At 39.2% G+C, this 70,951-nt stretch overlaps 6 protein-coding genes and 1 long non-coding RNA gene across 9 annotated transcripts; 3 read left to right on the forward strand and 4 right to left on the reverse strand.

Annotated features, from left to right (window-relative positions):
- LOC109719242 lies at nt 1,891–4,645 on the reverse strand. Its single transcript, XM_020245805.1, has 2 exons — nt 2,726–4,645; nt 1,891–2,559 (listed from the first exon to the last, which is right to left on the reverse strand). Exons 1-2 carry the CDS (start codon nt 4,201–4,203, stop codon nt 2,322–2,324), a joined length of 1,716 nt encoding a protein of 571 aa, XP_020101394.1. The 5' UTR covers nt 4,204–4,645; the 3' UTR covers nt 1,891–2,321.
- On the forward strand, nt 10,316–19,584 carry LOC109719243 (sulfoquinovosyl transferase SQD2). Of its 2 annotated transcripts, none has more exons than XM_020245808.1 (11): nt 10,316–10,334; nt 16,507–16,573; nt 16,835–16,905; nt 17,231–17,348; nt 17,430–17,503; nt 17,737–17,792; nt 17,883–17,966; nt 18,047–18,134; nt 18,239–18,316; nt 18,585–18,641; nt 18,774–19,584. In XM_020245808.1, the coding sequence occupies exons 2-11, from the start codon at nt 16,562–16,564 to the stop codon at nt 19,267–19,269; spliced, it is 1,134 nt and encodes a 377-aa protein (XP_020101397.1). In that variant the 5' UTR covers nt 10,316–10,334; nt 16,507–16,561; the 3' UTR covers nt 19,270–19,584. The 2 variants fall into 2 exon arrangements, with proteins under 2 accessions (XP_020101397.1, XP_020101395.1); XM_020245806.1 differs by lacking the exon at nt 10,316–10,334 and adding an exon at nt 15,537–16,008.
- LOC109719245 lies at nt 19,897–22,830 on the reverse strand. The gene is made up of 2 exons (XM_020245810.1): nt 22,045–22,830; nt 19,897–21,177 (listed from the first exon to the last, which is right to left on the reverse strand). Exon 2 carries the CDS (start codon nt 20,840–20,842, stop codon nt 20,240–20,242), a length of 603 nt encoding a protein of 200 aa, XP_020101399.1. The 5' UTR covers nt 20,843–21,177; nt 22,045–22,830; the 3' UTR covers nt 19,897–20,239.
- LOC109719244 (uncharacterized acetyltransferase At3g50280-like) lies at nt 23,384–25,712 on the reverse strand. Its single transcript, XM_020245809.1, has one exon. The coding sequence runs from the start codon at nt 25,484–25,486 to the stop codon at nt 24,089–24,091; it is 1,398 nt and encodes a 465-aa protein (XP_020101398.1). The 5' UTR covers nt 25,487–25,712; the 3' UTR covers nt 23,384–24,088.
- Nucleotides 32,735–43,407, reverse strand: LOC109719577. 2 transcript variants are annotated; one of them, XR_002218741.1, is made up of 6 exons: nt 42,972–43,407; nt 39,472–39,558; nt 38,931–39,383; nt 37,227–37,379; nt 36,994–37,066; nt 32,735–33,144 (listed from the first exon to the last, which is right to left on the reverse strand). It is a non-coding gene; the product is annotated as an uncharacterized LOC109719577 (long non-coding RNA). The 2 variants fall into 2 exon arrangements; XR_002218742.1 differs by lacking the exons at nt 36,994–37,066; nt 37,227–37,379.
- LOC109719316 lies at nt 45,032–52,464 on the forward strand. The gene is made up of 5 exons (XM_020245904.1): nt 45,032–45,592; nt 45,687–45,802; nt 49,759–50,002; nt 50,441–51,595; nt 52,014–52,464. Exons 1-5 carry the CDS (start codon nt 45,215–45,217, stop codon nt 52,197–52,199), a joined length of 2,079 nt encoding a protein of 692 aa, XP_020101493.1. The 5' UTR covers nt 45,032–45,214; the 3' UTR covers nt 52,200–52,464.
- On the forward strand, nt 61,941–69,080 carry LOC109719490 (coronatine-insensitive protein homolog 1b). Its single transcript, XM_020246213.1, has 3 exons — nt 61,941–62,748; nt 66,732–67,209; nt 67,679–69,080. Exons 1-3 carry the CDS (start codon nt 62,243–62,245, stop codon nt 68,483–68,485), a joined length of 1,791 nt encoding a protein of 596 aa, XP_020101802.1. The 5' UTR covers nt 61,941–62,242; the 3' UTR covers nt 68,486–69,080.

Here is a 70,951-nt window from a genome sequence, read left to right on the forward strand (position 1 = left end):
TGGGTGTACGTACGACAGAAATAGCCTCTATACAAAAGCTTCTTGCCCCTGGGTTTATGCTCAATGTGCGCGTGTCCAATTCTTGCTTTGTTACGGCGAGTTCACTTGGAGATTCGCAAGCAACGGGTTAATAGGAGAATTGGCTCGGACTTGGTATTGTGCTGTCATGTTGAATCTTTTCTCGATGACTAAGGGCCTGTTTGTTTTGGTGTAAGTGGAATGATGGAACTCAAGTTTCATCACTTTCGTTATTTATTTTAGTGTAAGTGAAAAATATAATGTAACTCAAGTTACGTTAGAGCTCCACTTCACCTACTCTCGACTTTTTCTTCTAAAATGCTGAACTCGACTTTCAACACACTCAACTACGAGAAAGTCAGAGTTTCAAAAAATCCACTCCCTAGCCATGCACCTTCCGCCTTTGCTTTCAGTCTTTCCTTCCAGTACCATAACACTCAGTTTCAGGCCACTATACCGAAAGAAAGAAACTCCGGACACTAATCCAAGAGGGAAAGCTAGCCTCACTATACCGATCATGGTTTCTGCACCTAAACACATCCCTTCCTTCTCATTTGGCTTAGGGGATGCCCAAAGCTAGCCTCACTCTCATATCTCTTTACCAAAGCAGCTTAAGCTAAATCTCTCTCATTTCACTTGTTGGATAAACACGAAACTCGATTAGCGTCAGGCATTTTTTCTAAAAAATTTATTTATTAAATAGTAAAATCTAAGCTCTACTTCTTTTATAATGATTAGAATTACCTTATTTATAATAAATTAAGATTACCTTTAGTGCCCGTTTGGTTTGAGTTATGTAATATTACAAAGTATCTCGACATATCCAGATATCTTAAATTTTGGCGTGATATTACTACTGATGCTGCATTAGAGCGTTTGGTTTAATACAGTAATGTAATACTAGATTACAGTATTTATAGCATTAATATGTTTGGTTCAGTTTATAAAATTTAGTAATCCTGACATAAAAGTATAGTTTTCTTCAAAATTGCCCTTGTTGTGGTCATTTGAATATTATTTTTTGCGAAAATGGCGAATGGAGGGAAGGAGATCGTGATGATTACGACGCAATCGAAGATGATAGGTGTTCGTGCGAGAGAGAGAGAGAGAGAGAGAGAGAGAGAGACGTTGAGAGAAAGAGAGCGAGAGAAAGCGGCGTGCGAGAGAGAGGGCCGGGGGGAAGGCGAGAGAGAGATGAAAATAATGTTGTTAATTAGATTTGGGATTGTTGGAGGGTAAATTGTCATTTTACATAATAGGTAGTATTAACGGATTTCAGTAATGCAAGATACACGACCTCCCTCCCGTTAATATTTTCGATATAATCCTGCTCGATTTGTAATGCTACATTAACGATTAGATTACATAGCGGATTAACCAAACACAGTTATTCTGGTAGGATTGCCTGTAATCCTGTCAGGATAATTCAAACCAAACGCACCCTTAAATAATAATAATAAAAAAATTAATTATATAATAGGTTAAATTTGCTAGTGGTAAATTTACTACTATATTTAGGAGATAATGGGATCCACTTATTTACATCAAAACAAATAACGAAACTAAAAAAACTAATTAATTTTACCAGTACCAAGTTATATCAAAAGAAACAGAAAAAGTAATTGAATTTAACTTTCAGACTGTACGAGTTACGTGAAAACAAACAACAAAAAAATAATCACACTTCAGAAAAACTCAAGCACCACTACATTTGACTTACGTTGGATCTATAGATTCGTCAATCCAAACGCCCCCAAGCGTTCAGTTTAATTTTTGGAGCAATTTTTGGGGTGGCGAACCACACAATTCTGGATTGATTTTCCCATAAAAACCGTCAGATCCGAGGAGCTAAAAGATGAGAGAGAGAGCCAGTAGAACGAACCGGGAGTTTATTTTTATTATTATTATTATGTTATTGCTAATTACAAGAATTATACTACTTCCGGAGCAGAAGAGAGCAGCTCATATATAACTGTTCCACACACACCCGCCATAAGAACTAGAGCTAAAACTAGAACTAGAACTAGAAAAATGCAACTCGGGCCAGCTCCCGAGTTAATTAAGAGACAAAACTCTCAAAAGACGGGCTTCCATCGCCCATCCACTGAACGATGAGCACCAGATACCAAACGGCCTCGTGGCCACAGTCGATGTGAAAGCACTTCCCTGCTCCAATGGCTTCTAATTAAAAACGCCCCCCCGCGTTGTTGCCCATTCTAACGGGCCATGCACATGCTCATTTTTTTTGTGTTCGCTTCCCGTTTGTGGTGAAAATGCGCAATTTCCCGGGCGTGGAGGTTGAATTATGCTTCGTCGGTATCGAGAGGGTAGCAGGTGTCCTCACCGCCGGTGTTCCAGAGGAAGTGGGCGTAGTTAGCAGCGTAGAAGCTGTTTCCGGGATCGGCAGCAATGGCCTCCAGGTAGGTCTCCTCCGCCGCCTCCAGGTCCTTCCGCGCCACCCACAGGAACGTCGCGTACCGGCTCAGAGCCTCTGCATCTGCCGGCTCGATCCGCACCGCTTTCTTGAAGTAGTACTCCGCCCTGCACGTTCGTTCATTAAAATTGTCCCCCAAATTCCATGCACTTTCAGTACCCATACAATGCATTTAAAAAAATAGTAAAGCGGGAAAAAAAAATAGACAGCATGGTAATTAATCACTGGTAACTAATTTCCGAATCCTAATTGATTGAATCGATCGATATATACCTATCGTGATCGCGGAGGACGAGATAGAGGAACTGAGCGAAGTTGGAGACGAGGAGAGAGTTGTCGGGCTCCGCGGACAGCGCCTGCTGATACATGAGCTCCGTTCTAAAATGCGCCGTCGAACCATCATCGCCCTCGAACTCCACCGCAACGGGCGCAACGAGCCGCTTCAAGACGGTGGGATCCATAAGCGACTCGTGCATCACTCTCGCTCGCATTCCAGAAGCTTCCTCCACCACTCTGTTCCAAACCACGGACTCGTCCTCCTCCTCCGCCTCCGATGCGTCTTTTTCTACTCTCTTCTCCTCCGGGAGCGTCGCAGGGACGTTCGATATCCCTTCAGGAACGATCGTGCGGCTCTCGCGGTACCCATCGGATCGCCCCTCGTCGCTCGACCCCGCCACCGGCCTCACCTTCCCCCCGCCGCCGCCGCCGCCGCCGCTCCCTCCGACCTCCGCCGTCCTCCCCACCGAGAACGACTTCACCGACGCCGATGCGAACCGCTGTCGCTTGGTCTGAGGCGGGCTCTCGACCGGCATCACGGCGGCGGATCGAGGCGTGGGATCGCGGGGAGGCGCGGCGGCCGCGGAGGCGACGGTGTGGGCCATGGAGTGGACGGTGAAGTCGGCGAGGAGGAGCATGAGGAAGAGCATGAGGGTGGGGGTGCACGAGAAGATGTGCTGGAAGAGCCAGACGAAGGAGGCGTGCATCTCGTGGTGGACGCGCGCGAGGATCCCCCGGAGATCCTCGAGGAAGAGCAGCTCCCGCATGTGGAGCGTGAAGCTGTGGAGCTCGCGGATGATGAACACCATGGACGAGAAGGCCCTCTTCACGGAGCTCAGCGCCGACTCCCCCGCGTCCCGGAAGAAGTCCTCCTCCCACCGCTGCTGCTGCTGCTTCTTCTGCATGATGATCCGCAGCGGCAGCGGCAGCGGCCCGCTGTTCGCCGCCACGATCGACAGCGCGTCCCGATCGGGCCAGTCCGGGGGCTCGTCGGGCCAGATCGCCGGCCTTGCGGTGCCGGAGAAGGGCGAACCAGATGCGGCGGCGGCGGCGGCATCTCCTGCATCTCTGCTGCCGCCGCCGATCTCTGCATCTCTCTTGCGATCGTCGTCGCCGAGAGAATCAGCTGATTGTTCTCGAATTCTCTTATCGTCGTCGTCGTCGTCGTCGTCGTCGTCCAAGTGCTCCAGGCCTGCACTGACAGCTCTCCGCAGCTGTCCTTCCCTCCCCCGGCTTCCCCGCGGCCTGAATATCTCCGAAGACCGGGTTCTCGACAGCCTGCTGCCGCCGAGGAACGGCGACCGGTGCTCCGCGACGTGATGGTGGGCGAGGGAGGCGTCGGAGCCGTAGATGGGTCCGTATCTCTTGGCGGAGCAAATCGAAGCGAAAACAGAGGCCAGGGTCTGAGAGGCGGAGGGGGCGGCGGGAAACAGCTGCGACCAATGCAAGCACGGCCCGGCCACTTGCACTCCCATCTTCTTGCCCGCCGATCACAATTCACAAACCCAATTCGGACCTAATTAAATTTACAAGGAAGTAGGTAAAGTTGTTTTATTTAATAATTTTGCAAATCAAGCGTAAAGGCTAGCCAGCAAGGTCAAATTCCCGGAGAGCCCGTGAAGGAATCCCCTTCACGCACTGCTCATTCACTACTACTACTAGTAGTACTATCTGTACTAGTAAGGAATCTTCCTTCGCTCGCTCTTCCCTGCTTCCCTGCCTCCCTGCTTCGCTTCAAATAGAAAGCAAACCCAACCAAAAACAACATGCGCGCAGGGATCAGCACCGATTCCCTCCTCGTAGTACAGTAGTTATTATTCTCCTCCAAAACGAAAAAATAATAATAAACAAAAACAAAAACAAAAACAAAAACAAAAACAAAAACAAAAACAAAGGGAGAGATAGAGAGAGAAGAGAGAGCGAGAGAGAAATAGAGAGAGAGAGAGAGAGAATGCAAGCTCACTGGAAGAGGCGGGGGCGGTGGGCGGCCAATTTATTCGTGATCGCAACGAATGGGAGCGGCGCGGTGGAAAAGAATCTCGCGCAGCACCGCCTCAGATATGTACGGCTCTTCTCCTCTCTCTGACTCATCTCGCAACTTGCACCCGTGTGTGCTCTTATACGCACCTCACAGTATTATTATTATTATTATTATTATTATTATTATTATTATTATTATTTTAAACAATAGTAAAGGGATGTAGTAACCATGAAAATATATAATATTTAAATGGGTAGCGCGATGAATATTCAATGTAGCTTTACCGAAGCATCGCCTTTTTAATCTTTTGTTTTTATGAAAGCGTACGTACTTTGCGTTGCGTCCGGGCCTAAACCGCGCCTAAAGGCTATTTTACATAGAAAGTGAAAGTACAGGACGCGTGCCACCGCTACGAGACACACAGCGCCCGCCGTGGTAGAAACGTGAACCGTCCAGGCTTCACCCGTACGTTTGCATCATGTACACCCATTGCCAACCTCCTTTCAAGTCTGTCCCCAAATTTATAACATTTAATTAAATATTTTTTTTATTTTTAATATGGCAGTGATTAATATCAAAAAAATTAGATAGTATGCGCGCGTATACAAAATTATAAATTTCACAGATTTATTTTTTGGACATTTGTAATCTTGAAAAATAATCGCTCAATTTTTAAAAGTTAGATATATAAAATTTATGATGTGTGACAATATATAAATCTTTTAAATATCATACGATACATTCAATTAATCGGATTTTCATTTAGAAACTTGTATGTTCGGTAATTTTGGGTGCATTGTATGAAACTTGCCGGGTAATTAAGTAGCCCCAGGCAATAATATCCTGTAGCATGTGCAGTGTGGTGCCCTGCTATGCGCGCGAGTCCCCTCCGATGCAGTTGGGCTTTTGTATATGAAATTATATTGCGACCAGTGAGTAACGGAATAATATTCTGTGTGTAGAATATTTTTTTACACTTTCGAGTCCAAGTTCGATCCAAGCATGGTCCCGCCCAAAAGATCTATTTCTATTAGACCGAGGACAGCCTGGGTCCTTTACCACCACTAAGAAAAAACAAGGAATCGCCCGTTATGTTAATAAGCCGATATTATCTATATAAAACTTAGTTAATTAAGGGTCAGTTTTTGGCTCCTAAGCCGTATTCTTTTATTGGGTAAAAGCGCGCTTATTAGTTAGATCTTTAAGTCTCCTTTATTTTAGCATCTATACATCCTGCAGAAATCTAGAAATAAATAGAAAAGTACATGATGAGATGAGGTTAATCAAGGCACTCATTCGGTTTAACATTTTCTTTGTTTCCACTCTGATGCTGTCGCTCGCAAGCAGACGAGCGTGTTATAAAATATCTGGTGGTGCGAAGAATCAACGAACGGCTCAAATTGGAGACGGAGAAAATCACCAAAATGCCACACTGTGCCCGTACTGGGCGCTGACCTCACGACTCTGACACATTCAATGCATTATATCCCGTCCCATTCTATCTAATGAACGGCCCACGTAGCTTTCTTAATTTCGGCAGCGGGAGCGACGGTCGAGATCAAACCTTCCAAATCTGGTAATTCATAATGCAACAGTGATTAGCCGAGGATATATATAATAATTAACTAATACTTGCGGAGGAAAGAGCATAGCAGCTTTCAATTTTACTTCGGCGCCTTTAATCATGTATCACATCGCGCAGAAAGCAGTGGGTCTCTTGTCCAACGCCCCCTCTTATTTTCTTCTCCATAAATATGTTGTTTTATTTGTAGAAAAAATCATCCATGGTATCTTCGGGAAACAGAAATAATATTCGCGAAGAAGGAGCAAGCGTGAAAAAAAAAACAAAAACAAAACATTTAAAATAAAAGGGCTTGTCTACTGTTGTATTTTCTCCCTATATTTTTTTCACAATGAAGGATCTTGTAGATGCAAAATCCATAACTAGAAGTTGATGAATGTGCGTTTTGACTGCTTATTGTTATTGAACCACCGGCGCTTACAACAATTAGAAGATCCTGAATTTGACTAAAATGCTAGCTAAAGATCAATTTAGTAATTCAATTTATCAAGACAAATCGGGAACAGGAACCAAACATTTTCGGAAACCTGACTGGCCCGAACCAAACATTGTACTCTGTGCATGGTTTTCTCTCCTTTTTTTTTTTTTCTTTTCTTTTTTTAATTTGTTGATGGGCTCTGGATATTGGATAATGTTCTCCTGTTGGACCATTCACCTCATATATAGTTGGCTCCGTCTAAACATGGTCCGAAAATGAGCAAAACTATATGCACATATAAAATAATAATAATAATAATAATAGTAAATAAAATGATGTCAATTAATGTTTGAATGCCAGACCTTTCATATGCATTTCATTAGCGAGGTAAGCTCGCAATTGTTGTTATTAATACTGATTAAATTGGTGGCACAGGCACACTCATGATGTTCTACGTTAAAGTGTTATAAATTTGGATTTGAGGACTAGATATAGACTTGCATAAATGCCTAACCCACTAGCGAAGCAAAAGAAGCTTATATGAGTTCCTGAGATGGGGAGATTCTACATATAAAAGTTGCGTATTTTAAGCTGCAACAAGAAGGTTCGACCAAATGATGATCATGACCATTGTATCTGAAAATAGAAATAGGTGTGTTAATTAGGAAGCATAAAAGATCAGTTCATTTCCAGTGGCTATGAGGGAAGCACCAACTAGTATATCAGCTCGATCAGTCGCTCTCTCGGCCGTCTTCTTCCTGCAGAAAGGTTAATGAAATGGTTTAAATTAAAGGAGAGCCACTTAATTAATTAGAAGTTCCTTGGCAACTTTGTAATTGCAAAACATTTGTCAGTGATTTGACAAAATAATGAAATAGAGACTCGTTAATTCTGAGCCATTAATTTGTCTTCCGGTTGATTTGTAAGTATTAATAGTGTCAAAGTTATACGTGGCCGTCGTGGTTCACGTGGCCTCAGGAGCAAACACAGAGAGAGAGAGAGAGAGAGAGAGAGAGACTCGTTTTCAATAAATAGGTTGATGCTTATCTCTTACGCTCTTTTTCCTTGCTTCCATACATAGATCTCGCTATCCATCCCCCGTCGCCCGTCGCTTCCCCCTCTTATCATCTAATGCGAGTGGGCTCGAATCTCATCATTCCATATATCTACAACCTATGCATATATCATGGTGAGAATCGAGCCGTTTCCGTAAATTCGGAAATCCAGAAAAACTGGCCATCCAGAGCACGCAATTCTCCCTTCTCAATTTCACTTTTCTGAGTTATGACTGCAGCGAATTTTCTATGTTTCAAAGATTAATAAATATGTAGGGCTGTCACTTGTCAGCAGTTCTTTTCTTCTTAATTTTCAAAATTCGACGCCCAACCCTTTCTGAAAGGGCCTTTCATCTCGCTATCGCTATTCAATTTTTCGACGGGACTCGAATTTAAGACCGCGCACAAATTAACCCGCCTAGTTTCCCTAGCTATTATTGGACTAGTAGGAATTTGGCTTCGATATATATTCTCTGTAATTCAACGCGAGGATGTATCGCTTTGCATGTAAATGATTGAATTCTCTCTATCAACTACTAGTACAGGATTGATTATAATTCACGTGAATACTGTTTCTGATGATGAAAATTCATTAGCAGATCTTTTGGGTAGAAGCTACTACAAAGTACCATAACATTCATGACGTGAGGTGCCTGTTGTAATTTGTTACAGTAAATTAAGAGATTTATTTCGATCTAAACTACAGTATCGAGTGACATGCATGTCAGGTGGTCCAGAGATGAAATCCCAAAATTTTCTCTGTTCTCGTCTTATATATTTCCCCTTCGTTGCTCAAAGAGGAAACCCCAGAGCCTCGTTGCAGCCACACTGTCGCTTAGTGCCAGTTTTTACCGAGCACGGAAGCAATTCACTGGTGAGATTAATCGCGAAGAGCATGTACAGACAAATTTACTTACCCAACGTTTTCCCCGAAAAGGTGGGAGCGAGTTTCACTGAAATGTATTTTCTGACCCGATAAACATGTTTTTTTTTTATATATATATTCCTTTAAAGAAATTGATGGCAAGCTGCTATCTGCTTTATTTATTAGGAGATTAGTTTCACTAAATTCGGATTGGACCAAGCAGCTTGAGTGAATTGTCTGGGAGTAGTTTTGGTAGATCACAAGCTTGGGATTGGATCACGTAGCTTGAGCAAGCAGTTTGGGGGATCAAAATGCGCGGAGACACACATACACACACAGGGTCTCAATATGTTAATTGCTTGCATCTGCAAATTAATGAATCAACATGAAGGGTAGGCGGTCTAAAACATATAGAGATATTTCGGTACAACTGAAGCGTCAATACCATCCATTTCTCTCATTCAACAATTTTAACCATCAATTTTTTGGATTTTCGACCATATGATCATGAGAAGACATAAGCATCTGTACAAGTATAGTAATCTCTTCTGGATTCAGCACGTTCATTTGTACGGAAACTAAGTGGTGGCAAATAATTACTAACTTCTTTCTTTCTTTCTTTCTTTCTTTTTTTTAAATCTCGTGTGAGGAGTAAATAGGAGCCCACCATCAAAGTGAGCGTGTACAATTGGAATCACAGCCTCGCAGGTTTAGATAAGGGCCCGTGTGGATCATTGCGATGTGGTACGGGGATCAAATTGGGCCATGTATTTGCTTATGCAGTCCACCATTACTTGGGCCCACGCGTTTGAGCATATCCATCCGGGGTCAGCACACCACAACTGGGCATCATCTGATTCGGTGGGGGTCGGGAGTGGGCTGGATCCCAATCCCAACTCTCTCCATAAAAAACGTGACGCATTTTATGATTGGTCCAAATTTTACAAGAGCCAATGAGACGTTGTTCCTTACTACAAAAGTTCGTCACAAAGCATACACGGGAATGACGTTTTGGTTGTCCAGGAAACGCACCAATTTTTGTTTGGTGCTAGAGTTTATATTTAATAGGTCTTAGACTTGACGTCTAGCATTTAGTAACGTTACGCTTGTTTTTAGAAAGAATAAATTGATGCCGACGACACTTGGCCCGGTTTCAAACTTGGAGATTTCAACATGCCTTCGAAAACAAAAAAGGAAAAAAAAAAGGAAAAGAATATATAAGGTGTTTGCAATGGTGGGAGTGGGCGAGTCTCAGTCACATGAAAAATAGAATTTTTTCGTTTTGCAATGGTCCAACCCATTTTCGTACTCACGAGAAGTGAAGTAAAGGCCCATTTAAGAAATTAGTTTCCTTCGGTCCAATACTTTATCTGGACCCAAAAAGCCCAAAACACCCGCGCTATGGGCCTCAAGCTAAATACTTAACGGCCCATCATGTTAATACGGCGATTCCAGTTGTGCCACCACCGAATTCAGCGCTGGAATAGGGAGGAAGCGTGTTTCGGCCCCCTCACGACTAGCCAGCTACCGCAGAAAACTGAAACAAGTCGGCACCGTAGTATGCTCCGTCACCGACTTCAGCGCCATTCTACTTAGGAGCCTCCCTCGACCTCTCCCCTTCGACATGCGTAAACCTGTGAGCATCGTCGTCTCGTGGGAAAGAGACGGTGCGATTGAGCGCTAGGTTTCATCCGGCTCTTACCAGGTATCGCCACTCCTCTTCGTTCCCTCTTCTCTCTTCTTTTAGGGTTGGTAAATGATAGCTCTCTTTGTGCACATTAATTTTATATATATATATATATATATATATATATATATATATTACTATGGTTTGAACGCTATCAATCGTTAGTTGCAACCCTCGAATGTGGGATCTACATATTGTTTTCTACAAGCAGTTAAGCACTTCTTGGCATATGAAATTTGAAATCCTAATTTCACTTCCCTTTTAGCTTTAAATTGAGCTGCCGATTATTTAATTTTTTGCAAGATGTTGACCATATCCTAAGTTACTCTGCTACAAAGGCTATTACACTTCTATGCATTTTAAGTTCAATCCACTTTCTCATTTTCTTGTATGATCATAATAGTCCGTGGGGTATCTACAGGAAAGAGTAGAAAAAATGATGAAGCACTAGAAGGCCTTAATATTATTGGCCAGGTGTGTTTGTTAACAAGGAATCTTTTACAGAAGCACCAAATAGTTCTCGAAACTGTATGCATTCTTTCTTTGTAGATCACAAACTATTACTTATTTACTATAGGAGCAACCGTTTTGTTTTAGCAATATAACCGACGCACGCAAATAGGGATCAATTGCTGCAAGAAAACAATATATAGTGCGATTCTGGAATGAGAGTAATGTTCTAATCATAGTTGGATGTTCATATATGATTAGCACCTGGGGTTCAAGTGAAATAACTTTGGTTACGTGCCTTTTCATGACGAGAGTTCCCTTGATGAGGATTATAAAATTGTCGGAATAGGGTCAGAATGGAAGTGTATAGGATTTTTCTGAATATCTTCACGGTGCGTTCGATCCACATGTGTGAAATTGAGACGGAATCTTCTTTTTGAAGACGGAAGACTAAGCTTTGGTTATCAAGGGTGAAGACTATTAGAAGTCTCAATATTAGAGAAATCCATTTGGTTTAATTGCTGCAGAAGAATTTTAGATGACTGACTTGTTATTCCTTCTGTGCATCAATGGCTGTCAATATATCACGCTGATTCTCCAATTTGTTGTTTCAACAAATTCAATGAGTGTCCTGTCGTTAGTTATTCTGCATAGTGTAATGTATCTTTGACTGTTAGATGAGGATAAATCATATTAAAAGAGGCTGTTGAGGACTCAGAGGAAGGCTGATAATTCAATATTTAGCTTAATATCTGTTAATTTGAGTGATTACTTACGGACTTTTGTGTGGTTCTATAGGGGTTGGTGTGCTCGATTTTTTTAGTGATTATTACCTCTTTAATTTTCTATAGTTGCTTGAACTTTTTAGTGGTAAATTATCAGTAGTTTGTTGGACATGTCTATGCACTGTAAACTGAAAAAGACAACTGATATCAGGAAAGCCGGTGGAATCTCTTTTTCACATTTACTTTGGATAAAGATAGTAAGTATGATATTCAGAGGTTTTGCACAAGTTGATTTGGATTACAGGAACCTCCAGATACTATGGGTTTAGGTCCAATCCTATGGTAACATTTGGTGATTACATCTCCTTTAGATCCATATAGACCAATACTTTGTCTTTGTGAGAAGTATCGAGTGTATGTGCTAGGTAAGATTATTTAAGATTTTGCCATGGCCATGGCTGCATGGGGAAGGTTGTTCTTTCCCTCTATTTAATGCTTCTTCCCCATTGAGTTCCCCCATTTGCATGTAAATCAGGTGCAACAATTTCAGTCTATTAAGTACATAAGTGGAGTCCCAAATAAGCTCATGCCTAACAGCTCAAATGATAATACGGATAGACAATGCGATAGCATTAGGAAGAGAAGAAGGGCACAATACATTTCCAAGCAAGTACTAGGATCAAGCAGAAGCATACATGCGTTTCAGTGCGCAATCTAGTTGTATTTCCTAGATGATGAATTGATGAACTTAATGCAGTCTTCGATGGCCTCGCTCTGGTGAGAATCTCTAGGAGGTGCGAAATTTTGATGAGTCGAGCTTGTAGCAGTAGCTGAGGAAGACCTTCTTTTGGAGATGAAACAAAAGGCTGTCTTCGCATTGGCACCCACGCGCCGGAAAAACTTCACGACTGAAACATGGGCTTTCCTGACAAACCGGGATTTTAAGCTTCTGGGAACATGGTTTTGGGTTTTTGTGGCTCTTGCATAGATATAATTGGGTGTAAGAGAGATTGTAGGCTTCTCGGTGGCATCAGGGCTGATGCTTACGCGACTGCTACTCTTTCTCATCATCTTTGTAAACTGGAGGAGTTGCTGTAATAAGTGGTAGGAGTAGGAAGATGCTAAGGACTCTATATATATATATATATATGCTGAGAGAGAAACGAAAGATCCTATTTACATGTGGAGAGAGTGACTATGTGACAACAATGTAAAGGAGAAAGAATAGAGAAAAAGAAAAAGAAAAAGTAGCAAGGGAAGAGGGAGAAAATGTTGTATCACTGCCTCTTGTAGGCAATTTAGGAGCAAGTTTACTTCACTGTTATTTGTGGCTATGTGTACATGTTGTCATACATAAAGCCTCTTTGTTGCTTTTCCCCTTGAAATAGGAGTGAGTATGCTATGATTGGCTGGTTCTAACAGGAACCAACTAAAGATGTGTGTGGAAGCATTGACTCGGTCAACGCTCAGTATATTCTTGGAGTGTTGTGGTGGGTGGTGAGTGGCGAGAGGCAAATCTCAAAAAGATATAGGAGAATGAAAATGATGCGGTATGATTAACAGAGAACAGGGGAGATGACAAGATGACACTATACATTAAAAAGAAAAGCTGCTACGCAAGCGGTTCTTTTGAGGTGTTGCTGGGCCTACTGGGCCTGCTGGGCCCTGTTGTTCTTCCTTTGTAAGGAGTTGGAGAGTGAGTGGAGACCATCACCGCAGAGGAGGTGAGGCGGACTGTGGACAGGGCAGAGGCAGGAAGAATCTGAAGGTGCTAGATAAAGCACTGCCTCTGTACTCTCTCCGAGACCCCTAGGACAAATGCCAGTTAGGAGTCAATTGGACCTGCCAAAGTTTACTGAAATGTCATTGGCTCCAAAATAGAAGCTCTATTATTAGGATTTAACTTATGATTGCTTCAAATACTCAATTATGCTGCATGATTATCTGAATGCTTTGCTTGGATTATATGATATGCATCGGTGTTTAAAACAGTTCAGGAATAGGTCTTCTAACTCCGGGTGTTAGCTTGAAGCTGCGCTGACACATTTGTATGGGGGCAATACACATAAACCATTTCTAAAGGAGTTTCCTTGTATGTTATAACTGGAATATGTTTGTTTGGATGTTTCATAATCCCATCCCTTTCCTACACTACTTGCAAATCCCTCATTACAGCATCCTTCCTGCAAAGTAGGTCTTGTCTTGTTTGCTGCAAATCTTTGCATAAATTATAGTTTCCTTCCCATAAATGTTGTGCACCTATTGGGTTGCGAAAAGGATCGTAACTGCAGTGTCTTCATATATTTCGAGTGGGTCTGTGGCCGCAGGCGCCGAAAGGGATGGCCTACCTTTTTTATGCAGTTACTTCATTTGATGCATCATCATGAACTACAAGTAACTTCAATTGACAAACCCTGTGCATTAGAGTTATCTTTGTGTATAAATTGTGGCTAGATTGGTGTGGAGAAATAATTTTAGGACAAGGTTATTTTATGGACGGCCGAAAATGAATATTAGGAGATTGAAATTCACCATTCCTCCATGGATATACTATAATTGATCTACAATAGATTGGAGATCAGTTGGAGTTGTGTTTTTTAAGCCTTGTAAACTTTTCCATGATTCAAACCCTCCTAATGGTCCAAATTTCAAAACGGCCAACTGCTATTAATATCACGTGAATGAAGTNTTTATTTCAAAAGATAGGTAACATGCTATCCGCTTCGTTTATTTCATTTAAAAAAATAAACTTAGCTAGAAATGTAAATCAATTAGGATTCGAACTTGAAACCTCAGATACCAACTATCAAGTCCTTTGCCATCTCGGATACCAACCATCAAAATGTGCCAAACTTATATTGAATGAGAGGTGAAAAACATCTTCAACAAATAATTGGATTCACATTTCAAATCCTAGTTTTTTTTTTTTCTTTTTCTTTTTTCTTTTTTCTTTTCGAGCGAGATAGGTAGCACACTACCCGCTTTATTTTATTTCATTTAAAAATAAACTTAGTTGGAAATGTAAATCAACTAGGATTCGAACTTAGGTCTCGGATATCAACCACCAAGCCTTTTGTCACTTGCTCTAGGGACGGTTGGTCATTTCAAATCCTAGTTGATTCACATTTCCAGCTAAGTTTATTTTTAAATGACATAAACGAAACGGGTAGCGTGCTAACTATCTCTCTCTAAAAAAAAAAAAACAAATAATTGGATATTTGTGGCTGTAAGTTTCATTGGCCAAGGATATCCATTCTTTGCAGTTGCCCCAAAATGATGGAAATTAGTTAAAATGTATGAGAGATGCTACTCTTATATCCCAAAGCGGGATACAAATATTACACACTTCCATCCAAGAATGTTTTTATTTTTTATTTTTTGAAAAACAGATAGCAAGATATTTAATTCATTCATTTAAACAATAAATTTATCTACAAGAGTAAACTAGTATTGCTCAAAATATATTAACCATCAGATAGACAAGATGTAAGATATATATCTACTTTTTAAGTGTACAAGTAGTATTACTCAAAATATATTAAAACCCCTCAAATATATGCTATTTTGACAAATACTACTTACCTTCTTTTTGATTGACATTCGGCAACTTCTAATTTTATTTGAATTATTCTAATCAATTTACTAATTTTTTTTTATTAAATTTAATAGTAATATTAGATTTAATCACTCAGTAGTGAGTAAATCCATCAAATTTCATAGAATTATTATCGATAAATTTGTTAGACTGTTTATTTAATTGACTTAAATTGTTAAATTCAAAAAATTATAAATAAAAAAATAAAATTGAGAGGCCCATTTATGAAAAAGCATAAAGACATGTACCAGTGATTACTTACTTGGAAAGAAACTAATTTTTTAATAGCAAGCCGAGAAAAGAAAAAGGTTCCCATATCCACCGCAGAATATACCAAGCCCTGTGATGATGCTCATATAATTTATTTATTTATTTATTTTTTTTATTTTTTTTTTGTGATGCGAAGATATTCCCCACCCCCAAATGCGAATATACTCTTTCTCTCTCTCTCTCTCTCTCTCTCTCTCTCCTCTTTCGAAACACCACCCAAATTTGCGCGAGACAAAATGCCCCCGCCCACCTTCGATTCTCTAACCCTCCTCCCCTCCTCGCATCGCGAACCCTCATCGACCATGGCCTCTTCCCTCCATTCGAACCCTATTCCTCCTCCTCCTCCTCTTCCCCTCCGTCGCCCCACCTCCTCCTCCGTCTCCTCGCCCTCTCCTTCGCTCCTAGCGCCCTGCTGCTCCTCGTGCTCTCGACCTCTCCTCCCCAGGAGGACGCTGCGGCTCTCCCTGCCGCAGCGGAGGCGAATGGTCGCGGCGCGTGAGAAGAAAGGGGCGGCGATTGAGGCGATTGAGGAGGGAAAAGCTGAGGCGGAGGAGGCGGAGGCGGAGGCGGAGGCGCCGCCGCTTTTGGAGAACGCCGAGGGGAACTCCAAGCCCCGCCGCATTGCGCTCTTCGTCGAGCCCTCGCCCTTCGCGTCAGTGTTTTTCCCAACTGAAAGGAATCCTGTTTGATTAGTTTTAGTGAAATTTAGTGTGAAATGCCTGGTTCTTTAGCCGCTTTTTACTGCAGTAATTCTGGGTAATACTATGATAGTAAAGCATTTCTCTGGTAAAAGTTGTGATTTTGCGTGGTAGCCACTCCTAATTTAGTTAGTGGATAAGCTGCTTTGTTAGTTGATTGGTTGCAACATTTATGGTGCTCGGACAAAGTATATTTGAGAACACCCTTTTCGCTTGATATGTTACTATTACACTACGCCATATGAGTTTAACTTGATTCTTATATTCTTGTGAGGTCGCGTCATTCAATTGGGAAACTAATTTATCCATAAGAATTAGTTATGACTGTCATCTTTCCGGCCGTCCTACTTTTTCATTGATTTATTATTTCCTATACTTCTTTTGCTTAATGATTTTTTTTTTTTTAGCTATTGAATCTATATTCCTACCTATGTTCCTGTTTTAATCTACAGTTATGTTTCTGGGTATAAGAACCGGTTTCAGAATTTCATCAAACATTTGCGCGAGATGGGCGATGAGGTATATACCAAATTCATTTGTTGGTGGACAGCTTTTTCCTGCATTCTTTGTTAATGCAATATACCATTGCGATTTCATGAATCAGATAATCCAAATTGGTGTTTTGTTCTCTTTCATTGAGGGACCTATTTATATATGTTGCAATTTTTCGATCTTATCGGAAGCAACGGAAACTACCGTTAGATGATAGTCTAGGAATATCCATGCTTCGTTGGCTTTTAGATAATGTCTAACCGTTTGTCTTATTGGTGCGTGTTGCAGGTCATAGTTGTAACTACCCATGAGGGCGTTCCTCAAGAGTTTTATGGAGCAAAACTAATTGGTTCATGGAGGTAATTCAAGTTATGATCCCTTTGATCTTGTTCAAGAATAGGGATAGGTGCTTTTTAGCCCAATTTATTCCATTTGTACTGTTCATGTTCACGCTTATATGTGAAACAAAGTAGAAGTTCCATGCGATTTCGAATCAATGGGCGGCTAATCAGAGTCTCAATACTCTACACCCTTCTTGGCTGTATAAGTGTGCTTCCAAGCTAATCATTGGTGTTTTGCGGATAGATTTAAGTGTAGTTTGAAAATATTCTGCTGTTAATAAATTTATCCTTATGCTATAGTTGTTTCTTTATTCTGCTTGTGCTAATGACCTTCTCTTTTCAGCTTCCCCTGCCCGTGGTATCAGAAAGTTCCACTTTCCCTGGCACTTAGTCCTCGAATAATATCAGAGGTAGCGAAATTCAGGCCAGATATAATACATGCCTCTTCGCCTGGAATCATGGTAATTCTAACCGAAAATGAAATATAATATATGAAAATTCAGCTTTTCAGCATAATAGCCTCCTTTCATACAACATTTCAGGTATTTGGTGCTCTTATAATTGCAAAGTTGCTTTGTGTACCTTTAGTAATGTCATATCACACGCATGTTCCAATGTGAGTCGGCTTCTCTTGACTACCGCATTCTAATAATTGTTAGACTCAAAGAATAAGATGTTGAAGAGTATCTGCTGTGTGTTTCCTAAAGCTTTATAAAGTGCAGCTAGTGGTTTGAGATGCATCTCAACAATTAATTCTTAAAAATGTATGTAGCATGTTATTAGCTGAACTTTATGAAGAGTTCAGGTAGTGAATATTTTGGGTAGCTGATTCTTGTGCTTGCTTTTCAGATACATTCCCAGATACACATTCAGTTGGTTGGTAAAGCCAATGTGGCTGATTATAAGTAGGTTTACCTTTCTTTTCTCCTTTTGTGTATCACATGCCCTCCTTATTCCTATAAAGGTTTATTAACACTTCTTTTTGCTTTTTGAAGAATTCCTACATAGAGCTGCTGATCTCACGCTGGTGCCTTCTGTTGCTATTGGGCGGGATCTTCAAGCAGCCCGTGTAACAGCAGGTTAGCAGGAAAAGAAAACTCAAATGATATGTTTTCTCTTGTAATTTACCATCCTCCCCTCATGGTTTCTTGGTTTGCAGCGAACAAAATCCGCCTATGGAATAAGGGTGTGGATTCGGAAAGCTTCCATCCTCGTTACCGCAGCCATGAAATGCGTGTTAGGCTAACGTAATTTTAATCCTCCCCCCCCCCCCCCNCTCGTTCGCTCGCTCGGTCTCTGCTACTAGCACAAATATTCTGACTAGTGTTTGGCATGTGTTTCCCCTTGTTAGCAATGGTGAACCTGAAAAGCCCTTGATAATTTATGTTGGACGCTTAGGAGTTGAAAAAAGCTTGGATTTCCTAAAAAGGTAAGCTTGCACTTTCAGAGCCATCATTCTATATTACTAAGATAGCTTATTTGCTATCTCAACTGTTTGTTATTGTAAATTTTCTCCTTTTTTTTGATGAAAAATGTTCTGTCTAGTTGCTTTCAGTTCAACTTTCAGTTAAATCTTCTCGTTTTAGAATATTTTTGTCGTCATGAGTAGTCAACACTTCTGTATCTGTTGTGTTCCTATTCAACTATTCAACGTTACAACTATTTTCACCACCTAAAGAGAATGTGTGATTGAACAGGGTCATGGATCGGCTACCAGGGGCAAGAATTTCATTTATAGGAGATGGGCCTTTCAGGTGACATACACTTGCATTTTTGGTCTTCTATTCTTTTGACAGAAGGTCTTGCGAGCTACTAGAGGATTCTACATAAATATTAACCGCTTGTAGGAATGATTTGTTAACACAATCTCTTTCTACATAGCTCAGGCCGGAACTCGAACAAATGTTCTCAGGCATGCCAGCGGTGTTCACAGGAACCCTACATGGTGAGGAGCTCTCACAGGCCTATGCCAGTGGGGATGTTTTCGTGATGCCTTCCGAATCTGAGACCCTTGGCTTTGTTGTTTTGGAGGCAATGTCGTCAGGGGTCCCCGTAGTTGCAGCCCGGGCCGGAGGGATACCTGATATTATACCCGAATCGCAGGATGGCAAAACCAGCTTCTTATATCCACCGGGTGACCTCGATGAATGTGTTCGCAAGATTGAGCGGCTGTTGTCCTGCAGTGAGTTCAGAGAAGCTATGGGTAGAGCTGCAAGGAGGGAGATGGAGAAGTTTGATTGGAGGGCAGCCACGAGGAAGATACGTAATGAGCAGTACAATGCGGCCATTTGGTTCTGGCGGAAGAAGAGGGCTCAGCTGCTTAGACCGATTCAGTGGGTGATACGGAGGTTCTTTAGGTTACCAGTTATTAAGTATAGTTGATTTTGTAATGATTTTTTTAGTTCGAAAGGGCTCTCGGAGAAAGTTTGCGTGATTTGGGTGCATCCGTGGTGGTATTGTTATGTATGTGGTTAATGGGAATATATTACATAATGGGAATCTTATATTCTTTTCTTGTACGTGGGTAAGGAATTAGTTTTTTGTTATACCAAATGATTTTACGGTGGGAAGGCAAGTGTATGGTTGGAATGCATGGTATATACTAGTGTAGTGTAGCACAAAAACTGTAATTATCTTGGATTCAATGAACTTCTGTATGCTGCCATACTGGAATGATACATCATCCCCTCTTTATCACTCTGTCTAATTAAACAAACTATTAATTGATTCATCTTCATCCTCTGAAAATAAAAATTATGAAACAAATTGATGTTTATTGAGATTTTATGTTTTTTTTTTTTTCTCTTCGAGAGTGAGCATGATTTAATTTTTTTTGCAGTATCGTACTTCCCTGGAATGCATTTCAGTCAGATTTTTGCCTGCTTTAGCCGGTGAATATTCCAGACCAACTGGATAATAAATGATGATCGTGGTTTTTCGTTTGGAATGATATATACATTATATCTGTACAAGGTGTAAAGAGGGCTCAAGAGAACGAAAAATTGGACAAATAGCAAAAATAAATAGTCGGAACTAAAAAGTTTTTAGTAAAGAGAGTCTTACATCAGAACAGTGTCTGTAATCACTTCCTATACACACAAGTATGAAGACCTTTTTATCACAAAAGTCGATAAACAATCATAAGGAGAACGTGAAAATTCTTGTTCCAACTTTATCCTCTAATGCACTGCAAAGTTACTAACCAAAAATCAATTGCGAAATCTCTGATAGAAGAAACACCTTAATGCAAAATTAAATGCTCTACGATTTCTGCGGTGTGAACACTGGGAGAAAGCTGTCAAAGAAAAAAGCAATTGGCACAATAATAAACCGGAAAATTTGAAGCACTCAATTAGTCTTCATAATCTGGAGAAAATGACTGCTCAAACTCGGCATCCATTATCACCCCCTTCATTACATGCGCAATGATCTCACCCTTTCTAATATCAACACATTCTGATCTAACGCCGTTAACAACCAAAGTACCATCGAAATCTTTCCAAGCATATAATCTGAACCCTGACACTGAGTCATATGATATCTCCTTCCTCAAAGGTACTGCTTCAGAAGGTAAATGTCGCGGAATCGACGAGAATCCCATTACACGCGAGACAATGGCATATGTGTTATTTACATTTTGCTCTGTTAAGCTGTCATTGGTTCTTAGTTTCAGAACATGTTCGAAGGCCACTTGCGAGGGGACAAATACGGTGAATGCAAGGTCATCAGGCAACATCGCAATCATCATATTTCCAAGTTCGCATAAGCCCATTTCTTTTAGTCTTACACAATGTGATGAAGCTTCAGAAGATCTGTCGGTACTTGTGTCTGTTGATACCTCTGGAAGGCTGGAGTTAAGTAAAAACAGCAGGCACATGACACAGATGAATAGGAATGCCACATAGATTGAATTTCTTGAAATAATCCGTTTTACTTTTTTCCAGAATACCTTCATGCTTTCAAATTTTCACCCAATACTTGAAAACAAACAAATTACCGACGAGAATAACAATTCTTTCTCCCAGACAGATGTTATTATCAACCAACTCCTTGTCATTGTGCTTAAACGGCTTCGGTGGAGGAAATTGAAAATCAAAAAGTCATTTTTGTAACGAACTATGCTTTTTCTCTTCTAGGTTCTAGCATTGGAGTCAGTGCATGCTGTTCCCTGTTAAAGTGTCATGGTGGCAGTTAGAGATCACCGAAAAAGCAATTTTCCCTCTTTGGTTGCAAGCAATAAACTTAACAGCAGCTACATTTAGCTGTGACTGCGCAAATTGAATCCTTTTCCTGAATCACCAAAAATGTCATTGAACTAAAGAGTAGAGCGGAAGAGTCGTAAAGCACATGTTACTAAATCAATTATTAAAATATGAAAGCAATAAAACCATCATTAGACTGACCATGGAGTAAGTGTATGCACTTCATCTAGAACAAGTAAGTTCATAAAACAAAAAGAAAATAGAAAGATAGAGATGTCAAACCAAAAAGAAACAAAAACTGAATAGATCTCTACCCAATGAAGCTGCTGTGTTCCTAAATAACAAAAACTTTTCTCAAAAAATCTCGTCAAACATCTGGCTTGGCAAAAAAATTATCCCGAAGAAACTTGCATAAAAGATCATGATAAAGTGCTCAATAGCTTATTTCTGATTTTTTTTTTTTTTTTAGATTTTTTTTTAAAAGCATAGGCCCGCCAAACACGTCATTTTACAGGGAAGCAGCTCAGCCACCAATTCAGAAGGGTACCAATAAAATTTGAAACAATACAAGTTGTACTAATTAGTTAAATTAATCAGTACATAAATAAGAAATACAACTCAACATCACTGATTTTAAGTATTTAGATCCATTTACATGCAGTGAAACGGACAGAGGGCAAATAAACCGATGTTCATCCTATAAAAACAATGAGTTTACATTGAAGCAGCTAGATTCATAAATTGCACCGTCGAAAGAAGTCGCACGCTAATCACGAACTGTAAACAAGCTCTCGCATCATTTCAGGAACTAAAATTATAAAAATAAACCACCCAAAATCTATCAAAAAGGAGATAAAATACACAAAAAAGATCAACGGTGTGTTGAAAATGAAAAATTACCGTAACGAGATTTGGAAAACAACCAAAAGTTGAAAAACTAAAAACGATCCAATACCTCTCGGATGGTTCCTCTCTCTCTCTGTCATGCGGCGATCGAGCGCGGCGGAGGGTAAAAACTAAAAACTAAAAACTAAAAACTAAAAAGAGAGGGCGGGCACGGTGGAAGGGGATCTCAGATCCCAATTAGTAAGGGAAGGGGCCGAGTAATTGGGCCCTCAGTATGTCCAGTTCTCGGCCCGTTAACATCCCCACTGGTACTCTCAAAAGTCCAAATACGGAAAAGACACCCGGCTGGGCCAGAATCGGTGGAACAATGCCCACTCTTAGACGGGCCGGATTTGGGCCTCACCAGTGTTTCGTGAAGCCCATTAACACTCCTCACGTAAACAAATAAATACTCTACCCAATAAACGGGCTCCTCCATACGGGGTGCTTGAGCGAACTACCTGCCAGGCATTATTAACTGGACTCTTGTGTTGAGCTCATTATTTCTGTAAGATTGGGCTCAAAATGGTTCAGGATTAGAAGATCAAACAATTCTTACTGTATTTCGAAATGGGGAATTTTCTTGTTAGTTTCCCTTATGATTTGTTGGGAACGTTCGAGCATCTCGATTTTGGAGTATTTCTATCCGCTTCGTTTATTTTTCTTTTTTAGAAATAAATTTAGCTGGAAATGTGAATCAATTAGAATTCGAATTTGGAATCTCAGATACTAACTATTAAGTCCTTTGCCATTTGCGATAGAGACGGTCGCCCGTAAATCCCCTTATATATTAATGAGAGGAAGAAAACTGGGAAATGAAGCAATTAGAAGATGTGTACTGCAGAAAAAAAGCTAATAAATGCAAGAAAAAGGAAAGCTACGTACAGCAAATCCATTCTCGCAAGTTCCTCTCCCTCCCCTGCAATGCTTTCGTCTTGTTCGCTTGTCGAAGCATAGCCGAACAGGAGAGAGTCTCGCGAAACTTTTTATATTTTGAGGCGGTTTGCAATGCGTTGATTGTGGTGTTTGCAAACTCACTTGTCATCCTTGCAGCTACGAGTGCGGTGACGTTAGCAGAGCTGTCGCTAAAATCTTCATTCACTAGTAGGGGGCACACAGCAGTACAGTACAGCACAGCACAGCACACACTCGAAATCGTTCTTGCCCTTGGTATAAAAAACAGAGCCAAGGATCAAAGCGTGCTTGGTGCTTCAATTTCTAAGAAAGGTGAGTTTCCATCTTAAATTTTGTAAGCCGCCGAGAGGTGCCGTCGAAAAGAATTACAAGAGAACTGTGTTCGAGTCCTTTCATATTTGACTTTTTTTTAAGATTCACAAGCGAATTAAGATTTTATCCCGAGCTTTCGGCTACGGTTATCCTTGTCGATACATAGGACGGGCAATTTGCAGTAATAAGAATGGGAAGATCATCACTAAAAAGAAAAGTAGGCAAGAAACAGAAGAGTAACTTGTAAATCAAAATTAAAGGATACAAGTAAGTGGCAGGAGTGTCAGTTTCACTAGCTAGATCAGCTGTGCCCCTCTTTAGGCCCCTCAACCCTCTCTCCGTCTCCGTTCTTCATTAATGGGTTAAATACGAGGGCTATTTACATCCCCAACGCACTAATCCTCCCTCCCAGCTAGCTTCCCAAATCCTAGAAATATCGATTTACGAGTTCCCTCCAAATTCTGCCCTCTAACAATCGCAGGGGACTTTTGGAAGGTCGAAGAGCACGACACTGCCAGCGCAGCCATTATTATGTGGGGTTAGATACTTTGAAAATTGATATTTCCAGAACTAATGTTGCCGCTCCGAATAACAAAACTAGCTCTGTAAATATCGATTCTCTCCTACTCGTACACTTATCATTGGTCCTTCAACGGCGGCCATCGTCTCCTGCCTCCCATCTTTATTGATAGACCGCTACACTAGCTAGCACTACTACATATATAAATATCTATATATCTATATCTTCTGCGGTAGGCCCAAATCTCATCACGTCCCTTTCACACAGGCAAATCCACAGCCGCCGCGGAGAAGAAGAAGAAGAAAGAAGAAAGAAGCAGAAGAAAGAAGAAGAAAGGAGGCGGCGGCGGCGGCGGCGCTTGGGTTGGTCAATTGTGGGCGGAGGCGTAGGACATGAACTCGTGGTCCTGGAGCAGCGCCGCCATGGTGTCGGGCGCGAGGCACACCTCGAGGTCGACGCTCCCATCGCCGTCCCTGCCGGGGAAGGCCGAGATCTTGCCGTCGAACTTGTTGGCCTTGCCGCTGCGCACCGCCAGGGGGCGGCCCCACCCGAAGTCGTTCCCGTCGTACATGGGGAAGCGGTGGGAGCTGCCCATGGTGATCCCGGCCCCGTCCGGGTTGCCCAGGGGGAAGCAGCGCGGCGCCGCCTCCCACTCGGCCACGGCCTTCCGCACCGCCGCGTCCCCGTGCGCGGCCACGCTCGCGTGCAGCAGCCCCGCCGCCCACCGCAGCTCCCGGGACGCCACATCCCCCACGCTCGCCCGCGTCGCCACGCTCTGGATCGCGTTCCCGAAGTACTCCGCGGCCACGCGCGGCCGCACGCGGTGGCGGCAGTTCACCGCCATCCGGAACGTCGTCACGGCTCCCGCCTCGCCTCCTCCCGCCCCCGCCCCCGCCCCCGCCCCCGCCCCCTCCGAGGTCGCCTTGGGGTCGTGGGCGAGCTTCCCGAAGATCTCCGCCTCCCGGAGCCGGTCGGAGCACAGCTTCCTGACGACGGCGCGGCGGTTGGCCCGCGCCTTGAGGTCCTGGACGGCCTCGCGGGCGAAGTGGAAGATGCGCTCCCGCAGCGGCGCGTTCACGGGGAAGGTGACCTCGGGGCCCGCGCCGCCGGGGAAGCGCAGGACCGCCGGAGAGCCGCCGAAGAAGTCGCGGCGGAATTCGGGCGGCTCGGGCGCGCCGCCGCGGCAGAGCTCGGCCCAGGCGTTGAAGAAGCTCCAGAGGGAGGTCCCGTCCACCACGGCGTGGTTGACGCCGCAGCCGACGAAGACGGCGCCGTCGCCGAGCTCGGTGAGCTGGAACGCCGCCAGGGGCCGGAAATGCCCGTCGAAGCTGATCACGCCCTCGCAGGGGAAGAGCGATCTCACCGGCAGCGGCACGTCGGAGGAGGGAGGGAGGAGCGACGAGAGCGTGAGCGATGGGGCGGCGGCGTGCGAGAATTCGACGCCGGAGCCGTCGCAGGAGATCACAATTCGGCCGTCGGGGAGGGTGACGAGGCGGCCCGCGAGGGCCGGGACGAGGGAGAGCGCGCGGGAGAGGGAGGTTTTGAGGAGGGACAAGAGGGCGGCAATGGGGATCGGAGGGCGAGAAAAGAAGAGGCCCTTCTGGATGTAGTGGCACGACAGCATCGGCAGGTCGGAGACCGACAGCTTCAGATCGCCCAGCACCGACGCGGCGTCCGGATAGACGGTGCATTTGGATAGAACTGTAACGACAGCGACGGCAGAGCCGGAGGAGGAATCGAGAGAGGAGGGGAGGGATGGGGCCATCTCAATTTGAGGGGATTGTTTGTTTGTTTGTTTGTTTGTTTGTTTGTTTTCTCCGGCCAATTAATTCTGCAGCAGTTTTGCTGCTGCTGCTGCCGCCGCCGCCGCCGCCGCCGCGTTGCACTGCTGTAGGATTAGGATAAACCAGTGCGCAGCAGCGCCGGTTGGAAGAATTGATGTTGGGAAATGGGGAGGAGGTGCTGAGTGGAGAAGGGAGTAAATGAGTGGGGGGGTTTATATAGGGGGAGGGGCGGGGAGAGATGCATGCATTTGGGGCCTCGGGGGTTGGCCACATAGTAGTTGCGCGCTTCTGTTCTGTTCTGTTCTGTTGGTGGCAATTTTATTTTTTTAATCCAATTGAGAGGTTCAGGATAGCTGAGTGAAGGAAAAAAAAAAAAAATACACCAGTTATATTAACGAGACATGCCGTGATGTTTTTCAACTAATTAAATAATTTTTTTTGAATTTATTTATTTTATCATGATTAGAAAAAAATTATTTTTATTATAATTTTTTTAAAAAAAAATATGAATAATTTGTTATCAATAATATGGTACAAATGTGATACAATAGACGCCTCACAAGATATCTTAATCTCAATTCATTCGAGGCCCTATTTTAGAAGAAATTTAGTATTCAGTTTTGGCGTTAGGACTACCCTGCTGAAGTAAGCGGGAAGGGTTAACATACCACCGCAATGCACAATGGAAGAAGCATTGGAAGCAAGCATTGGAAGCGTGAGTAAGGGTGTCACGTGGCATGCCCAGAACGAAACTTGGCTGAGACGGCGCTCCAACCCTCGGATAGCAGTTGAATCCGCATCTCAGCGCAGCGCACGAATCTTGATGCACGGCATCAGGATCATATAGTAGCTGGGGAGATCGGTGCCTACAAAAATCACTTTTGTACTACAAAATATTATTTTTAAAAAAATTAAAAATGAAGTTCGAATCCTAGTTGATCAATATTTCTAGTTAAGTTTATTTCTAAATAAAATAAACGAAGCAAGTAGCGTGCTATCTATTTCTCAAAAAAAAAAAAAATAAATAAATAAAACGGTTATTATTTTTTATAGTACAAAAATACGGTCACAAACGCTACTGAAAAATTTTCCCAAAAGCTACGTTACGGTAAGGGTTACAACCATAATTTTATTAGTCATCGTATTATCAAATTATGCTCAAACCAAATTGAAACTTTACATCACGTATGTGGAAATAAATTACTTTTGCTACTAGATTTTTCAATACATATGGGGATGATTGCAAAACACATATAAAAACAAAAGGAAAAAATATATAAAAAAGTATCAGTAAAATACATATAAATTACTGTATGATGAAAATGATCTTTTAAAGATATCATTATAGAACAATTAATAACAGACCTTGCTAAACCAACCAAAGTATTTAAGTACAGTTAGGAAGATTCCATATGAAACCAGTCCTAGATTGTCTGCGATTAGAAGGTCTAAGCCTAACAGAGACAAATTCAAGGTCGAAAGTACCATGAATCATAATTTTGTTTTTAAACTTTTATTTTCTTTTAGAGAAAAGTAATAAGCTATTCGCTTCTCTCAACTGAAATGGGAGACTAGTGTCTCATTTATCCAAATCTCATGCTTTATCACATAAAAACTTAGAAATCATAAGAGTGTATTAATTTTTTTGAGAGAAAGGTAGTATATTATCCGTTTCATTTTTTCAGAATAAAACTTAGCGAAAAATGTGAATCAATTAGAATTTAAATTTCAAATATCGGATATAAATTATTAAATTTTTTTTATCACTTGCGGTAGAGACAGTCGGTCGCAAGAATGTATTGTTCTAAGAAGAGTTTTTGTATTTTCTATCACATCTTCCTTCTCGTTAGTATTTTTAACCGTGGGTCGTAGCTTTCAAGCAACTTGAGAAGAAAACATTTCCCGATAGAAAGAAAAGACCGAGTAAAAAACAACCGAGACCTAATTCTGGCTCTACTTCAAGCAGTATTGTACAACACGTACAGTTGTTGCTCTTGTTGTTACCTCTGAGGAAGTACTTTGCCTAATTACCAATAGCGAAAAGAGAAAAAGCTTTTGAGTCCCCACTAAGATATAGCCTATAATACTATTGATAATATTAGCACTATATATATATAAAATTTAGAATTTAATAAGAATATTTAAAATAGTATTTAGGATTTACTTATAATAATATTTACAATTCAATGATAATATATCAACTCATCAATAGTACTGTAGAATACCTTATAAGGACCTGTCAGCTATAATAGCACTATAACAAAAAATAATAATAATACTTTCGTACTATGAATGTGACTTTTAGAATATATCTGATACACATGCGAATATATCAGTTGGTATGTATTTCATATAAATGTTAGTGCATTAACAATATTTTAAAAAATATTTATAAATATATCTCTAAACAGTGATGCTTGACGCGCTTGACGAAAAAATTATCCAGTCCATGATTAGTTGGCAGGTTCGGAAACCGGTAAAGCGGGATTTTATAAATCCAACAGAGTTCTCCTCATCGAATAAAAAATAAAATGCACGATAATAGCGAACACAAGTGGGGGAGAAAGAAGCCAGGAGAGCACCTAGGTAATCAATTAAGCGACGGGGTCAATGGATGCCTGAGGCCGAGGAGGACGCATATAAAATTTAGAAGTGACATGAGGAGGTGGTGGTGGTGGTGGTGGTGGTGGTGGTCTGAACTTAGGCGGTTTTGGTCATGCACCAGTGCGGACCCTTACCACGTAAGATTTGGAAGTGGGGAAAGTGGAAGGTCCGTGGTGCCAGCCATGATTCACGTGTCGGACCGACGTATTGCCAAGTCGCAAGCATTGGGTGGTTATAATAAATTGCAAAATCTTCTTTTTAACTTTCCAATCTGTTCGATAGAATCCGAACCCCACACAAAAATAAAAAGTTATAGATCAGATTTTTTTAGAAAAAGAAGAAGAAGAAGAAGTTGGATCAGATATGTCTTACTCAGATGTCGCTTGATTTGAACATCCGAGCCCCACACATGCATTCAAAGGTTGGATAAGCACTTCATCTAAACTTCAAAGCAGCTTGAATGATAACTGAAAGTGAAAACAAAAAAAAACTTCAATGCAGCTTAACTGATTTTTATTTTTTATTTTTTGAGAGAAAAAGGTAGCATCCTAATCACATTCGCATATATATTTTTTTTAAAAAAAAAAAATTAGCTGAAAATGTGAAGCAACTAGGTTTTGAACTTGAGATCTCGGGTACCAATCACTAAATCATTTACCACTTGCACTAAGAATAATCAATAAGTTTGATTGATATCTGAAAGTAAAAAAAAATATGATTCCAAGTGAGATGCATATGATATATATGAGTCTGGTTACTATACTATCGATAGTACCAAGCGCTTTGTGCTATCGAATTTTCCACCGTAAAATCTATCATTTTAACTATTTCTATCCGTTACATCATACTATTCAACTAACTACCCATTCAAACCTAGAGAACCACGATTATCCTAATCACACATCCCTTCATCCAAAGGCTGAGAACCTAATAGCACAAAGCATTTGATATTAATATAGTAACCTATTTTGATATATATATATATATATATAGAGAGAGAGAGAGAGAGAGAGAGAGAGCTACTATACTATTGGAAGTACAGATGATCTACTTCTTTCGACTTTTTAGTCCTTAGATCAACTCTTTTAATCATTTCTAACCTTTGAATTAATATTATTATTCTGTGGAGACCACTCAATCCTAAGAGTACTACTCAATCCTAGAAGAGATATATATAAAATGGCTATTCGACTCTTACGAGTTTAGACCCATTTGTACTCATAAGTTTTCGACCATTGGATGGAAGGATGTGCGGTTGGGATGATAGTGACATTCAATTAAGATGATAGTGATTCTCTAAAATTGAGTAAGTGGTTGATTGAATAATATAATTTAACGAATAAAAATGATAAAAAATAGATCTAACATTCGAAAATTTATACTGTCCGTCCCTAGAGCAAATGGCAAAGGGCTTGGTGGCTGGTACCTGAGACCCAAGTTCGAATTTTAGTTGATTCACATTTCTAACTAAGTTTATTTCTTAATGAAATAAAACGAAGCGGGTAGCGTGTTATCTATCTTTCTCAAAAAAAAAAAGTTTGAAAATTTATAAGCGTAAAGAAATCTATACTTTTATTGCGGAACTCTGTACACATGATCTCAACATGTGGATTCCCCACAACTGTTTGTTTTGCGAGGAAGTCAGTGCATGAATTCGGATATTATGCGAAGATAAGGTGGTTCATTTTTTGTTTGTTTCGCACGGGACTCACCAAATTGGGCGGAAATGAGTTTGACATTTTTGACTTATTCCTACCCAATTGGAAGTTTCGACTTGCATATATCGACGAGTGCATGAATGTTGTGGGTCGAAGTAACAAAACCCAAGTTTGCCAAACACGTCCTTCCCGTAGATTTAGCCTAAAATATTATATAATAATGTCACAGCCTAGCCTATAGTTTGAAGATTTTTGTTTCAAATAATTGTATAAAATTTTCTAATTAGATAAATAATTCTACAATTTATTTTTGACAAACTAATCCTTCTTTTATTATATAGAAGTTAAGGTGTAATCTACGACTAAAGACAATGAATTATTCACCGTCTTCATGAAAACTGTAAATGATTCGCTATCTTTTAAATTTTTTACAAAAATAATTAATCATTCACAGTCTTTTTTTAGAAAACCTTTTTTTATATTTCTCAGATATAATCCTAACGACCACATAAAATTTTCAACAAATCACATACAATCTTAACAACTTAAAAAATCTTAATAATCTACCCATACAATTCTAACAATTAAACAAAAATTTTAATAATCCACATATAATTCTAGTAACCACACTTTATTCTATTTCATATATATATAATCCTAGAAACCGTATAAAAGTTATAACAAATCACATATTATTTTAACAAAATAAAAAATCTTAATAAATAATTTTCAAAAAAGCGGTGAATGATTCACACTTTAGTAGGAACTTCTTTTTAAAGACAGTAAACAATTAACGGTCTTTTTTTTAAAAATTCACCCTCACGCTGACTTGGTAAAAGGAGAATTATTTAGTCAAATATTTTTTTACTAGGATAATTTAGCCAATTGTAATATTTGTTAGGATTATTTGGAAAAAAAGTCTTTAATTTGAAGATGACAGCAAATCGGTTAGACATGTAAAAATTAGGACGCTATAGCTGGGCTCAAGTATTTCGGGTAAATGTTGTTTATGTTAGAAGGTTTGCTGAAGCTTAATGAATGATTTATACCACCCTTAGCTTATTCATCTCCTTTTTTTCTTTGTTTACTAAATTTCTGGATTGCATGCTTTTTTTTATTTTTTTTTATTTTTGAGGGAGAAGTAGTATATTATTGTCTACTCCCCTTTTTTTCCTTTTTTTTTTTGAGAGATAGATAGCACGCTATTCGTTTCGTTTATTTCATTTAAAAATAAACTTAGTTAGAAATGTGAATCAACTAGGATTCGAACTTGGGTCTCGAATATCAACCACCAAGTCATTTGTCACTTGCTCTAAGGACGATCGGTTCTGCTTCCCTTATTAAAAACGTAAACCGGGTACATAAAATGAACAACAGCAATACCTCAGTGAGAAACAGCCAACACGACAAAAGCGAAAAGGAAAAACTATGGAAAAAAAAGGAAGGAAAAAGAGAAGGGCAAAAAGCAGCAAAAGAAGAAAAGAGATGCTCATCTTCGGAGCAAATTCTAAGAACAGAAGCTATTTTCTGTCTCATCAAATCAGAAAAGTTCAGCAAGGATAATTACGATCAGAAATATTACAGCACCTTAAAAGGTTGAGTATCCAATTCGTCCTTTGATCGGGTCTCTTTTGGTTCGAAAATAAGGTATTTTAGACTATCTCTGAAATATGTATAACTCTTAGAATAAATAAAAATAAAATTAGTTTTGCATTTGGATGAAAACTGAATTTTTTTTTGGGAATAAACAAAATAGCGTTTCGGTGGTTAGATTGGAATAGTAAGGATAAGAATAAATAGATTTTTTAATATAATAATATTTTATCTAATTAATTAATAGAAAATATTAATTAAATAATAGTTCAACTTACTTAATTTGCTAATTAATCATGAATATTGAATGTTAATTAATAAATTAATTAGTGATTAATAATTTAATTAATCACAAGTAATTTAATAAATTAATAAATAAATAAGTTAATAACAGTTAGATAATTAAATTAGTCAAAATATTAATTAATAAATTAATCAATATAAATATTGGTTATTTAATAAATAAATAATTATTTAATTAGCAAATTAATAATTAATTAATCAATATAAATTGGTTATGTCAAATAATTAATTAATCAATATAAATTAGTACACTAACTAATAAATAATTAATTGTTTAATTAGCAAATTAATTAAAATGATGATGATAAATTAATTACTCAAATAGCTAATTAAATATTTATTAGAGTAATAAATTAAGTAGCATAATTAATAATTTTATAATAAAAATAATATATTATAATATGTAACATATTATGTCTATATAATTTAGTTTTAAAATCTTAATAAAACTTGAACTTAAACCTTGAAATAACATTATTTCACCAAAATGGCGGAATAGTAATTTCAAGCTATCCCGAGATAGCCTGGAATAGCAAATGTTTGACTAGAATAAAATATTTTAGTCCAAAACATCACGTGTGGTGGATAGCGGGAATAACTTTCGTTATTCCTACTTTACTCTGAACCAAACGGGCCCCAAGAGAATAACAGCATCATCAGTCGAAGACAGCAATTTTGAAAGGGAACAGAAACGTTTTCGAGAGGAGAAGGAGCGGAACCTTATTCTTTTTTTAAGTTCGGCTTGTCATATAGGGCCTTCATTCATTATCAGAACAGGATTTTTTTTTTTTTTTGAGAGAGAAAGGTAACATGCTATCCGCTTTATTTATTTCATTTAGAAATAAACTTAGCTGGAAAATGTGAATCAACTAGGATTCGAACTTGAGTCTCGGATACCAACCACCAAGCTCTTTTGCCACTTGCGCTAGGAACGGTCGGTATCAGAACAGGATTTCTAGTAGTGGTATATATACCATCAAGTGTTTTAAAAAATCAGAACTGAATGTGTTACAAGTTCACAATTTGATCAGCTCAATAAATAGTTTATTGATCTGGCCAACTCAACCGAAATGTTACTAGATAGGATCGAATATTGGTTCATGGGACCAGACTTGTTCAACCTGCTGTTCATACATCTGCCTTTAACTTTCTCATATTGCCATATTATTATGCAATTAAATTTTGTAAAATTCCACGGACGGAAAAATAGTAAACTAATTATCCATCCCCATTGATCTACTTTAAGTTCCTTCACGTACGTACTATGTTAGTTGCTCCTTGCACTGTTTTTGGGTCCACATGCACAGTACAAGCCCTGAGGTCAAGTTCAGCACACAAAATAAGCACCAGCAACTCCAAAAGCACTTGAGGATTAGCTGTTTCCAGTTACGTATGGTTCATGAATCATGAAACAGTATCCCATCCCAAACATAAGCATCCCGCTAATGGTGCCGGCCATGATTCCTCTGTTGAAGCATTACCTATTAATCCATTTGAAAATGTTAAGCATTCCCCAGTTAGCCTATCCGGACCCAGCAATTAATTAATCCACTATATATATATATATATATATATATATATATATATATATATATTCTGTTTGGATATTCTAGAAATATATATTCTAATAGAGGAGGAATAGGATGAGCTGTAGTTGAATCAGTGAATCCGCCTCGGTACAATGCTCAGGATTGCGGTAATGGGTAAACGCGCCGCCCTTCCAACCAAATTGGCTTTGATTAGTTACTAGTGAGGGATTAATTAATTAATATCATTGCACTCATGAGATCTGAGTTGATCCTTTTGTCTCAGGTTCTGTTCTGCTCTGCTCTCTCTTGCATATTTTTTTTCTAGTATTGTATTGAATTTGACTACTATATATGTGTATTATTGTATTACTTCTTCCTTCTTCCTGAGGCAAGAGCTTTTTCTCCCACAACTGTGTAAGAGGGTGGGTCGGTTGAATAAGATACTCCGGGCCCATCATTTTTAGTGATAAGATATTCCAACAGGGGATGGTTATGGTGATTTCTGTTGGAGTTATGAAATGAGAACCTGATTATTGCTCTCCTAAAAAATGTTAAAGAAATGGGAAGTGGCCTGTATTTAGGCGCTTCGTGCGCCTCTCTCTCTTCTGGACCCATTTGCCGACCCCTGAGCTGGATCAAATTGGGACGGTGATGAAAAGGGTTGTTTGCCATCTTGCTTAGTTACTTAATTCTCAATCCTTACGGCCCTATTTGGATACTTGAATATATTATTCCGAATATATCTTTGATTTATTCAAGAAGTTATAGTATTTGATTAATGAGAAATATAATTAAACACCTAGAACGGAATAATATATTTCACTTCCTAGTGAATTTTTCGTAATAAAATAAATTATCTTATAGGTGAAGTATACTATCCTATGAAACTAAGGACTACAAACCTTTCAAGGAAAAAACTCAAACTTTTCGTCTCCAACCACACGAAAAAAAATAAACTGCATGTTAAATAAGTTATTTAGAAAATAACTTGTTACGACATCCAAACAGAGCCTAAGTCTTCTCAATCTTAAACCTAAAGATATTGTTTAATTAATTCATCAATTATGCAGGGTTTTGGTCCTTAATGTTAAGTTCAGCCCCACATGAAACGGATGAGGGGAGAGAGGCATAGCCACAAAAGATATTTTGATAACTTTCGGAATCCGCCACAACTTACACGGGAATGGTAGTGTGCATAGCATTATTCCTATCATGTAGATATTTATAGAAATCATAGGATGGTGGCCAATCACTTTCAGCACAAATGCTACTCTCATCTATTTCAAGAAGTATGCGTAACACAATTTCAGAAGTTATCCTTAACCATACCTTGTTCTCTATAGATGACTCCCCAGCTAACTCTCTACTACTTTCTACATCTGTGAACAACCAAATTACCAAACACCCGAAATGCTGGCATTCTATAGACTACTGCTGATGTGTTGACCTAATTGAAGTGGAGAATTCTGATTAGTTTCTGCTGGTAAGTCCAAACATACAGACTTACTAAAATTTCAATAACCCATAGAAAATCCTGTGTATGGAACCTAATTACTCAAAGAGCAATGCTATCTCTGCATACAAAAGTGGGAGAAATCTTACACCCTATATAAGACCTATTTTTTAACACTAGTCTTACCATACTATTAGTTTTTTAATCCTAAAATCTAAAAAAACTGTCTAAACATTTAGATGAGCAAAATATAAAATCTATGGTCAACTTTTGAGCTCACAAATTACATTTCTCTTACTCTGTGTGAGTTTAGATTGGCCGAATGTAAGATTTGCACTACTTTTAAATGTACAAGTAACATTTCTCTTATTCAAAACATACTCTGCGAAAATCTGGAGTGGAGTGCACCTTATGTAGTATAACAGAGTCATACTATTATAGATTGGATTCCACCAAGATAAGTCAACTTCCATAATCAGATTCCATATTTTTTGGAGGCACTTCAATCATTTCAATGTTCCACGGGCAATGCTAGCCCTACAATCCAAATAGAATTACAATCGTACAACCCATCATTCAAGGATCAACTTTTCTTCGTTAATCTTGTCAATTGTTATTTTCTTACTAAAAAAAAAAAAAAAAACCCAGAAGAGGAGATTTCTTGGATGAGAGCTGTGTAATCACAACAATCTTTTTTGGGTTCTAGACTTAACATTTCGCATATTTCTAGAATCTGCCAGAGCCACTAAAAATTAAGCCTCCTTATGCAACCACCCTAACGCTACAAAGTAAGCGGCCTTATGCAACCAACCCAAAAAAGATTAGCAACTCCCAAACAAAATCAACATTTAATGCTACATTAATAATTTCCTTGGAAATTTGAGTGTCTAGTTTTTTATCTAAAACAATTTTAATTAAAACATAACTAAAAAAATCGACTTATTTTTAAAAGATAATAATTAATAATAGAACATAACAAACGAAAATTAAGCAATCGTGTTACACATGAAATGACCAACTTGTAAGGAGCTTTCATCCCAAGTTACGTATGCAAGAAGCAACAAATTTAATTTGGCATAAGATTTAATGATCATTATAAAAAAAATCAAGCCACGTTTTACATAACACTGAAAAACAAATTCGTAACTTCCAACAAATAAGCAGAGGCAAATTTGACAGGGACAAGTTGACAAGGAGGCATCTCTCACAACACTCATGTTCTGTATTAATAAAGAGAAGTCCTAGGGACCTACATGAACTTGGCTAAGATTTACTTTGTTGATCATGAATAGGAACTACATACAGGCATCTGTATATTTTTGTGCTTCGACCATTTTTACTGCTCTCAGCTTTTATAGATGCTAATAAAAGTAATCACGTTCAGTAACTTAATTTGTAACTGATCGTACCTAGCGCAGTTGATTAATGACTTAATGCTTGATATCCGAGATCTCAAATTCAAAATCTAATTACTTTATATTTTTACTAAGTTCATTTCTAAGAATAATCAACGATGCAAGTAGCTTGCAACTTTTCTCTATCAAGGAAAAAAAAATTGTAATGTTTAGTGCGTACAAGCATACTTTCTTGAGATGTCACACTCTCAAGGAAAAAAGTGAAAATCAGATAATTTGTTCTATGGCGATGGATACAAGAAGAGTATTGGTAGGCATGCCCTAGAAAGATTCCTTTAAATGCCACAAGTCAACACTTCTATGTATCAATATATTAATGACTCAATTTTTTTTTTTTCGAGTAAACAGGGATATACCCTGTTTGTAAAGGATTGAAAAGGTTTACAACAGCAACAAAATGACTGAATTTTTCAAACTTTAATTCTTATAACTCAATTTTTCAGAATTTAATTCAGCTGTCACATAAAAATTGCCACGCATCAGCCACACTAGAGTCTATCGTCTAGACCAAGAAAATTTCGCAAGCCATAATTATGGGAATTTTAGCTTGGTTCATCTTTCAAACCTTGCAGGTGTTGATATGCTGAACAGTGCATGGTGGCTTTGGCTCTGATTATAGATCCTATTAGGAAAAAATTAGCCACGCCGTCGTAACAAATCGTAATATGCATCTTATTTTAATTTTTTTTCTCCCAAAAAAGAAAAAAAAAAAAGCACACTTTCAACCTACCTACCTACCTACCTACGTACCTGCCTACCTATGTATGAATATTTATAGGATAAAGTGGTACACAGAGGCACTACTTCCGGCAGGAGAGAAAGTGGTGTTAAAAATTGATATAAATAAATTAAGTTAAAAATATTATAATAATCAAGTTAAAAGTTGATACGAAAAAATTAGTGTTAATGAGATTTTAGGCCAAGGTTACAAACCTGGATTACTACTAATCCCATAAGAAATGATTGGTTCATAGATTGTATAGGTAGTAGTAGTACAAGAAGCAACCTATAAAAGAACCAATGAGATAAATTCATCAGTAGCGAATTACATGAACAACCAACTCAAAACGTGAATTCTTCTCTATTAATCTTTTACTCTTCTCGCTAATTCCTTACCACTGAAAACTCTACTAATTTGGAATTAAAGATGAAGCTTCTTTATTTACCTTCCATAATAAAAGGAGCATCCCACGCGCAAAACCTCATATATATCCACTGCTACATGGGAGAGTGGAAATCACCATCAAATATATCAACTACTCAGCCCTCCAGCTGGAGTTGCCAGATTTCTCCAAAATTATCTCCAGATACTCTACCAACTGCGATGCATCAAGTATTTGCGGGAGGTTAAATGAATCGTAATGTTTGTGGGACCAACTTTTGCTAAGACGGGCAAATATTGACTTATCCCTATCATCATCATAATCATCATCATTATCAATCCGATCTCCATTTCTCAATGGCACCAAAACACACACTAGCTCTTTTGAAAAGGAGTTATATATGACCCATTCATTGACCCTTTAGCACGTGTCAATAGCCCCATGATGAATTGAGGTGGGAGACAATGGTGGCCCTATCAATCTTCTATTGGTATATTATTTGACAGCACCAATGAAACTTGGTGGGCTCGCACGTGAGATTTTGTTTGTGACCTAAAGGTGGCTCGTCCAATGTCTTTCTTACGGTTTTGGTGAAGACGTATGGACACCATCCTTTAACTATGACTCTTTTCAAAATAGTCCCCTTAACTTCATTTTTTCTAATGACGACATTCTCCTAATTTCTTATTTTTCTATTTTACTTATTCTAGTTAGATAAAAATTTTATAAAGTTTAATAGCTCTACTTGTTCTAATTTTATTTGCTAAAAGGTGATTAAATTCACTAAGTTTGATGAAATTATCACAAAATTAATAAAATCAATCAAATTAAAAAAGGATCAAAGTTAAAAGCATGCCAAAAAATAATAATAATAAAGTTGCAGGTGCCATTTCAAAAGGGCCAACAGTTGAACAGGTCTCATTGCTTTTTTCACCTATAATTTTCTTATTAATGTATGATTAATGATTAAAGTAAGAAGCAAGAAACCTATTAGTGCTACTTTTCCTCAACCATTGACACGTGTCACTCTAGACCCGCACTACTTCCATTATTAAGAGTAACTAGAGATGGCAATTGCTTTCTGGCCCATGCAGATTGCAGAGTAACCCAAACAAAGTTTGATACAGAGAAAGCAGTGGAACACTGAAAAACTCGATGCTCATGTTTGCTTCGTGATTGAAATAGGAATGAGAAATAAAATTGGTTTGCATGTTTGGTTCAGTATAGGCATGAGAATCGGAATTGACATCTAAGATTTTAAAAGAGGATTTTTGATTAAGAGAGAAGAGAGCGATGAAGGAAAAGAATGGCAAGGTGTTTGTAAGAAAAAGCGTTGAGTGGTTTATTTTAGAATGAACTAATCCGGAATTCATAACTGGATTGGGTCATAAATGAATTAGATCATTCTCATTACAGAGTGGAATGGAAATCATAATCCTATTTCTGTAAAACAAACAACAATTATCAAAATCAATGAATCTCATTTCGATTCCATAGTTTAAAATAGGTGAACCAAACATGCCCGATATAGCTCCTTGGATACAACTGTGATGAATCAGGAGCATATGCACTCTTAGAATAGAAGCGTTATTGGTATTATCACATATGAAAACAAGCTAGATGGGTAAATGGAAGTCGTGGAACAATTAACTGCATGAATCAGGTGGATAATCATTATGAAATTGGCAATGATAACAACTTTAAAAATAGTACACAAAATATAGATAAAGTGTTAAGCGCACAAACACCGGAAAAGGTTCAACTCACATGGATGGCTAACATTTGGCAAAGGTCAAAACGCACTTTCTGAAGGGTACCCAAATCCAACATGTATGGGCCATCTGCCACTCATTGGTCTTCCACTACGTCGCTGGGCTGTGCAGGGAGACAACTTTAAACTTTGGGAAGAAAAGTGAGGCAGTGAGCAAAGTAGCTAAGCTGCCAGCACTTGGACCCAATTTGAAAATGCATTCAACAAACATAGTCGCTTTGATACTTGGGAGCTCTCAAAAAATCGTAAAGAACTTTACAATTCCGCTCCTTTGACTAAATGAAATGGTGGTGGAAAAATGGCGTTGGAGAAGTATCCCGCTGGATGCTTCTGTAATGGAGGTTCATGCTACTATTTTTCAGAATCAAAGGACGCAGAACTTCAGGGCACTTCTGGGTCTCTAGGGGGCTCACATTAAAGCGGCTACATTTGTGGAATGCATTCAAAGCCTAAGATATTCAAGGTAACTAGTGTTTAGAAAAAGAAAATGACCTTTAAAATTACGGAATGTGGGAAAAAGGGAAGCCTCCGACTTACTTTCTAAGTTCTAGCTGAAGGCAAGAGATGGATAGTTGATTGTCCAAGTGATCAGGAGTCCACTCCACAATTATCCGTGACCTAGGTCTGTAACGAGCAAACATAAATTAAGCATAAACTCAAAGGTGGTAAAAGAAACCTGCACAGAAAAATGGAAATCTGAATATAAAGATACGAAACACAAAGCCTAGATGGCCCTTCAGTTCATTGTTAAGGATGCTCTCAGCTAGAATTATATGCCAAATAGTCGGCTAATAAGATCCGAGTTTAATTACGGATCTCATGTATAACCCTTTCCTCTATAGATTACATGTTTTAACTGTCTCTTGTTGGAAAGAGAAATCCTATCGTACAACAGGTAACTCTGGCTTTGTTTGGTTCCCTGGAATTTTCCCCTGACAACAGCTGTCCTCGAATTCAACAGTATAGAAACTACTTTCTTTTCAACTCGCATCACAACTCCTGTAGTACATCCGTTAGCCATTTTTTTGGGTTATCAACTAGTTGGATAGCTGGTCATGTTCTACTGCTGTGAGAAAAAATGGTACATAGCTTGGTCAACATTTGCCCTTTATATTTGCTACCTTTCATTACCAGCAAGAAACAGATGTAAGAGGCGAAGACAATGACCTGCCAAGTGTTGATGACTATATATGTTCGTCTTAGCTTGCATTTGAAGGAAATCCAACAAAATCACAAGGGAACCACAACATCCTCTAGGCAATCTGGCACCACCAAAAATAGGGAAAAGGGGGGGAGTGGGGGGGGTGTGGGCAGAAAAGGAAGTAGACTCAAAGCAAATTTTGTTTGCGGAAGGATAATATATAAAAAAGGAGATGCATGAGAAGCCAGTACTACTCATACAATACCAATACACATTCACCAATAATAAGAAGTAGCCAGTAATGTTCATAAAATAGCCTAACTCATGAGTAAAAACTACCTACTGGAACAAGACCATATTAGCTTTGCATTGCAACCGAAGGATCACAATCAGAATAAATAAAACATGCAGTAATGATTTTTCACAAGCTGCGCTAATTAATAGAACTATCACATTCAAGAAGTGAAGTGTGACTCAGTTACTACATTCAGGTGAAGGGTAAGAAATAGTGCAATGACAGTCGCGATTTGTCTTAACTTCGAACTTTACATGGGTCTCAACTCTCAACTATCCAGGTTTCATTTCGTGCTGGAGATTTCAATCTCTCAAAATATCTATATAACGATCCAACCCCCTAACACTAACCATTTTAGGCCTTGACATCATCGCCAACCCAGTCACACATATAACCTAAATCACCGGATGATGTGAGGCCCACTTCATACTTCTGGCTGGTGAACCAATTCTGATATCAAATATAACGACCCGGCCCACTAGCACTAATAACTTGTTGGGCTTAAACCATCGGTTGAAAATCGTGCCTGCCATATATGAGTCCCTCAAACTCTCCCGCATTATCCAATGCGGTACTATTGGAGTGTCACAATCTAGAGTTGAGGACACTCTCCTAGTACCTGTTTATAATTCTAATTGGAGTGTCACAATCTAGATTTGAGGACACTCTCCGAGTACCTATTTATAATTCTAATGAATATAGGTACAATTCACTAATGATCTTTCACATTTTATTTGAGCTACATTTTGATCCTTCGTCGTCGTTTGGCCTCCATATTGGTTGAAACTCTCCCTACAAATGGCTATAGATTTGCAAAAGTACCATGTCTTCATTTTTAAGGGTCCTTCCATGTGCAAAAGTTCCTATCCAAACATCACAAAAGTTGCTGATTGAGCACATAATCCTCAGAAAACAGCATTTGAGGGGAAAGAGGGATCAATACATAATTTATGTTCAGAGAGGAAGGAATCTGAATCCAAAGCTGTTTTAACTGGTGCTGCGAATGGAGTAATGCGATATGAATCCAAATAGCGATATATTTCGAGTAAGAGAAATTTATTGTGTTGAAAAACAATTTACAAAAACAATTTGAAGATGATAAGCTAATCAATCTAGATATTTAAGTCTTATTCAGATTAGGTTGGCATCTAGGCACGTCCATCAAACCTCTTTTGAGAGCCCACAAGGCCCTGCATAGCACTTTTGTGCACTTCTCCACTAACTTATCTTCAACATAATGGCCAATAACCAATACTACAGAGGTTTACAGAGGTTAAACCCTCAATTGCAATGACTAAAATATTAGAGACCAAAATGAAGCTTGAATTGAAGGTTAGTGACTACCGCTGTTTATATCCTAAATAGGCAAATGAGAGTAAGATGACTGCAATATATTAGTGAAATTTTATTAGTTAAGAGTGCTGGTGATAGATTATACTCGCAAGTGGAGAAAGAATTATTACTGTGAGATCTACTAACTGAAACAGCCTTATTTACTAAGTTTCGGAATTGATAAATCATAAGTGCTCAGTGCTCACAGCACTAGGCACTAGCTGAACTAGGCAGCAGCACAATCAGTCTCAAGTATCATGCAGTGTTGAATCATACTTGAACAACCGAACAAACCATTCCTCCCTAGATCACACATCACATGCCAAAACTACTTTCTCCTAGATTCACCCAGTATGGTAGGCTTTCTCAACTACAAATCCCCCTTAGAGAAGAAAATCACTGGAATATTCCCTAAGCTCAATTTGCACACCTAGACTTACTTTGGACCAATAAGACTTTTTTCAATTGATGATTTCACTTGGCAACTTCTTCCATTAAGAAAGAATTGAATTGACTACAAATTAGTTCCGAAGTGGCATCTTTGATAAGTAACCAAGAGCTGCTGGCATGTACCATCTTTAGTTACATACCAGCCAACCACAAGTTTTTTGTAGGAAGTTGGAACTAAAGTGGATCCTTGAGAGGGTTATACTGCCACTTATTACTAATTAAAATACACAGTAACTGACCTATCAGATAAAACAATAGAGCTCGATGTCACACCTATCATAGACAAATAGCAAACATAAACCAGATGAGCAATGATATCACATTGGGAAGGATGATGACACTTCTCAGAAAAGTATTTGGCTCGTTTTATATTGATGCTTAAAAGGATCCAACAAATGCCAATTGTCTATTAGCACAATAAACATAAATGTGAACTACCCAAGCCCTATCATGCTTCACCATTGTATCATCTCAGAAACCCTGAGAAATGAAGTGTTGAGGCATTATACCCATTATCCCCCTCCACATAGCCCCAACAAACTACTTCTATTGCAAAATAAAGATCAAATTGGGAAACAAAGATCAAAATAACTATGACACGAGCATCTTCCACTTTCAATTGGGTAATCCGCAAACATATGTCAGAAAAACTTGACAAAGGGTTCTAAACTATCAGTGAATGAGTTGTGCTGAAAAAGAACCGGATTGGGGGTGGGATCACCACATGCATCTCAAAAGAGCAGAGAGAAAAGCACAAGAGCAGCTATAGCTTATAAATCTACACAACATTGACATGATGAGCAACCATAAGCAAATTACCTGATCTCCCTTTCACCTATCGTAGTATTGTAACCTAAATGGGGACGAAACCGGGAATGAGGAGTAATGGTGAAAGCGAAGGAATAGTGAATAGCGTAGGGATCGGAGAAGCTGAAGGGAAGAAGCAGGAGCGTGGGAGGATCGAGGTTGGAGGAGGAGAGGAGAGAGGAGAAGGGTTTTATAATCAGTAGTGCTCGTTGGAGACGAAGCGCTCGGAGTTTGATTTGTCCCTTCAATCGCGCCCCTCTGCTTCCCCAATCCCCCCCACGGTGTTTCGTATTACTGTTCCTAAAGTCGTCTATTTGGTTTCTCTCGTCGCCGAGTTTCGGAAAACATCTGTCGCCTCGGGTTGTTCGAAAAATGCTTTGATGAATACGGCGCGCTGAGCTGCTTTGCTACCTTCTCCCGAAAGAAGTCTGCATTTTTATTCTCTTTCGCCGCCGATTTCTAAAGGATTCTGCATCGTTTCAGCATAAGCATCAAATTAATATAATTTAAAAGATAATTGAACAAGAATTTAAGTGTCGTGGCTCGGGATCATATCGAAAACTTGCTGGTATGGTACAATACGATGTGTGCCGGATTATACTGATGTATGCCGGTTACAAAAAATATATATGTACAGATATATAATGGCATGAAATATTTATTTTCTTTAATAATAAGTTTTTTTAATTATTTATTTTATATTTTTATCAAATTTTTTAAATTTTATTGAAAAAATATTTAATAATTTAGAGAATATAGAATTTTAAGTTGTGTTATCGGTACGGAATGCTGTATCGAACCAATATCTTATTCACATAATATAATATGGTGGATAAGATCCGTACCGATGGGTACTTAAATCCTTGTAGTTGTACACAAGTGTGACTCTCACGAGCATCAAACTAACAGGATTTATGACTGATAAACACTAACATGACTATAAATCGGATTTGTGCGCAGTACATCTTGGCAGTCTTCTTTTGACCAAAATGATAATATGTGATATGTAGTGTGAAGTTGACATTTTAAACTTCGATAAGCAGTTCGTCAATAAACGACGAAGCATTATTTCAATTATTGGAGAGCATGTTTAGGCAAAAGTTGCAAATTTAATTAAGTAATTTACTTCATCAGCCGTACAAAAATGCTGGCTCCTTATAGCTGCTTATTATAACCATTCAAATCTAGAATACCTTAGGTCTAACTAGGGGTGTAAAACGGGGCGGGCGGTCCGGCACGGCTACTGTAGCATCATATCATGGCGGGCGGAGCCGGGCCGGCTCCATGGGTATGTTGGGCCAATCTTCTTTAGCCCGATGGCCTGACCCGATACGGCCTGATATGGGCTTGGGCTGTGCCGGGCTGAAGGTAGGCCCGTGGCCTGACACGGCACGGCCCGACCCCATGGCCAGAGCTGTTGCCTTGGGCCTTAGAGTTGGATCTCTTGGGGAGAAGGACCTTGGGCCTTCTTCCTAGGATATCTCCTCCCAAGGTTTCCTAGGATACCTCCTCCCAAGGTCTGCTGTCCAATGGACCAAACAATTTAATGGACCAAAAACATTCATCATTTTTTTTCTTTGAAAAAAAATAAAAAATTATATATACATTTTTAAAAAATTCAAAAAATTGTTATATTATAATTATTTTAAAAATTATTTACCTCTCAGGACTGAGTTTCTACCGAACGCTGGACTGAAAATGGCTTAACACAAGAGTCTGCAATCAGTCGCCTAAGTCACCGACTCATATGGCGGGTAATTCGGCACTGTTTCGCCAGCGAATGCGATTTCACCCGCAAGTTCGATGAAGCCGGCGATCAGAGCTCTTTTTCCACCGCATTCCAGGTTGAGCCCGTGGAGTTTTGGATTGGGCCGACATGTTGGCCCCACAGGTGAGGGCCCATTAGAACACGAGGTCGCTATCAAATCGCGTCCCTGCCGAATGTAACTGGCGCGGAGCACTGTGGATCAAACCCCTAGTGGTGGCCGATCACGCAGCTTCGGACGCGGAACCGACCCATTAATCCCAGTTAATAACGCCGCCTCAAATCCGTTATTATAACCACTCCTCACGCTATACTTCTATCCTCCATCTTCGTCCCCCTACCCGCTCCGCCTCCTCCCTCGGTTCAACCGTTCGCGTTGTCGCCAACTAGTCCCTCTCCGTTTTCTAGGGTCGGTTTACAAATTGTCGAAGCTTCGCGAGATCGATCTAGGGTTTTCAGATCGAATCCAGAGTCTCTACGCTAGAAATCGATGGCTTCGCCGAGGAAGGAGGGTTTGGCGAAGGGCGAGATGCCCGAGGCATCGGATCGACCTCTCAGGGACGACGCGATCGACGAATCGAGAGAGAACGAGGGTTCTGAGGCTTCTGGAGCTTTAGAGGCTCCCAGGAGGAGCGAAGGAGGCGACGGTGGGCTCGCCGAGCGCCCGGGGGATGCTCTTCGTGGTGGATCGGATGAGGATCTGGTGCTTGAGAGGACCGATGGGGAGATCGGTGCGCTGCAGTGGCTCCGAGCGCTGGATCTGCAGTTTCTCGGCGCGTGCCGCGCCGACGAGAGGCTGAAGCCTCTGCTCAAGCTCAACGTCTCAAGCGGCGCCAAAGAGGATCGGCTGATATCGCAGCTAAGCCAGGTTTTCTCCTCAAACCCCTGTTCTGCAACGTACCTCATTGGAAATTCAAAATTCTTAACTTTACATTTGCTGATGTTATCTTATCTGCTTGCAGCATTTTGAAGTATCGGAAATTGGGATGTTGGCGAGGTGCTTGTGCGTTCCTCTTGTTTCTATTCGAGTTGGGAAAGTTAACAAGCAAGCGAACCTTTTGTGCCCAACCACAACCAGGTAATTAAACAACATTTGCTGGAAACTGATGATTCTCGTGCATAATAATTGTTCCTATGCTTGTCAACTGACTGCAATGATCTGCATAATCATTTTTTGATTCATATTTTCCTGTTATATTCACATTCAATTGTTGCTGTACTGTAGTTGAGCTAACATTGTGAAACATGGTTATTTACCCTCTCTAAATCATGTGAATAATAGTAATTAGTTGGATTATGTGGTTAACCAGGGTAATTATTATCTGCAAGTGAGCAGCATTATATTAGGTAGAATCAGATGATTGAGGGGAAATATAGGCTGATTATGTTGGCTATTTCATTATGATGTGCTTACTAGTGAACCCATGCCAATATTCATTTTGCTACTTTAATCTTGTTTTCCTTGCAGCAATTCTGTGTTATCATGTCAGGTCAGTCCTTCCTAATTTACTTTGCTTGGCATGATCTCTTTTGTCCTTCTTTAGATGCATCACCACAAAGAATAATCACTCTTTCGAAGCAATCATTGAATGTGATCATCCTAATATTTGCACATTCCAGTGACATCTGCGCAGAAGAAATATTTGGCCTATAACATGTAATTCAGCTTTTGTGACAATTTAGTTTAGTTTTCCACACAAACCATTTCAACTTAGATGTTGTGAAGAGCCAAGGCGCATACAGTATGTGTCTTAGCTAAATCGTTCAAATTTCTAATGGTGTTTACTTTGTTTAGAAATTAGAATGGGAACGATGGAAAAAATATAGCTTCCTGTGCAATCCCATCCCTCTTATACTTTCCCTTTTCACACAAGAATTTGATAACAATGAATGTATTCTGTTGCTATATCTGGTTCTTCGATCATTGTAATGGGCCATTTATGGGAGTTGATGAAACAGTAAAATGGAGTATTCACCACGAACAAGCAATTGTCTTTTAGCAAGTCTAATAAGTTCCTTTATTATGTTCATTCAGATTCTTAGTACTTGTCATTTTGGGATGTGGTTTTTCTAAACATAATTCAACTAGCATGTGGTCGAAGACTTTGGAGTGTGTGATAGTAAATGTATCTTTGTTGGTTGATTGCTACTTCTTCAGTAGGATGTTCATTATTAGGTTGGGGAAAAAAAATTGCTGAGAGGAACCAGTGCATGTCAGTTTATTTTGTCGAGTGAAGTACTCTTATATATTTTTTTGACAAGCTAAGGAAAATATGTTTTCTGATAGCTTTTGAAAGAAGACCAAAACTGAAGAAAATGAATAACTATATCACTCTGTAACTTTTTTTTTTGTCACTAACTTTCACTGTTGTTTTTTGATATGGCATCGTCGAACATTAAACTAGAAGCTAGATATTATTTATATTGCATAGAATTTAGGCCCAAAAGCCGAATAAAGAACAAGCTGAAACAGAATTAAATGAATTAGTTTCGTTTATTTTGGCCTATTTTTGGTTGGCTTGTTGTTGTCTGAAGAATTGGAAAACTGAAAACTATGGTCTGTACAGTTTTCCTCCAAAAGACAACCGAAGCAGCTGACATTTACACAGACTAACAGATCATTTCGAAACAGCTTTGAAAGGTGTTTGACTCACATCATTGGGGAAGAAAAAAACAAAGTGTCTTCAGTATCTAAGAATCTAAGTTGGTTACATGCTCAAGTTAATGGAACTGCTCATACTCACAATTGCTTACTTCGTTTAGCTATTTTTAGATATACTATTATAATGTGGTTCTTCAGACTGTTTTTGTGTGTGACTTACCTGTTATGATCCATTTAACGAATTTATTATATTTTTTTGTCTTTATCTTGTCTGGCTGTTTGATATGATTATAATTTATTTGCTACTTTGTTGCTTAGGAAGAGATATTAATTGAAGATTCATTCACCATATCAATATTTATACTCACTCTAGCATGCTCGAGAACATATACCCTATATGCTGTTGTTACAAATTGATTGCAGGATTCTATCTTTCAGCTTATTAGTGATGGCAATGTTCATCCTTCCAAATAAATGTCTTTTGATTTGTAGGTAAAGTGGGCATGTGTGAAATCTGTTAAGGTCTCTGATATATGAGGGAAAAAAGAAGGTAGTTTCTTTTATGGCCTGTGGTATTCTGTTTTGCATAACGATGCCTATAAACATCTCGATGTAGTGTTAGACAGGTTTAGATCATACTAATGCTGTTGTTAGAACTTCAAAATCTCAAGTGTTCTAATGTTTATCATCTTGTTTTATGCATATATTAACTCATTTCATTGTTTGTGAAGATGCAATATACTATCAAATAAATACATTATGTTATGTCATGGTGTTTAAATTGTGTGCTATTGCTTTTTTGATATTGGATTACTGTCACACTACAGTTTCTGATATTCGACTGTTGTCACTCTAAAGCAGATGTGAGCATGTCAAAAGCGATTAAGCTTTACATTTTTTGCAGTATCTATTTTTTGTGCTGATAGAGTTTAATTCATAAATTCGTCTTTGTTTTTGATACATCACGTTAACTATGGTATTTGCATTTTATTTTATTATTATTTTTTTGGCTTGTAACTTTTTTTTTTGTAATGTTTAACATATATGTTGCTTTTGCATGTTTATTATCTTTTCTTGCATGTCTCGCGAAAGTTAGAGTAGACACGAATTAGCCTGCTACAAACAAAAAATGTTTTTTTGTAGAAAACTTTCTTTTTCCCTGTTCATTTGCCTTTTTCACTTTTCAGTTTCCTTTTTTCGAGAGCAAGGGATTTTGTTCATTCTGTATCATGTATATCGTGTCAGGCCTGTTTGCTCACATTCTCTACTTACATTTCTTCTTCTTTGGAGTGTTGCCAGTTAACACTTCAATAAGCTGTATCAGTATTTGGTCCATAGTCCTAATTTGGGACAAACATATTTGCTCAATCTAAATTATTTTTAAAAATTTTTTTACCATGTTTTATGGGCTTTATAAGCATATTATAAGATCAACCTCTATGTTCAAGTTGGATTGTTAAATTTATAGTAGTCTTAATTTGGAAATTTTCTTTTTTTAAACGATGTTTATGTGTATATGTGCTATTTCCAGAGTCTCAACCCTCGATCGCTTGTTTACTTGCACATATGCCCATTTCTTCTTTCTTCCGGTCCTCTAATCACAACCAAACTAGTTTATTTTTATACTTCCTGAAGTAGCAATTGTCAGCTGTCATATGTAACTTCTTTCTTGAATCCAGTATCTGTTGGGAATTTTCCACCTGCGCTATCAAACCAGTGACTGCTGATATTGGCCTTGCTTTTAACATACTGCTGTGAGAAAACCCAGACGGGAATAAATTAACGCTGGTGGTGCATGTGGAGGCATTGGGAGACTGCAGTCTACCATTCAGTGAGCATCCATCCAAGCTGCTGTTTGGTAATGGTTGGCAGCAATTATGGACTGGATGACTGGATGTTAGATAGTCTGCCCCTGCATGTGCTACTGGTTGTAAATTATCATCTCAAAAAGCCTTACTGCTTGCTACAACACTATTCTATTATCAACTTTGGTATCCTATATATATTAACAGCTCTTGGTTAGGGAAGATAGTGTTCACAGGTCTCGAGAAAGGCTCTAAATTATTTTTTTTCTTTTTTTTTTTTCATTCTCTATTTCCACTAAATGGAATTCTGGCGTTTAGCTATGAGTTATTTTGTTGCAGTTGTTTTCTGCTAGACACTTGCTCAACTGTTATAATTGATTTTCGTGTCTGCTTATGTAGGTCCTATAGTCACTTGAGAAGTATTCTCTCTCTTTTTTTCGTCCCCTTTTTTCCTGTCTTTATCAATTTTATTTTGTTTATTTGTCCATATTGTTATCTTATGGAGTGCAATCTGTAGTCTGATAGTGTTTTTGTTTTGATTTCCATTCGACATTGCATTTATAATCCAACCTTATATCTTCATTACCTAAAACTTCAGACCTCTGACTTGCCTCCTCTTCTGAACAGGGGGCATTTAAATCTCACTCTCCTGCCTTCCTCAAGCATGCGCATATCATTCGCCGGTGATGATGGTCACACTGAGCGACTCGCTTTGGTGAGCAACGAATTTGAGGATTTTGAGGTGATAATTGAAGGAATATCAGCTGATAGCTCTGGTCGCTCTTTCCAACTCAAGGTCTCAGAATCTCGAGTATTGTACTATTGGTGCTCAGAGAAGTCAAAGCACCATGGAATGGAATTGCTTGAAAAGGTCAAACTTTCTTCATCTGAAGCCTTTGGCTTTAAGTAGCCTTTTGCTGGTCTTGTGAAGACAACTATTGATCTGCTTGTTACATATTTTTATTTTAAACTGATTAGGTTATAGTAGGAGAGTATAATTGAAAGAAAAAAAAGGTTTTTATACTGTTTATTATGTTTATAATTGAAAGAAAAAAAAGGTTTTTATACCGTTTATTATGTTCCTTTTTGGAATAGTTTGTAACTTCGTCAATTTCTTATCTAAATTCTTATGCTCCGGCCTAAACAGACAACTAAAATTTTTGACCCTAAACACAAAGCTGAAGTTCACAGAAAATTGGCTGCATTAAGACACCTTTGTTTTTTCTTTTGTTTGTATATTATTTAATTCTTCCTCAGTATTTATCATTGAAAACACTTTTTTTTTTTTCTTTTTCTTATTTCTGGACAGATGAAAGATCTACTCAAAAGGAGGCCCACTTTATCCAATCTCACTGGAATTTCTGATTCCCGCCTTGATTCTTTTGCCACTCATCTCCAGGCTTATCTTCTCGGTTCATCAAATTCTGTAGAAATCAAATCAATTGCTTCACCATTTGACTTCCTAACTACCTCTACCACAGACGAGTTGTATTCTCATTCATCCCCTCTTGTTCCCAAATCCTCCCGTTTTCGTCCCGCAGCAGCTCATGCAGCAAAAGTAAATCCTGTCTACCAAGCCAGTCTCAGTCCAAGATCAAACACTTTCAAGGATGGTGCTCTGAGAAATCCATCTGGTGTAAGAAGTGGTACCAGAGAGAAACTGAAGCGGCGTGGAGAAGGCCACATCATCTCATCAACTATCGCCACCCCGCCAATCTCTTCATCAGTGTCCACTTCTACACACTCTTCTATCTCCAACAGCCTCAATGTAGATAACAGTTTGTTCGTAGGCTTGCCTAAAATATCATGTTTACCTGCTTCACTCTTGTCGTGCAACCCTCCCGCTGAAAGTCCGACCTCTACTGACGTTGCAGCCCAGAGCTCACTTTTCAGACCGTACTATTGCTGGTGCCCTCCCTGCCCCTCTTCACTACAGTACAGAGTCACCCCTCTGCATCAACCATCCACGTCTTCTGAATCTTTACCCCTGCCTCCTTTATCTTCACTCTTATCAGGTGCCCACCCTCCCGCTTCAGGGTTACCTTCAAAATCGACGAATGAGACAACTGAACTCCCACCTTTGAACTTTCAATCGCTATTGCATGACCCATTAGCACACCTATCGCTCCCTGTATCATCACGTGTTTCCTTGCCCGGATCACAAGTTCTGACTTTCACACCGTTCATGTCTGATCCCATTGTGCATATCCCGGTCATCGATGTTTGCTCCTCTGGCCAGGCTTACCTTGTCAGTGCTGGGCCAGCTATTTCTTCGGCTATTCCGCCTCTCCATCCAACTCGTGTGAATCCTCTTATTCCAGAGGCTGAATCGTTGGCTGAGAAAAATGCGAGGGAAACACTTAGGAGGCTCATAGATTCATCGCCAGTCTTGGTCAGGCCGCAGTTGATGAGTGTGGCCCCAGCAGCCTCGAATGGTGTGGATGGACATCTCTTCTGCTCTGAGGTGAGTTTGTTGAGATAATCCTATTGCTTATTTTTGTTTAAATCTTCCTATTGTCTTTTTTTGGTTTAAATTTTAAGTAAGATGGGGATTTAATGAAATAAAATGTAGAGATACACCTTAGCAATGGGCCTTTTTGAAACTGACTGCCCAGTTTGCCAGCTTTGTTCTTTTTGTTATTTCTATTGGGAAGTTTACAGCTTTGTTAGCTGTTATCCATTGACTGTTAATGGACTGCAGGGTTCTTTAAAATTTTAATGGAATACCAAATTCAACTTGTGAGAAAATTCAAATCAAAGTGATGTCAATCAAAAATAAATAGGTTTTTGGATATCTACTTTAAAATGTCCTGTGGATCAACCAGTGTTTTCTTTGGTCATAACGTCATGACTTATTCATCTTTGTTTGCGGCATTTTATAGGGGGCAAAGAGAGATATTCATATCAGCAGCCAAAATTATGGCAGAAACTTCAATTTTGACTCTATTGCTAGTGGCATATCACTCATGGGGTTATATTCCTCAAAGGATGAGGTTGATGGAGATGACGGTGACGAGACAATCGGCGAGGAGGGACATGAATGCATGGGCACGCCGAAGAATCCATAATACCAGAAGAGAGAGTGGCGACCGAGCAGGATGATTGACGACCGTTGTTAGGCCGCTCATGCAATGTGTGGTTTACTAGTTAATATAGCTGAAGGGAAAAATGTCCTGTAATTTTGTTTCATCTTTTTTCTTCTTTTTTTTTTTCTCATTTTGCATCCTGCCAAAAAATTGGCTTTCGTTAGGAATTTGTAAGTAATTTGCCTGTAATCCAACTGAACTTTTTCGAGTGCTATTGTATTTGATTGGTTTGTCCATTTTGAAACTTTCTCAGCATCTATACTGGTGATTTGTGCGAATTGTTTCAATTTTTTCTCTTTCACTCGAACCTGTCGGATAATATGTTGTTGATTCAAGAAAATTCTCGTGATGGAGCTTCCAGGGTCACGGTAAACCTTTTCTCGAGGAATTTGACGGACTTCATAAGGAAAAAAAAAAAAAAAAAAAAAAAAAGACAAGTGCACGGCGACAGTAGGACTTAGCAGCTACTTTTACAATCTTTTCTCACCGAGGAAGTGATCCTAGTAGCTGCAACCACGTTTTACTATTTTTACCCACCACGACGAAGCGGTCCAGGTTAACGTCCCTAGGGAAAAGCAAATACTAAATGCACTCCGTGTACATTTTGCAGCGCCTACTGAGGAGTTCGTCGTACCATGCGTGGGGATCACAAATACACACCATGTCGTAAGATCGGCTCTCTTCCATTAAATGGTATGGTTTCTTTTACATTTATTTGATGCTCTGCCGTCACTAATAAATGCATGGGCAGACCAAGTGTTGACTTGTGTTCGTCTCTCTATAGAATGGAGCCCAAAATTTAATTGATAATATAGCTTAGTAGGCATCGATACATATTATTTGATTTAACTTTTCAATTTTCAATCATGGCATCTGATCGAAAATTAACTCTGAACGGCTAATATTTCGTTTAGCGATAGTAATTTTTTTTTTCTCTTTAGTGTCTCACTAGAAGGAAAAAAGAAAATATTAGACCACATCTCTTTAGCACATCTTAAGTTAATCAATAATAATAAAAATAATTGATAATACTTAGTGTAGCCTAGTTGTTTCGTATTTTTATCTGAATTCATCTCTGAAAAATGAACAAAACTAATAAAATTTAAAAAATTATTTAACAGTGCGGTCAAATTACATAAAATTTTCTAATAAGGAAGTGAAAGAACAATAACAACGCCAAAACAAGTCCAAATAATTGCATGCCTAATACCAATTTATTTATCAATAGATATATTAGAAGGTCCGTGAAAACGTTACTTCTCAGGTACTTACTCTGGGCCCTACAGGTCATTTATAACTACCATCTTTTGTCGCCTTTCTCAGCGATGAGTACTTCTCTCTTTCTCTCTCTCTCTCTCTCTCTATCAGATTGACAACTACCCTTTGTGAATTTTGAGTTGGGTTAATTGCACCATTCGTTCCCGAAACTTTTACCAGATATTTTTTTTCCTTCTTCTTTTGGTCCCCAAACCTACTGTTTGAGCAATTAAATTTTTTAATTTTTAAAATTAATTACAACATTGGTCCCTAACTTATTATTACCTGTTTCCGTTTTGGTCGACTGATCATGTCAAGACTCATCTCCTCACCCTTAGTATTATATTTTGTGCCTACGACCGTCTTTACTATACATACGACACTTTTTTTTTTTTTTTTTTTTTTTTTTTTTTTGAGAGAAAGGTAGCAAGCTATCTGCTTCATTCATTAAGAAAAATGAATTTAGCGTACAAAATGAAGGCAGCTAGGGCCTTCTAAGCGGGCGAGGAACCAGGAAAGGAAACAAACAAAACAAAGGACAGAAAAGAAGAAAACGAAAAACCACACCGACTGGATTGTACCGAAGAGTAACCCAAAAGGCGAGGTAAAAGGTGACTATTCCTACTACTCCTAAAGTCAATATCTCGGAGGATTGCGCGTTCACAGGTCAAGCGCTTCAGTCCAGTCTTTCCTCAACGAATCGACCCGTTCCACAAGTCGATCAGCGTTCGTAGTCATATCCCGGAATATAATATTATTGCGCTCTGTCCAGACGACCCACCAGATTGCCGCCAGACGTGTGAGACGTATCATTCTCGACCGGGCAATGGGGAAATTAGCTGTCCGTGACCACAGGCTCCTGACATCACATATGTCAGGCTCCCAGGTAATTGAACTCCCCGCCAACAGAAGGAGGTATCTGACGAAGACACAATCCCGAAAAAGATGGTCACAGTCCTCCAATGCGACCGCACAGAAATTGCAGTACGGATTCACCGGGCACCCTCGGCGGATCAATCTATCGGCTGTAAGTAATCTCTTACGGAGTAGGATCCAAATGAAGACTTTTACTTTGGTAGGGATTTTTAATTTCCAAATATGTTCGCAATTTGGGTCTCGTTGTCCTCCGTCGGTAATGAAATCGTACATAGATTTAACTGTAAACTTTCGGTCGTTGGTCCATCGCCACTCCACGATATCCGTACTATCTGTAGGAGAATAGTTGGAAAGTAGGTTTTTTAGCAAGCCGAACTGTTGACGTCTGGTACCGTCTGTAGCAGTTGCGAGACCCCTTCCGATGAAACGCCATCTCCACCCTTTATCATTCCAACATTGCGCTACCATGACCTCGTTGTTCACAATTCTGGAGAATAATCCTGAAAACCGGGTACTCAGAGGGGTTTCTTCAATCCAAATGTCTGACCACATCCGCACATTTTTTCCGTCCCCCAGCCTATACGATACCCCGCACTTGAAGGCATCCCGACATTTCATCACACTTCTCCACCACTGTGAATAAGGTCTGAACATTCTACCCTCATGTAGCGGCCTTCGTCTGGTGTAGTATAATGCTTTAATCAGCCTTCCCCAAAGCAACTGCGGCTCCTTGAAGAGGCGCCACCACCATTTGGATAAGAGTGCGAAATTCATAGCTTCCATATCTTTAATCCCCAATCCCCCTTCTTTCTTACTTTTGCATACCGACCCCCAGCCAATAAGACATGAACCCCCTGAAATTTTAGAGCACCCTCTCCAAAAGAAGGATCTTCTCAAAGCTTCAATGCGTTCCAGTACCCATTGTGGAGCTTTGAAGATTGTAAAGAAAAATAATGGTAAATTTGAGAGCACCGAGTTTACCAAGGTTAGCCGTCCCCCATAAGAGAGAAGTTTAGCCTTCCAACCTTCGATGCGCGCCTCAATTCGGCTAACAATCGGACCCCAATCATCCTTTCGAAGGGATTTGATATGAAGCGGCAACCCCAAGTAGCGAAATGGTAGGTTGCCTACCTTACATCCTAAGATTTCTGCGAGTCTATTGGCTCTGCTTGTATCGGGGCCCAGATAATAGAGTTCCGTCTTGTTCGTGTTTATCTTTAGGCCCGAGGCCCACTCAAACAATTTCCAAAGGAACTTCAGGTTTCGCATCGCCGATTTCTTTGGTTCCGAGAAAAAAAGTGTGTCATCCGCATATTGGAGAATTGTTGTTTGACAGTCGTCGGTCGGGCCAATTCCTTTCAGCAAGTTGTTACTCCTGGCTGCTTCCGTAATCCTAGCTAGACTGTCGGCCACTAAGATGAATAGATAGGGAGAGAGCGGGTCGCCTTGTCTAAGCCCTTTCCTTGTTTTCAGCCACGTTGTCGGCTTGTCATTAACTAAGATGGCGATTTTAGCGTTACAGATGCATTGTTCGATCCAGGACCACCATTTGTTGCTGAACCCTAACCACCTCAAAATGCTTTTCAAAAAACTCCATCTGACACTGTCGTACGCTTTCTCAAAGTCCACCTTGATGCTAACACACTCCTTTCCCGATTTTGCGGACCAGTTGAGAAGTTCACTCGCCGTAACGAACGAATCAGCTAGGAGACGATCCTTCAAAAAAGCCGCTTGTGCTGGGGAAATGATCTTCGGTAAAATGATCGCAAGTCTATTTGCCAGTACTTTTGAGATGATCTTCTGAATTCCATTCATGAGGCATATCGGTCGAAAGTCGTTAGCTCTACATGCCCCTTCCTTTTTTGGAATAAGGCAGACGTGTGTGTAATCTGTTGGGGCCGTGTTGAGCGTGCCATTCTGGAGATCGGTGAAAATACTAAAAATGCTCTCCTTCACCGTCTCCCAGAAGCGCTGGAAAAAGATGAGGGGGAAGCCGTCCGGTCCCGGTGCCTTTTCACTGCCTAGTTGGAAGGTAGCTTTCTTAACTTCTTCGAGGGTAAACGGGCTAGTCATGGAATCCAGGTCGGAAAGCAAGTTCGCGCGATACAGATCGCTCCAATCTCCAACCGATACCGGATCCTCCTCCACCTGCCCAAAAAGACGTTTGAAGGATTGAAAAAAATAAGATCTCATTTGGTCATTGTTGTGGATAATTCTTCCGGCGTCATCTTCAACAGATTCTATCGCGTTTTTGCGCTTTCTCCTATTGGCCACGGCATGAAAAAATTTAGTGTTGTTATCGCCTTCCTTAAGCCAATGTTGTTTCGCCCTCGTTTTCCATAGAATTTCTTCCTCCTTAAGAAATAGTTGAAGTTGTGATTTAAGCTCGACCCTTTTATCCTGGGCTTCCTGTGGCAGAATATTTTGCTCCTCTAAAAGGTCGATAGCTCGAATTTCCTCATGAATGCGCTTTATACCATTAGAGATGCTATGAAAGTTCGTCTTACACCACTCCTTCATTCTAACTCTGCAGTGTCTGAGTTTAGCAGTTAGCGTTAGTAAAGCCGACCCTTTATTGGAGACTTCATTCCACCAGGTTGGGACCTTTTCAGAGAAGTCCTCCTTAGTGAGCCAGACCTTCTCAAACCTAAAACTCCGCGATTTGGGGCCGTTTCCAATATTTAGTACGATCGGGGTATGATCAGATGTAATCCTAGGTAGCGCTGATACCCTGCAGTGCGGGAAGGTTTGGTCCCATTCCGTTGATACGAGAAATCTGTCCAGCTTTGCCAGAGTTGGTGACCGCTGCATGTTTGACCAGGTATATTTTTGGTTCGAGATAGGCAGATCGATAACTTGGAGATTCGAGATGAGGTCAGAGAATAGGGACATTGCTCGACCCGACCAAGGATTTCCGGTTCGTTCTGCTTGATTTCCGGTAAGGTTAAAGTCCCCGCAGATCACCCAGCTGTTTGAACAGCACCCGCTGAGAGAGAGGAGCGGTCACTAATTTGAGTTCAATGTATCACCAACTTTTTCGAAAATAATATATATATTGATATCGAAATCAATCGAGGACTATTGAATCATAACCAAGACTAATAGGAGTAGATAGGACTTTATTTTATTTTGACAAAGTTAATGAGGATTTGAATAATGACAACCTGATTGAAATAAAATATATCTATAAAGATACAGAGCTAAATAGAAACAAAAAAAAAAGAAGTTAGAAACCACAATGACAAAACAGGAGGAAGGTTAGTAGGGCCAATGGTGCAATTAGCCCTCGTTTGTGAGTGTTCAATGGCATGTATCCTCCATTTCAAATTTGTCCGTAACAGATGGTGTTCGCATTCCGATGTGTGGCCCCTATTACTTCTTTTGTCTTGTTGCGACGAGTCATGTGACTACTCTAGATTGGCTTCTTCTTCTTTTTTTTTTTCGGAAAATAAAAGAAACAACTTTGATTGCCCAAAAATGTTTAAATTAAAAGATTAAAGCATGTAGAGTTTATCTAAATTATAAATTATTTTTAGTTAATTATTTAATTTTTTAAAATGTTATTTTTACTATTTAATTTTTTTATTTGTTTGATTCGAATAGTCCTCGATTGCATGAAGTTTGCTAACTAAATTTATAAAAATAAACAATATATTCAAATTTGAATTCAAAATGTCGCTGATTGACTCAAATTGAATAAATTTAAAATATGAATAGCAAAATTAAAGCTTTAAAAAATAAGATAATTGACTTAAGATAGTCTATAATTTAGATGAATTCAGTATGTTTTTATCTAAACATGCAATTGGAACGAGGGAGTAGAGTGTTACACGCAAGGTGCACGGGACACTGATTTTGATTAATTTCAGGTGATGTTACGTACAAATATAGCCATTTTGATATTGATATTACATATATAGTTATTAAATTTAGGCGGTGATGTGATATATTCTAGAATACGATCAGATCAATTTTTTCAATATTATTTTCTTTAATTTAAAGCACACGTAATTAATGGAAATGGAGCCTAACCTGCACGTAACGCTACAGGGGAAGTGGTGGAAAAAAAATAGCAACTTGGCAAGAGTCAAAAGGGTGGGGCAAAATATAATTAAAAGGATTGCTCGATAACAAATGGAGTACATAATAATAATCACCAATAATCCAAAGTCAGAGATCAACAGTAATTGTACCGCTCGGTGATCAATAATTAAGCTGGAATAAGCCAATTTCTTTTTATTAGCTCGTCAGCATCACGCGTCCTCGTAGACTACACTCTTGTGTTAATCCATACTGTAAATCTATAAATAGTCTTAGTTACCTTCTCATTAGTGTTTTCGCATGAAATCGGAACTTGTTATGGTCTAAATGTTCTAGATGATAATAATAAACGTAGACAAGTACCATGGACTTTTGAGAAATTGATTAAGCCTTGACATTTACAGATAATTATGGTGGCGATTTTTATATATATATTAAAAAAAAAAAATCAATGTGTTAATTAGCTGCTTCGGATTTGATTTCCAGTATGAGATATTGAGGTGAGCAGGAGTGCCATTGGCCAGTAGTGTCATAGTGTGTGTGGGTGAGAGATTTTTTTTTTTTGAGAGAAAAGTAGCACGCTACCTGCTTCATTCAGTAGGAAAAATGAACTAAGCTTACAAGGTGGAAGCAGCTAAGGCTTTCTTGGCAAAAAGCGAACACAGAGAAACAGAGAAACAAAACAAAAGTGGCGAAAGAAGGAAGGAAGAATTTATAAAAAGAAAGTGGGGGAGGAAAAATTTGGTTACAGGAGTGAGCTCCAGTCACTAAACAATGGTGTGGGTGAGAGATATTGTAACCAATAACTGTTCTAAACAATGATGTTGCACGCGTAGGTTATGGTGTCCCGGCCTTTCCCGTGATAGGAGGATTCATGGGACTCCCAGGTTCGTACCATCGGAATCTTTCGCTGTACACGGGAAAAAGACGAGTACCAGTCGAACCAGATAGCGCAGTCCATATTTTTTTGGTCCCTTCATGTTTCCATTAATCTGTTCACTGATCAATTCGAAATTGTCCGTCCCCCCAATTTATTATTATTATTATTTTTTTGTGAGAGAAAGATAACATGTCATTTGCATCGTTCAATAAGAAACTAAATTTAGTTACAAGAGTGAGACAGCCAAACCTCGTAAGAAAAAAAAAAAAAAAGACAGAAATAAATAAAAGATAAAAACAACAAGTAAAATATAGCTAATAGTAGCCAAAAAAAATAAAAATGCATATTTTGGTCGATCGTTCACTCGTTCACAGAATCGTTTTAGTTGGCTATACCCTCCCACATCTTTACAACATAGCTAATTTTTCCGACTACCCGCAAAAGGTGCGAGCTCTTCTGATCGAAGATCGTATTATTTTTGTCTAGTCGAACTGTCCTCTCAAAATTATGAACTAAACCAAACTCAACTATGCTTTATTCTAAATTAAATCCGACCGTGCGTTACTCAAATTTCTTAGCGTTAAGGAGAGTAAATTTTTTAAAAAAAAAACAGAAAAGTCCAATTAAATAATAATAATAATAATAATAATAATAATCAATGCTATCTGTTTATTTCAAAATATGATGAAAAAGCTTACACTCCATATCATCCAATGGCTACTATTTGATCATGATCTTAATTATCAATTGTTTTAAAAAAAAATAATTACAAATTCAAAGAGTTTGTGAATCTTAGGATGCTTTTGGGGGTGTACAACTAGTATTTTAAGTATCAAATTTAGGCTCCACTAACCGAAAGAATGAAAAATTATCTTCTGATATCCTTCGTATATTCTGCTATGTTCTGTGCACCAGGTTCATGCAAAATCAAAAATCCAACTGTGACGAGTCTTTTACATTTAAAAAGTTTGCATATCAAAACACTCATGAATTGTGAAGTATCACTTTCATCGATCGCCATCAATTTTTCCGCTACTCAATATCTTCTTTTAATGAACTTTAAAGCTATTATTTTTTTATTTAAATTTTAACAATCAAAGATCAAGCATGGCGAGCACTAGGCACACTGTCCCCCACTCCTCTTGTGATTCAGAGCATTTAATATTTAATTATTTTTCTTGTTAACATTTTTTTAAAAAAAACTGTCTATTATGGACAATCTTCTCAAAAGGGGATGGTCAGAAAATAACAGATGTATCTTGTGTGCCGCTAATATGGAGACAGTAGATCATTTGCAGGTGGATTGTGTTGTTAGCAAGTTCTTCTTGATTTCACTGCTCGACAACCCCCACGTCTTCCCCTCCACTGAGGACGTCAATATTGTCTGGGAGGAGTTGTCGGGGAAAGGGTCACAGGCTGACATTGTGAAGGCTCGGGCACTTGTGACGGCTACGTGGTGGACGATCTGATGCGAAAGAAACAACCATATTTTCCGGAACCTATCTATGAACGCTATCTCTATTGCTCATCGTATTGAAGTATTAGCAAAAGAGTGGGTCGATTTTGTAGAACTGAATGAAGGTTGCATTTGTTCCGCCCTTTATTTTAGACTTTTTTTTTTTTTTTCCTGCTCGTCTTTTTTGTTTTCTTGACTCTCTATTTTCTTCAGGCATTGGCTGTCTTATTCTAGGTAGCTAAATTTATTTACTTAATAAATGAAGCAGGTAGCGTGTTATTCTTTTCTTAAAAAAAAAAAAAAAGCATTAAATATTTGAAGATGAAATAGTTATTTGTCGTCCCTGCAAAATTCTAATTATGTTATACAGCACATCAATTTTGTCGCATACTTAATACACGTAATGACACCATTAACATAACATCTTGTGTGGTTTTCCAAACTTAATACTGTGGTTCACATTCGTCCACAGATCTAATTCACATTCACGCCGAATTGCTGGTATCCAACAATAAGATATTTGGGTACGTTTGGAAGGCTATGAATTTAATTTATTGCAGATATTCTGGTTACGTTGGCCAAGCTCTCTGTTCTTAGATAAATAAATAATTATATTATATTATAGCAGGGTAAAAATATACTGCACTTACTTGAATTATGAATTTTTTTACCTATATTTCAAAATTTTAACTTTATTAACTAACCTTTTAAATTTATTTGATTTGAGTTAGCCAACTATATTTTGATTTTTCAATTTAAGCTTAATATTTTTTTGGAAAGAATTTATAGTTATGAAAATTGAATGAAATATATTAACTAAGTCTGTAGAGATAAAGGATATATTCAACTATTGAAGTGAATGTACTGTCGATCGACTCAAATCAAGCAAATTAAACAATTTAATAATAAATTTAAAATTTTTACAAATTAAATAGTTGATTTAAAATGACTCATAATTCGGATGGGTTCNTGTACTAACTTGATACAAAATTAAAACCACAGAGTACTAAAGTGATAAAGTGCAAAACCACAGGGTACTAACTTGATACATTTTAAACCACAGGGTACTAAAGTGATAAAGTGAAAAACCACAGGGTACTAACTTCATACATTTTAAACCATAGGGTACTAAACTGAAAAAATTGAAACCACAAGGGTGGTTTTTGAAGTTTTCCCATAAATAAATAGATAGAGATTACGGAATCGAGCTCTCTCTCTCTCACTCTCTCGCTCTTTTGCTCGGTCGCTCGCTCCTTTGGCATCACGATGGTCGATGGATATCCGCCCTTGTAGTTGTAGAAGCTCCTTCCGAATCCCTCCTCTTCGCCCTCGCTATCCTCTTCCTCAATTGCGGAGAGGTGATTCCGTAGATCGGGGTGGCCTTCGTTGTCTCCGTTAATGGCGGATCTGGTCGAACCCTACTGTTTTTCGCTTGGATTCGTCGGCTCCCTGTAGCTACGAAGCGGTGGTGAGGAGCTAGGGTTGTCGTCTTGCTGTGCGGGGTCGGGGCGGTGGATGGATCAGAGGACGATTATGGAGCAGCGGAACCTGAGCCGTGCGATGAGCTTTGGGGGGATCCCGGACCTGGCCCTGGAGTGCGTGATGGGGCACCTCGATGAGCCGCAGGACCGCGACGCGGTGTCGCGCGTGTGCCGCAAGTGGCACCGGGTCGACGCGCTGACGCGGAAGCACGTCACCGTCGCCATATGCTACTCGGCGGCGCCGGAGCACCTCCGCCGCCGCTTCCCCCGCCTCGAGTCGCTCAAGCTCAAGGGGAAGCCCCGCGCCGCCATGTTCAACCTCATCCCCGAGGATTGGGGGGGCTCTGCGGGGCCCTGGATCGCCGAGATCGCCGACTCCTTCGAGTGCCTCAAGGCGCTCCATCTGCGCCGGATGATCGTCAGGGACGAGGACATAGCCCTGCTCGTGAGAGCGCGGGGACACATGCTCCAGTCCCTCAAGCTCGACAAGTGCTCAGGCTTCTCCACCAACGGGCTCAAGCTACTAGCCCGATCTTGCAGGTTTTTGTTTGTTCTTCTCTTTGCATAGAACAAAGATTTGATCTCTCTCTCTCTCTCTCTCTCTCTCTCAATACTTTCATTTGGTTTGTGTAGCTTTTGCATCTTTTTCCGCTTTTCCGTGTGCGTTTTAGCGTTCTCTCCATTTTTGTTAACTTGTTATTATGTCTTATCATGCTCATTCTGGTCAAGGATTGTTGGCCGATTAAAGAATCGAGTGATTTTTATTAGGGATTAAGTATTGAGATTAGAAGGGGCAGCAAAATCTGAGCACTGTTTGATCTTATCTACTCTTGATCCGAATGGGGACATTAGAGGTCACCTGGAGGAGAATTTGATGATACTATCCGGTGAAAGATTCTGGCCTTCTATTTACGTCTAGTATGGACTCCTTAGAACAGCAGATCTTGCCGAAGCAATCCATACACTGGCAGATTGTCTTATCCTACTTTCTACTACCTGTAACCTTAAGATTCAGACGATTTAGCTGGCATGGATAATGTGCCAGTCCCATTGTCTGCTTAGCGTTCTTTATTTTGGAGCTTTAGAAAAGGCAGCATCGTGCAGGTTTTCTACAAGCTTGGACTATCTCTTGTAATATTTTGGAGTTTGAATGTCTATGTATTATTGCTTAATAGTCGGATTGCAACTTGTAAGCGACGGATCAATTTATTTGTTGGGGGTCAAGTAGCTCAGTCAATTGGATTTCCTTAAAATCTTCTGCTCGTCTGTGTTGATTGTGCGATGCAAAGTTTTGTGATTTCTTTTTTTTTTTGTCTATCCAAGTGTTGCACGGCATTCAGAACTTCATAGTGTAGGGTGGGTAGGTAATTATCAGTAAACAGTTTTTATACAGTATTCTGGAAGTTATGTTTCTACAGTATTGTAGATATACCAGTTGTGTTGCTGAATAAAGATCACAGAAAATATTATGGGCTAATATTCCTTAGACATGAAAGCTGATGTAAGATAGATTATTATAGGTAACAGTTTTTTATAAGAGTTCTGGATGTTATGTTTCTACAATATCATAGATGAATTGGTTGCTTAATAGAGGTCATGAAGAAAACTATTTTGGGACTAATATTCACACTTTATGAACTTGAAATGGAAAACTTTTGAGTCCAGTATATGCCACTTCCCTAAATTTTGAACTACCTACTAGAATTGTTGCTGGAATCTAACTGGGGATCTTAAGTCCTATAGGAGGGCCAATAGGATCGGATTGTAAATTGCTAGATTTAGAAAGGCAGGTTCATTTGGAAAACTGATAAGAAAGTGGTAGTTAGTGGAAGTTCTTAGAGCCCCTTTATATGCTTGATTTAGTTCATTATGTTATTGCCCTTGCTATGGGGTGCAAACTTCTGTACTTTATTGTGGTCCAACCTACTTCAGTAATTGAATTACCTATGCTGTATTAATGGTAGGGAGGTAAGAAGGTTTGAATGAAAGTATAAAACAATTAGGTGCCCAATAGGCCAAAATCCTTTCTTAGCTTGAGGAAAAAACTACTTTGTTGTGCAACCTAGTGTATCTATATCCGAAGGTATAAGTATCTCTATGGATCTCTTCCATGGAATATAATGTCATATAAATTTTTTAGTTAGCATCTCTGTCCTAAAATATACTTTTTGCTTCAGGATTTCAGCCTACTTCTTTATCATTTCAATGACATTTTAGGTGGGCATCTTAACTTTTGTTCTGGACAAATCTTAACCATGAAATTGACCTAACATAAAAGTGCTCCATACAGATTCATATACAAACACATTAGAAGGGTTTCTGTGATACTTTTCAGATCATCTTGACATTATTTGTGACCATTAAATGCATTAACTAACATTTGGTTGCTTCCGGGTCTTTAAATGATTCAGGTAGTTTTGTGTACTTTTTTTCCTTCCTACTATATTTATTTCTCATTTAAGCTGTTGGAGATTAAGTGCCAGGGGAGTGCTACTTACATAAGCATGGACGTGTCGTATGAATTAGATGTCTTTTGGATCAGATGATTGACAATTTGAACCATTCAATCCGTGAAAGTATTCAGTAATTTTTTTATGACCTGAATCCTACTAAAAGATCTTGATGGAAAAGTTACCTTTTGGTCTGGATCAGAAATCTGAATCATGTAAGATCAAAATATATTCTAATGATGGGTGGTTGGAGGTTTTGATTTAATCCCAATTTGTTGTTTGATCATCATCTGAGAGGAAACACCTTTAGTATTTGGCTGGATTAATGAAGTTTAGAATGTAAAAAGGGATGTTCCATGGCTGGTGTGGCTGCTGTTGGCAGATTTTGTTTCAGTGATAGAGCAGTGAATAGTGACTTCAGTTGCAGAGGAATCTGTGTTACACTCTTTGCGACTGTGGGACGCGTTTGAGAGTTTTATAGCAGTTTTGGTGCGAGAAAGCTTGTGTTGCAGGTTTGACGTAGGATATTGGATGATGATAATAAGGTGATGAAATAGAAGCAAGAGAAACAAGAAAAGTAAAGTTTTTTTAAAAAGTAAAGTAGAAGGCAATAATTGGACTAGCTCTGAATGATCTGACTTAAGACTGATTCCTTTGTTCCCTATGAAATCTGATTCCTCCTGCTGATTTTAGTTCTTCCAAGGAATGGACTTCTAGTTAACGGAGAAATGTAGGAGATTTTGTGGTATTCAAGTTATAGCCTGTTTGGCAAAAATTTCTCATACCAAAATTGAAAGCTTGTAAAGAGCCAAATAATATGAATTCTTTGTTGAAGAAATCCTTTTGCTGATTCAGTTATCTGTTAGGCCTGTTTGAATATCACTCATTGATAGGTGGTACTGCTAATATCTGTTTTGTTGACTTACGCTCATTTTTTAGTTGTGTCAGATGGACCATTTGGTTAATCAGGAGGGTGCATGCTTCGCTGCAGTAGCTTTTGTAGTTCTTAATTAGTTATATAGATTAACCAAGGAAATTGTCTCTAATTAGGTATTAAATTATTTTATTGCTAAATGATTGGTAAGGTAGACAATGGTGGGAAAAATGTTGCCCATCTCGTCTTCACTTAAAGTATGCTGCATTTGAGGATTTGGGACAAGCACAAAATAGAGTAGAAGAGAAAGAGCAGTACAGCCGCTTTTTGAATGGAGAATATCCTAAGCAATAGCAGAGTTTATGAATTCAAGAAGAGGATGACTTGCATAGCTGTCATTATAGGAGGGAAGGAGTAGCAGTGATTGAATGAAGGATACACTATAGCACACTCTTACCACTGCCAGTATAGATCGTACCTATTTCTTGCTGTTTGGTAGTTATGTCTATAATTCTACTATCCAATCTGGTTAAGAATGAGAAAGGAACTGACTGGCGATAATAGATAAAGATGTCATTTTAACTAGGGAAAACTTCAGGTACCTCCGTGGTTTACCCTTTTTTTTACTTTAGTATTATATGATTTTGATTGTATCACTTAAGTATCCTGTGGTTTCTATTTTTATTTTTCGTTACATCCTTCATTAACTTCTTCGTTAAACCCGTCACGTGCCACACACGTGCATCAGAGATGTCTCACAATGGTCGATAAAAGAGGCATGAGACTCGTTAAAAAAAGGCATGGGGCCTTTAGGGCTTAATCATGACCTTCTTGGTGAGTTCCCAACGGTGAAAAAGCAACGATCCACGACACACGTGTGCGGCACGTGATTGTTAACGGAAAAACGAAAATAGAAACCACATGGTACTTAAATAATACAGCTAAAACCATAGGATCCTAAACTGAAAAGTGGTAAACCATTGTGGCTACCCTTTTAACTATTCTTTTGAACCCTTTTTGTGGGATAACTTTGGTAGATTTGTTTTACTTAAATGAGATTTTCTGACAGTTGAATTACTTAATTGCATGACCCAATTTTCAGCGTCATATTTTCCTTATAGCAGTAATTTTTCCATTGATGTGGTTGTAATTGATTATCTATTTCGTCAACTAATCTCTCGTTTCCAATTGATCACTAGATGCCTTAGAACTCTATTCCTGGAAGAAAGCTTAATAACCGAACACAATGGTGAATGGCTCCATGAGCTTGCTACTAATAATTGCGTGCTGGAGAACTTGAATTTTTACAACACAGATCTCAAGAACATCTCACTGCGGGACCTGGAGCTACTTGCTAGCAACTGTAGGTCATTGGTTTCCTTGAAGATCAACGACTCTGATATCTCCGATCTAGTTGGTGTTTTTCGAGCAGCGACAGTATTAGAAGAGTTTGGTGGGGGTTCATTTAATGAACAAGGAGAAGCCAATCGGTATGAGAGAGTAACATTTCCTTCAAGGCTATGCTCCTTAAGTCTTATGTTCATGGGTACTAACGAGATGCCTACAATTTTTTCACTTTGTGCTGCACTGAAGAGACTGGACCTACAATTCACATTCCTCAGCACGGAGGATCATTGCCAACTAATTCAACGGTGTCCCAATCTAGAAATTCTTGAGGTAGTATCATCTTGAAGTCAAAACTTCCTTTTCATGCAGTAGTTTGACTGTTCAGTGTTGTTTATTCTTAGGATATATAATGTATTGGTAGTATCTATGTCATCCTCATGTTTCAAATTGATCCCTGGTTTTTCAACTATATTGCAATTCCATCTCTTCTCGTCAAAGGGAAAAAAAAAATCTAAGTTTTCCTGTAAAATGACCATTTTACCCTTCTCGAATAACTTGCTTCTTTCAGTGTACTCAAAACAAGATGAAAAAAGGTCATTTTATAGGAAAAGAGTTACACATTGCCAGATATGTTTTGCAGACATATTTGGCAGCAATGGGATAGCAGTATCTGAGAAAGCTAAAGACTTAAGAGTGTTTTAGAGAGAAGTTCAGGGACAGTTGCATTATCGGGCAGTACATTTTACCCTACTCCCTTTTCCTTTTTCCTGTCTTAGTACTTGTTATAACTCCTCAACAGGTAAGGAATGTGATTGGAGATAGAGGACTAGAAGTCGTTGCACAGACGTGTAAGAAACTACGAAGGCTCAGAATAGAGAGAGGGGATGATGAGCAGGGTCTCGAAGATGAGCAAGGTATGGTTTCACAAGTAGGCCTCTCAACTATAGCTCTTGGCTGCCCTGAACTGGAGTACCTGGCAGTATACGTCTCTGACATCACCAATGCAGCTCTTGAATCCATTGGAACCTTCAGTAAGAACCTTCGCGACTTTCGACTCGTCTTGCTCGAAAGAGAAGAAAGGATTACTGAATTACCGCTCGACAACGGAGTCCGTGCTCTATTAAGTGGTTGCACTAATCTCCGTAGATTCGCTTTTTACTTGAGACCTGGAGGTCTTTCAGATAGAGGTCTTGGTTACATTGGAGAATACAGCAGAAACATAAGTTATATGCTGCTGGGCAATGTTGGTGAATCTGATCTTGGACTGCTCCTATTTGCGAGAGGTTGTGTAAAATTACAGAAGTTGGAATTAAGGGGCTGTAGCTTTAGCGAGCACGCTTTGGCACTCGCAGTATTGCAACTGCCTTCTTTGAGATACTTATGGGTGCAAGGTTACAAGGCTTCCTTGACCGGCCGTGACCTACTGGCCATGGTTCGGCCCTTTTGGAATATCGAATTCATTCCTCCGAGCCCGGAGATTGTTGCTCATGGGGTGGATGATCGGCCAGCTGGCGCAGAGAGCCAGGCTCAGATACTTGCGTACTACTCCCTAGCTGGAAAGAGGCTAGATTGCCCAGAATCTGTGATCCCTTTGTATCCGGCATGAGTGTACATAAATTATAAGCCGTGTATCCTGTTTGGATCAGGTTAGCAGCGTGGCTTGTAATAGACTGCTTTTCTTGTTTTCTGTCTCAGAAAGAGATGCGTTGGGCCGCAAAACTCTCTATCGGCCTCCATGAATAGGAAATTGAAGCTGTAGATTAGTTCAGTCACAATCAGTATATGATATTGCCTTCGCTTGCAAATCAGATGGTGGATAACGTGCTTCCGGAATTGAGATCTCCATTGGTAGATGTATCGGCAAAACTCTCAGCTGGTTGCTTGCAAGCTCAACGCTAATCCAGAAGGCTGTCTGCCAAGGGAGCTGCTGGGATATATATATTTATATGGCTGGTAACTGTTTGAGTGGTACTGTACAACTGGTAACCTATATGACCTTGAAATTTCTTTTCTTTTTTGGGTGTAATAGTATTGGCTTAGGTACATGTTATGTATTACGCTCTATCGAGAATGATTGGTCTTGTCTTCACAAGTTCTGTCATCCTCACGCAAAGTTTGGCCATAGACGACTATTTTTGGATTCTGTTATGGGAATTATGTGGAAATTAGATGCTAGAGTAATCTTTAGAGATGCCTGTCTATTTTTTCTCTTCTTGTGAATATTCTCTACCGTCAATAATTATTAGCATGATGTAACCTCCTTCCGTTTCTTCTTGGAGTCCATGTCATGATGAGAAAAAAAAGCTACAACAGCTTGAAAGTGATGCATAAAGAAATCTAGTGAAGGAAGCACCAGTCACTCTTTTTATGATTTTACACCATGGGTCTTCAATTTTCATGCTTAGCATAAAAAGTGATTTTTAATGAGATGTGTTGAATGGTACGGTAGCAAGCAATATGAGAACTTGTAGAAGAAATGATGCGTGTTGTGTTAAGCAACTTTGTGTGCATTTGGTGGATCTCTAAAGCGTATCGCTAACATCACTCGGCTTTGCCTTGTATTGTAAACTTGCGAAACTGTAAGCTCGTTTATAGCTGCAAAACAATTCAAGGAGAATTGTTGACCAACTATAGCATAGGCTAGGCGCCTTAGAAACCATCCAATCGACGCAGGATAGATTTTCGGTTGAGCTTTAATAGAGGAAGAGGGGTATTATTTGAGCTTTACTCAGCAAAGGAGAATGCAAAAGAAGTAACTACAAATGCCCTAAGGAGGCAGTTCTGAAGACCGAGAATTCTATTTTATGATATATAGTTTGCCGTTGGAATGATTGCCAACCTGCTTGGAGCCAAATTAAACCCTAACTGTCCTCCTAATACTGCAGAATCTGATTTCTCTTGCATTTTGTCTTGCCCCTCCTTAATGGGACGATAATAACCGAAGGATCGATCTATGATTTTGTACTATGATCGCTGGATACGTGGTACTATAACCTAAGTGCAGGTCACTTAATCGAGAGTGAGAGGGGGAAGTTGCTGATGCCCAATATACACACCATGAGTTTGCGGTTTGGTGAGGTTTGGTGATGATGATTTTCTCTAGTTTAGCCAAAATTCCAATTTTATTGTACGTCTCACAATGTACCTGCAGCATTGTTGATACATTGACATTCTGCTGGAGGTTTGGTCTACCTAATAATTGCCAAACATGATTTCTAAGATGGTGTCAATTGAGAGGCAAACCAATTTATCATATGTAAAGTGCTGATTCACCGACAATATTTCAGGGTACCTTCGGAGCTGCGAGATGCTTTTTTACTCTTCATTTAACAAGAGTGTGAACAGTCGAGTTTCTTGTTTGTTCCAATCGTATCGTTGCTCAATGAGTGCTCTAGGATTTGATGAATCTCTATTTTCACTCTGGGCCAAATGTTTCTTCTATTTCGGCCGAGCATGATGCGCTCCTACAGCGACTACATCATTTTATTCCCCTCATGGCCAATGAACAAAGCGAGGAATCTTGCATCTTTTGATTCTTGTCACACTAGTACCCTAATTTTGGTCCAATAAGATGCTGTGGGCAAAGCCCATTTAAAAAGTCTCTGGAATTGTTTATATATAGCGAGAGAGAGAGAGAGAGAGAGAGAGAGAGATGAGTTGGAATGCTATTAGTAGCAAACAAACTCCACTGTCATATATTTTTTTTCGATGATGAAACCTCAAAATCGATGATTGGCGGCGTTGAATATAATCTATACTATTTGAAGTATCTCGAAACCAAATTTCAAATCTTCTCGGCATCATTGGCCTAATGACCAAAATGTTTTAAAATTTGTAATTTTAATAGTCGATATAAGACGTTTTCTCGTTTAACGGCGCTAAGATATCTAAATCAATTAAATTTTAGTTAGAAAAATTTTAAATTATTTAAAATAAGATCTATACTTTTGATTTTGATTACAAAACTTCTATTATCATTTTTTAAAGGATATTCATTTTTAACCGTTCATTTTTGTATCAACTTGATGGACAAAGGAATAATATCGAAAAAATATAAAATTTGATTTCTAAA

The sequence above is a fragment of the Ananas comosus genome, linkage group 13 (assembly GCF_001540865.1).
Source record: "Ananas comosus cultivar F153 linkage group 13, ASM154086v1, whole genome shotgun sequence".
Taxonomy (NCBI): Eukaryota; Viridiplantae; Streptophyta; class Magnoliopsida; order Poales; family Bromeliaceae; genus Ananas; species Ananas comosus.

Excerpts from the sequence above, each read along its gene's own strand:
- LOC109719242 (XM_020245805.1), bottom strand. The coding sequence starts at position 4,203 with ATGGGAGTGCAAGTGGCCGGGCCGTGCTTGCATTGGTCGCAGCTGTTT. Across the intron at positions 2,560-2,725 it reads GTCCTCCGCGATCACGATAG|GGCGGAGTACTACTTCAAGA; the intron begins GTATATATCGAT and ends ACGAACGTGCAG.
- LOC109719243 (XM_020245806.1), top strand. The coding sequence starts at position 15,593 with ATGCCCCCGCCCACCTTCGATTCTCTAACCCTCCTCCCCTCCTCGCAT. Across the intron at positions 16,574-16,834 it reads TGCGCGAGATGGGCGATGAG|GTCATAGTTGTAACTACCCA; the intron begins GTATATACCAAA and ends TGCGTGTTGCAG. Across the intron at positions 18,642-18,773 it reads ATAGGAGATGGGCCTTTCAG|GCCGGAACTCGAACAAATGT; the intron begins GTGACATACACT and ends TACATAGCTCAG.
- LOC109719245 (XM_020245810.1), bottom strand. The coding sequence starts at position 20,842 with ATGAAGGTATTCTGGAAAAAAGTAAAACGGATTATTTCAAGAAATTCA.
- LOC109719244 (XM_020245809.1), bottom strand. The coding sequence starts at position 25,486 with ATGGCCCCATCCCTCCCCTCCTCTCTCGATTCCTCCTCCGGCTCTGCC.
- LOC109719316 (XM_020245904.1), top strand. The coding sequence starts at position 45,215 with ATGGCTTCGCCGAGGAAGGAGGGTTTGGCGAAGGGCGAGATGCCCGAG. Across the intron at positions 45,803-49,758 it reads TTGTGCCCAACCACAACCAG|GGGGCATTTAAATCTCACTC; the intron begins GTAATTAAACAA and ends TCTTCTGAACAG. Across the intron at positions 50,003-50,440 it reads GAATGGAATTGCTTGAAAAG|ATGAAAGATCTACTCAAAAG; the intron begins GTCAAACTTTCT and ends ATTTCTGGACAG.
- LOC109719490 (XM_020246213.1), top strand. The coding sequence starts at position 62,243 with ATGGATCAGAGGACGATTATGGAGCAGCGGAACCTGAGCCGTGCGATG. Across the intron at positions 62,749-66,731 it reads CTACTAGCCCGATCTTGCAG|ATGCCTTAGAACTCTATTCC; the intron begins GTTTTTGTTTGT and ends ATTGATCACTAG. Across the intron at positions 67,210-67,678 it reads CCAATCTAGAAATTCTTGAG|GTAAGGAATGTGATTGGAGA; the intron begins GTAGTATCATCT and ends ACTCCTCAACAG.